Source organism: Leptodactylus fuscus, chromosome 6, assembly GCF_031893055.1.
Source record: "Leptodactylus fuscus isolate aLepFus1 chromosome 6, aLepFus1.hap2, whole genome shotgun sequence".
NCBI classification, from domain to species: Eukaryota; Metazoa; Chordata; class Amphibia; order Anura; family Leptodactylidae; genus Leptodactylus; species Leptodactylus fuscus.
The window spans coordinates 112,636,375-112,708,463 of NC_134270.1; the positions used below are offsets into that span (position 1 = coordinate 112,636,375).

Here is a 72,089-nt window from a genome sequence, read left to right on the forward strand (position 1 = left end):
TATTGTGGTCATGTACAATGGTCAGGTAAAGTTAGGAGATGCATTATTCTATCCATAGAGTACTGTATACGAAAATTGTTCAATCATCAGGTCATGTTGGGGGTGTGGTGTTCCTTGTTCAGGTCATGTTAGGAGGTGCAGTATTCTATCTATAGAGTACTGTATACTAGGATTGTATTATGGTCATGTCAAGTGATCGGGTATTGTTGGTAAGTGTTGGGATTTATGCATTTTAAGCAGATAATAGGATTGTTTTACAATCATAATCTGCGGTTGGCTCATATTGTAAGTTGTAGTGTTCTATGTATATGGTATAATATAATTGTATATGGTTGTGTGAACTGGTAAGGTTATGTTGCAAGATAAAGTGTTCTATGTATAGATTATATAAAGTATAACAGAATTTAAAGAGGTTTTCCCATGAAATACATCCACAAGTTATGCCAGGAATGATAGATACAAGGCCCCAGCTCTATGATTTGCACCTATCTCTAAAATGAACTTCCCCCAGGTTCTGTCGCTCGACCCTACCTCACCACAACCTCACTGTCAAACTTACAATGGTTGATCTTTGAATAAATAATGGGAGTTATGGAACATGGCTCACTATTCTACACTGTTTCCACAAGGCTTCACAATCGAGTTCAGTCTGTCCACAAGGTCGCAGCCAGGTAGAGCTCGATAGAATCTGGGGAGTTCACATTAGAGATAGGCGTGGGTCCCAGAAGTGGAACCCATATCTTTTCGACATGTATGACATTATGCGAACGTGCCATAAATGTATTTTCTGGAAATAATTTAAGCTATGCAAATTTCATTTTCTGATTTCCATGCACATAAAACTATAGCATTTGTTTCCAAAAAGAGAAATCTTACTGATGATAATGGTTTGGGTATAAGGTGTCAGACTCACACATCTTGTGTTGTACGCCATTGCATGTCTGTTTCTTTGCTTATTAATGGCCAACATTAGAAACATCTGTACATCTGAAACATATGAGGTACGTGTCGGAGTCTGGGTCAGTATTGACAGTGATTGTAAAGTGTAAGATCCGAGTCCCTCTAACTGACCCCACTCCTTCCCGTCTGCTGCAGAAACAAAACACATGCCCAATCTGCTTTTTATCCATCCAGGACAAGGAAACTGCATATGTGGATTATCAGCAAAACCATGAATTGACTCAGATGATAAGTACAGAAATAAAGTGATAGCAAACATGTGAAGGGCAACTCCAGATAAAGCTGTAACTCCAAACCCTTATCTGTAACCTGGCTCCATGTGATTCCTTTATTAAAGAGACAATGCCCCCTATTTTTAACTAACATGTATTTCCCATTGACTTTGAGTGTTGCTGAATAGATTTCTTACTCCCTCATAAAAAATACATGCAAAACTCAGCCAGGTATGCATGTATTTCCATGGGTGATAAAGGATAGGCAACTGAAAAACCCTTCTGGCAGTAACTTATATAATGTGGGACAAAGGATGTGCATCTTGAAATCCAACATGCCTGCTCTTTCTGTGCACTGAAATATAAATTAGATATTCAGCCAACTCCACTGAAATTGTTGGGTATAACCAACTTACGTCTAATGTGTTTCAGTACCTTACATATGTGCAGACACCTGATGCCATTCCCCAGTCAGATACAACGTTCCTGGACCATATGCACACACAGCTATTTTGCTACAAATGTACCTAATAAAAACGCTCAACTGTGAAGACAATGATGGGTTATGTAGATAACCTGTTTTCCCTAAGTCCCAACAGCGGCACAATATGGGGTATTTTCTGCCCCTGTGTGCTGGTAGGACAGGCGGAATTTTTAATTAGCCAGACTTAACACCTGGCTGGACCCTATAAGAGGGCACCACACCCCTCCCCCTGCGTGTTAATATTAAGTAACCTATAACAGGCTCTATACAATATAATATGTTTACAGTAAAGATATTGGTATTTCCACATACATACAATCTTTACAAGTGCATGCAAGCAACTTATATACATTTAGTCTGTTTTCCTCTACCAAATTATAGGGAGGGAGACTTGTGCCGCTGTTGGGACTTAGGGAAAACAGGTTATCTACATAACCCATCATTCCCCTGCGTCCCACCAGCGGCACAATATGGGGAGATAGCAAGCATAGTCCCCTTATTAGGGTGGGCGCTCTACAGAACTCAACACTGTACGGCCGAAAGCCGCAGCTTCCGCAGACTGGCTAGCCAGTCTATAATGTTTTACAAATGTAGAGTCTGAGCTCCACGACGGCGCCGCACAGATCTGGTCAAGCGGCAATGCGCACCTTTCTGCCCACGAGGTAGAGACTGCCCTCGTGGAGTGCGCTGTCAGGAAGGCCGGAGGAGATAAGTCCTGTATCTCAAAAGAAATTTTAATGGCCTCCTTCACCCACCTAGAGATGGTGGGTTTCGAGGCCGCCAGGCCTTTTAACTTCCCGAAAAAGTTTACAAAAAGGTTTTCCGATCTTCTAAAAGAGCGCGTGCGCTCTAGATAAATTCTTAAACACCTTGATAAATCAAGTGAATAAAGTTTTACCTCCTCCGGAGTGGAGGGTGATGGATAGAATACTGGAAGTGTGACCAGCTGGCACCTGTTGGTCACAGAAGGAACCTTGGGGGTGAATCCCGGTAGATATCTTAACTGGACTCTGTCCTCGTAGAAGCTGATATACGGTTCTTCACAGGAGAACGCCTGTAATTCTCCTACCCTCTTGGCTGATGTTATTGCCAAGAGGAATGCTACCTTGTAGGAGAGGAACTTCAGCTCTGCAGACTCCAGAGGTTCAAAGGGCTTACCACATAGCGCCGATAGGACCGTGCTGAGATCCCACTTGTGGACGGGAGCAGATACTGCTGGTCTCAACCTCCCCGCCCCTTTAAGGAAGGAACTTACTAGGGGGTCTTAAGATAACCGCCTCCCCAGACAGGCGGACAGGGCGGCCATATGCACCTTCAAGGTGGCAACCGAGAGGCCCCTGTCAAGGCTGTCCTGAAGAAAGTCCAGGATCACACCTACTGGAGGATCCACGGAGTCCACTTCGTGCTCCTGGCACCAAGTTTTAAAGATGTTACCAATCCTTTGGTAACTTCTATTTGTAGCTTCTGAGCGGGCACAGGAAATCGTCTTTAGGACGGCCTTTGAAAGTCCTCTATTCCTTAATAGGGACTGGTTAACTTCCAGGCTGTCAAGTTGAACCTCCTCAGATCCTGGCAGAGCAGCTCTTCTTGAGTTACCAGGTCTGGGAGGGGGGGAAGCCTCCAATAGATGCTTTGACTCATCCTCATGAGCTTGGCAAACCAAGTCCTTTTTGGCCAGAACGGGATTATGGCGATGCCCGAGACTTGGTCCTGTCTTATCTTCATCAATACCCTGGGTATGATGGGAACCGGAGGGAAGATGTAAAACAGCCTGAACCTCCATGGGATGGACAGGGCATCCACTGCCAAGGGGTTGTCCTCCTGATACAGGGAACAGAAGGTCTGCACCTTGGCGTTGAGTCGGGTTGCCATAAGATCGACCTCTGGGAGACCCCATCTTTGGACGATCTGCTGGAATATTCCTGGATGAAGCGACCATTCTCCGGATACGGAAATACCCCGACTCAACTGATCCGCTACTATGTTCAGGGAGCCTCTGATGTGAACAGCGGATAGATGGGACAGGTTCTTTTCTGCCCATGAGAAGATTAGGTTCGTGGTTCTTTGAAGGGCCCGGGATCTGGTACCGCCTTGTTTGTTTATATAGATGACCGTTGTCATATTGTCCGACCGGACTTTGACCGCCTTCCCTTTGAGGAGGGGGGCGAAGTGACACAAGGCAAGGTACACTGCCTGAAGTTCCTTCAGGTTGGATGACCCCTGTTCCGGATGTGCCCAAACGCCGTGTATAGTTTTGTCGTCCAAGTGGGCTCCCCATCCCTGATGGGATGCATCCATTGTCAGCAGGACCCACTCTGGAGGGACCGTAGACCTTCCGTCTTTCAGGTGTATCCACCATCTGAGGGAAAGACGGGTAGTGGGAGAAAGGCAGATCTTCTTTTGCAGTCCCCGCGGCGACCTGTTCCAGGCGCTCAGCACTTCCCTCTGAAGGGGACGTAAATGCCATAAGGCCCAAGGAACCGCCCTGGCTGAAGAAGACATCAAGCCTAGAACTCTCATGGCGGTCCGGATGGTTATTCGCCGAGTTCTGAACAGAAAGCGGGCAGCTGCCTCTATCTTGAGTTTCCTTGGGCCGGAAAGGTAGATCTGCATCTTCTGGGAATCCAGAATAAATCCGAGAAACTTCCTCCGGGTGGACGGCGCTGTCTCGGATTTCTCCCAGTTGATCACCCACCCTAGTTTCTGGAGGAGGGATACAGCGATCTGAAGATGTTGGCGGAGTAGAGAAGTAGACTGAGCTTTTATGAGCCAGTCGTCTAAATACGGAACCACGAAGAGCCCTTCTAATCTTAGAGCGGCGGCGATGCGGGCGACCGTCTTGGTAAAGACGTACGGGGTTGACGATATGCCAAAGGGGAGGGCGGTAAACTGAAAATGCTCTCTGCGGCCGGCTATTTGAACAGCTATTCTTAGATATTTCCTGTGTGGGCAAAAAATAGGGACATGCAGGTAGGCGTCCCTGAGATCTAGGGTCACCATTACTTCGTCCTACTGGAGGAAGGATGTTACAGACTCTACTGTTTCCATACGGAATGGTTTTTCCTTTAGAAACCGATTGAGATATCTTAAATCTACTATCATCCTCCAGTCCCCAGATGGTTTGGGGACGAGGAACACTGGAGAGTAGATACCGAGCCCTTCCTCCAGAGGGGGGACCCTCTCCAGGGCCCCCTTTGTCCTGTATTCCAAGACGGCTGCCTCTAGGATGGACTGCTGGGCAGCAGGCAGGATACGAGTGCTGGTGAAATGATCGCGGGGAGGCTGCTTGAATTCCAAGGCGTAGCCCTGGGCCACCACCCGCAAAACCCAAGGATCTTTGATGATCTGATCCCACACACAGGCAAAGTGGGCCAGACGCCCACCTACCGCAAGATTGGCCGCAGAGAGCTGCGCACCCTCAAAAGGTAGGTTTACCTTTTGAATCATCCCTGGCGCGCCCCCTGCCCATACCTCTAGGTCGTATTCTGGACCTCCTTTGAGGTTGTGCCCTAGATTGATCTCCACGCCCCCTACCTGGGGGAGGCCTTCTGCTTCTGGAGGCCTGCGGCAAGGTTCTGCCTTTGTCTTCGGCCAGACCCTCCATTAGGTCATCGAGGCTGCGCCCGAACACCTTACCCGGCTGGAAGGGTAGACCGCACAGGGCGTATTTGGATGGTAAGTCTGCCCTCCAGGGACGGAGCCACAGTGGCCTTCTCGCGGCTGTGGTCTGAGCCATGGTCTTTGCTGACAGACGTAACTGTTGTCCGGATGACTCTCCCAGGTAATCTGCTGCTAGCTGAATAGAGGACATAGACGATAAGATCTCGTCTCTATCGACGCCGGTATCTATGTCCCGCTCCAGTTGCGTCAGCCGGGCACGTAGGAAGTCCGCCACTTCGGTGGAGGCAATGGCTACAGAGGTCTGAGCTGAAGCAGATGAATATGCTTTTTTAAGTGTGGAGTCTATTCTCCTATCCAAGAGGTCCTGTAAGTTAGAGCCGTCTTCAAGAGGCACAATGGTACGCTTGGACATCCTGGCTACCGCCAGGTCTACTTTTGGGGGTGGCCCCCAGCAAGCCAGCTGGACAGGATCCACCAGATACAAATTCTTAAATACCCTGGAGGCCACATGAGTCTTCTCAGGAAATTTCCACTCCTGCTCCATAATGGCCATTAATGCCGCATCTACCTGAAAGGCCCTCTGCCCTTCAGCGGTAGAAGCGGAGGCTTCCCCCATGTCATCCAGGCCCCTTGACCGGATGACCTTCAGCAAACTGGTTGTTTTGTCCCATGGGAATATGGGTTTGCTGGCCACGCTCGACTGCACCATGGATGGGCAGGAGTCATCCTCCATCTGCAGTCTTTCCAGGGAGGGGGGAGAAGCAGAGCGCCCTTCTGTCCGTTGCTTCTTGGAGAGCTGGGTGATGGACACGCGGATGTCCTTTACTGACCCATCCTACAAAAAAGGAGGAGGAGCTTACCAGAAGTGGGGAAACCATCTTTCCTCTTGTTCTCTGCACCGTACTCACCATATACTCCTTCATCCATATTACCATGTCCCTGGGGGAGGGCTCATCAGCAGGAGGCCCTCTGCAGGACCGACAATGTGACCAATCGTATCCTGGAACATAGAGGTTAATTAGCAACCTCCTACTGCAGAGAGCCCCTACCCCAGACTACACTTACCATCAGGTAAGGGAATATCGCAATCCCGGCAGGAAAAATGCTTTCTCTTAGCCGAGGATTTCCTCCTCTCCTGGTCCCCAGGAGGAGTGGTGGAAGAGGACATGGTAGCGGAAAATAGCGACCGCTATGTTCACCTAAATAGATTTACTGTATGAGAGGAGTAACACACATGAAACACGATAATGGTTTCTTACCGGGCGTTGGAGGAACAGCTTAGACAAGATGTCCAAATACAAAGCTCAGCTGCAAACTGCAAACTGCACAAGCCCCACTAGTGGGAAACTAGGAAGGCAAGGACTGAGTGTCCTGCCCTCCTTTTTAAGCTGGCCGCCGAAAAAAAGGGGGCGGGTCTGCCCAAAACCCCGCCCCCTTCCCGCTTCCCACCCCCCTAAGACCTCCAAACAAAGAATTGTTTACCTAGAGGGGGGGGGAATGGGGCCAGGGGACTGCCTTACCCTGCCCCTAAACCTAGCTCCTTCTCCGGAGCTACCGGAAGTGCGGCGCCAGAAGTGCGCCGCAAGCTTTCCTCCCCGTCCAGGAACGAGGGAGCCGGCCGAAGGTTCCGGCCCCTACTCGCTCGCAGAGCCAACGGCAGAAGCCGAAGCTTCCGCATGAAGCGCCGACTCTGCAGGTAAGTGTCAGCGGACGGGGAGAAGGGGAAGAAGGGAAAGACCCTGCTGACACCCCTGCCTTCTCTTTCCAGGTCAGGAGCCCCAGCGAGGGACAGGACTCAGGATCAGGTAAGTGACCCAAGGAGCCCTATAGGAGGACACCAAGTCCTCCCCACCTGTCCACACACAGGACAGAAAAAACACGCAGGGGGAGGGGTGTGGTGCCCTCTTATAGGGTCCAGCCAGGTGTTAAGTCTGGCTAATTAAAAATTCCGCCTGTCCTACCAGCACACAGGGGCAGAAAATACCCCATATTGTGCCGCTGGTGGGATGCAGGGGAATAATAAAATAAGAAGTTTAACCTCATGATGGTCTGAGATTAGAAAACATGGAAAAAAAAACTCCTCTGTTTCTATCAGGTAAAAAAGTAGACCCTTAAATCCTTACAGTCTATCACCAACACCAATATCAACCCAGCTCTGCAGAGAACAAAATTAGGGTCACCTCAAATTGTGAATCTGAATCGGTGCCTCTGTTGCCAAGTTATTGCCTTTTTTGTCAATATGCATATCAGTTCTTTAGTGCAATGTGGGTGTTACTATTTACCCTTTTGGTGCAATGACAATACCCTTATTGCTACAATGTGCTCATTTGCACTTTGACAAAACCAGAAATATGTTAGCAACAGAGACCCAGATTTATGAGGGGAAAATTGATTCAGGTGACCATAACCTATCTATCTGTGGTTCTGGGATAAAATAATGGAATGGTAACACTCCCTTTAAGAGGGAATTGCCGATCACAGAAAGTGATGGCATATGGCAAAGATACGGCATTACTTTCTGATCACTGCTGGTCCAAACTTCAGTGTTGTCCAATTCTCTGTCATTATGTGTCATAAGGGACAGCGATAAGAACCACATTTACTCCAACCTACCACTGAAAGATAAAACTGCCTGATGAAACTAAACCAAAACCTGGTAGAGCTTCAAAGGGCATCTTTATGCTCAGAGAACAAAGTCCAACTCCAGGAGACATAGCTAAGTCATAAAAAACTAAACTCCATTTGATATCTTTGGACAGCTATTAAAAAATAGTAATATCCCGTTAATACATAACACAGCACAAACACCGCCAAATAGTTGTCTCCTACATGAAGATCTCTATCGTCTTAAACACCAGAGAACATTAGCAGCCAAGTTATAAGCTAAAGAAATAATAATGTAGAAAAGAACAGATTATAGAACATGGAAGAGAGATTTATTCTTGTATTTCTTTAACTCAATAGGGAGTTGTTTGAGTCTGTAAAACTTTTGGTCCAGTAATACATTTACATATTGTTACACAAAAGTTGTTGCAGCAATCTGATATCGAGGAGGGAATTCTAGGTAAGATCTCCGCTGTCAGTGAATGGAATCAATATTTTTGATATATTAAAGGAATCATCACAAAAAGACTTTCATAGGGTACTAATATTCTGTGCATGAGTTATCCATTCATTAAAACAGCCATTATGTGGTACTACGTCCTCCAACATTATCAGGCTAGGTTCACATCTGTACCTGGATTCCATTTGGGCATTCTATTCCCAAATCTGCTTGAAAAACGCAGAATTAAATGTCAGTCTTGGTCGTATCAAGTCTCACCCTCTGAAGCGGGCCAAACACATTACATTAATATCAGCTGAACCTCACCAATTTTCATGTTTGATCCTTTTGTACCCGGGGAAAAATAAGCAGCCATCAGAGGAGTCTCAGATTGGCCAAACTCAACAATTACAATGTTTTGGAATGTCAGGAGAGATATTTGCTGCTGTTTTACTCCCATGGTCCAGTTCAGAAAACATACAAGTGTATGAGGGGGGGAGGGGGGGTGTCAAACAGGCATAAAAAGTAACTGGTACCCCAATTCACAATGACATTTCTAGCAGCAGGTTTGGAACAGGAAAGCCTTTGATAATATATTCTTCCTAATGCAAAGAGTGATATCACAGTCCAGATGTAATACACAAAGTGATGTCAAAGAACATGGATAGTGCACCCAGTGATATCACTAAACACAGTAACATCATTGCACAGAGATAATACATACAGTGATGAAGATTTACCAATGATCAGGGGCATATTCTGATGGGTGCGACTGGGCCCGGAAGGGTACAAGATCTGCGACCAACTGGAGATGGCCATGGCCCCACAGCACTATGACAGCGGTTGGGGAAAGCCTGGTTTCATGACCGCTATACATCTCCTTAATGGAAAGGGGCCCAGTTCCAATAGTAACCTGCCAAGGGGGTGATTTAAAAAATAAATATATAAATAAATAAATAAATAAATAAAATGCACTTATATAATAGTTACCAGCATCCACTTTGTGACTGTTCCAGTTTGTGACCAAAGTCACATTCCCTCGGGGTTAACACTGTGCCTAAGCAGTCGGGTGAGCTGATGTCATTGTGTGGGTGCCATTGTGGAGCATATTATACTGTGTGAGGCTCCTTCACTATTTACATTGCACGGAATCTGTTTTTATAGCAGACATGAGATATTATTACAGGCTGTAATAAAATTGTATGGTCCTTTATGATGTAAATAGTGAAGGGGTCACAGCACTCACAAAAGCACCATGGTCCAAGGGGCCACACAGTGGCTCAGTGGTTAGCCTTGCAGCACTGGAGTCCTGGGTTCGAATACCGACAGGAACAACATCTGCAAGGAGTTTGTATGTTCTCCCCGTGTTCGCGTGGATTTCCTCCCATTCTACAAAAAGACATACTGATAGGAAAAAGAAACGTACATTGTGATCCCTATATGGGGCTCATAATCTACATTTAAAAACAAAAGCACCATGGTCCCTTCAAACAGTTGATCAGCATGGTCCCTGGGTGTTGGGCCTCCACTAATCTCTTGTTAGGACCCCATAGATCAGCTGTTTCTCAGAACATGCAGCTCCCAGTATTGTTTACATGCCAGGTGATAAATCTCCCCAATGATTTCAGTTATATACGTATATACGACAACTCTAGATGACTTCACCTCTGTGTCAGTGATGGATCAGCGAGAGTCTGCAGGGCTGATTTACAGACAAATACAGTCTGGGGGATGTCCAGATAAAAGAGTTTTTTTCAGACTTGAAATGTGTAGGATGACTGGCTCTTAATCTAGATTGTATGTGTCCTTAAATAAAGTTTTAGACTTTACCCTTGTGTGCTGAACATTCCCTACTTTACAGTCTTGTCTTAGTATATTGTTATCGGTGGAAGCACAGTACAAAAGTAATAAAGACAGTATAGACCATAAGGTTACATTATTAAGATCATAAAGACAGTGATATCACAGTACTGGAATAATAAAGATCGTAAGGTTACAGTACAAAGTGATGTCACTGTACTGGAATAATGCACATGATATCATAGCACATATGGTAATTTATACAGACAGTCAGTATGTAGTCTCTGACATAGCATAGCATAGCATAGCATAGTACAGTATAGTATAGTATAATATAGTATAGTATAGTACAGTTTAATATAAAAACAGACAGTGGTCACAGACCAGGAATAATACATAAAGAAATGCTGCAGAGAGGAGATAATGCTCATACATGGGGTGATAGTGGAACGCTATAGTACAACAGGTATACACTAGTTGTCACTATCTGAACCTTATGCCTCAGTGGGATGGGCGGGCCCCCTGTTTTTTGAGCCCTACAGCAGCTGCAATGCCTACTAGCCTGGTAGTTACACCCAGAGGGTCCTGAGGGATAACTGTCCACCGAATGTTTATTGGCCAGCTCTCACTTACAAAACAATCTGTGAATGGAGTAGGAAGTCGGGCCTATTATGTTGTGTAATGTTCCTGTTGCTGTATGATAAGGCAATACTGAACTCCTGGAGATTCAGTGAGGATTAGGGTGTCTCCATGTGGTTTAACAGGGTGCCATCCTGTCTCAGAGCCTGCAGACAACTGTAGCTGCCATATGCTAGACACAATACAAAGCAGAGAGACTGTCAGAGAGAACTTCATGATTCACTGTATCTGAGCAGGAGTATGAGTAACGGATGGTTTTAGATACTGTTGTACAAACATAGATCCTATTACAGATGACTTTTGACATTGAATTATTGCATGCACTTTATTCTCCCTCTTCATGCATATATCGGCACATTAAAGAGTATGGAACATGGTACGAGAATGCATAACTAGCAGTTACCTAATATTATAGTAATCACGAGGCCAAAGCCATAAAAGCAGCAGGTATGGCCCTATTGGGTCTGTAGGACAAAGCCCTGCAAGGTTAATACCAAAAGGGTCCTGTTTGTACAAGAAATAATTTCTATTATAATACTGTTTTTTTGGAATTGACAACTAAGCAATTCTCTTCACCAAACCAGACCTTTAGTTTTAATAAATATTATTAATATTTAAAACTCTGCATTGTGCCGTCCTTCTGTACTTCATCCTGGAAATATTAAAGGGGTTATCCAGCTTTTCTAAAAAAAAGAAAAAAAAAAAAAAGATAAATTTAGATCAGAGGAAATGTAGCTATCACTACCCCCGTAGATGAGCTGCATCCATGGGGGTCCAACTATACCATATGGTTTACAAGCTGGGCACTGCGCTTCTCACCTGCAGTATTATTGATAACAGCAGTTGTGACTACTTTAGCAGTTGCCCCATAAACCTGAATGTGTAATACTGATCTCCTATTTTAGAGACAGGCCATCAATTTTGAAAAAGTGGATAACCCCTTTAATAAGGTATGTCTCTACACAGTCTCAGTACTGATAAAGCAGTTGTCAGTGTTCATGAGCACACCCTGTGGTCAAGGGATGTTATAACACCCAATTGTCAATTTATACATGTGTTAGAAGGATGGCACAAAGCATTAACGAATTCAAGAATTGTTAGTTTATGGGATACTAGCTTGTACCCGCGACTTCGTCTGCGGTCATGTAACAATTGGGCCCGACACCGATGTGTGAAACTGTGAGAGTACTTTAAAAATGTGGATGTGATAGAACATGTGATATTTTGTATTGTGTATGTAGTAAGGCTGCTGGGGTTTATTAGTGTAAAGTGACTGTGGGGTGAGGGTTAAACCTGAGGCGGCCAGCTAGTTGGTGGCTGGCAATGTGAGGACGTGTGTGTGAGTGTAAGTGTGTGTAATTCTCCACCTGGGGTTCGGACTCTTGGGTTTGTGAGTGTCCTGGCAAGAAGCCATGTATGTTAGCCACAGCAAAAGTAGCCTATGTTTCAATCCCAAGTGATAACTAAGTTTGTGGAAAATTTGAGGCAAACCCGTGGAGGCGTTTTAGCGTGATTAAGGAACAAACATCCAAACATCCAAAGGCTTCTCCAAGCAGAATTATACTGATGACCAATGCTTTGAATAGGTCATCAATATTAGACTGGTGGGCAGAGGCATAACTTGAAGATCCTGGGCACCAATGCAAACTCTGTTACAATCTGTGAAAATTTTATGTGGCAGAGGGACCTTTGCCCCCCCCCATCCCCCAGCACATTAGGGTCCAGAGCCTGGTAGTGATTGCTACCTCTGAACCCCCTATAACTACATCCCTGCTGGTGGAGGTCCAAAATCCAAGACAACCTCTGAACAGCTGTTCTCAGCAGCTACTATATGGAGAAGAGAGCTTGAAGCAGATAGCTCCTATACAACTGCTACACAGAAAACAGAGCTAAGTAGCCCAACTACTACCTAGAATAGAGCAGTCTGCTTCTGGCTCTTTTTCCTATGTAGAGACCCCATCCAATCTGATAGTGAGGACTTAACCTAAGGATAGGTCATTAATAGTATTGGCCCAGAGGGTTGCAAAGTTCTCTTAGGGCTAGTTCACACGTGGGCAAAGGGGCGGATTTTGACAGCGGAATTCGCTTCAAAAACCGCCCCTTTAACATGGTGGTCTATGTAGACCGCTAGCTTTTTTTTTCTCCTAGCGGTTTATCACCGCTAGTGGAAAAAAGAAGCGACATGACCTTTCTTCAGGCGGAAAACGCCTGAAGAAATGAATAGAAGTGAATGGGAGGCGAAAACCGCACGGTAAAAAACCGCGCGGTTTTTTGCACACAATACCGCGCGGTTTTCGCCCGCGGTTTCTATAGCACATATAGGAAAAAAAAAAACTAGCGAAAACCGCGTCAAAAACCGCGCGGAATGCAAAAAACCGCGTCGAAAAAACTCCCAGCGGTTTTTAACCTTGCACAAATAAGCTAGGCGGTTTTCACGTGTGAACTAGCCCTTAAGGCTTAGACCCTACATAGCGGGCTGCTGTGAAAAAGTGCTGCAGGGAAAACCACGGGGGAAACATATCAGTTTTTCCAGCAGCATTTTTCAGAGAAAATCCCTCTGCGGACTTTTTGCTTCTGTTATACCAAAACGGAAACCGCTGACGTTTCCATAGGTATAATTCCAAAAAACGCAACGGTTTTGTAAATGGCAGCATTTCCCCTGCATGTATTTTTGTGCAATATGTGGATGGTATTCACTAGATACTCATCTACTTTGCAGGGACTGTAAAATTCTGCATTTTTTGCCACAGCGTTTACACCACTTGGGGCTCTGGCCTAAAGGAGTTTTTCAAGCCTGGATTTTAATGATCTAATGGTTTAATGGCCTATCCATTCGGTGGTAGTCAGACAGCCGGCACCGCACCTATCTCTGCTATGCATCTGTTTATGAAGCAGCCATGTGATTTATAACATGTTAATGTACACATTTTAATGCACCGTATATAACATGTAACATGTAATGTTAATGTACCGTATGTAACATGTACCATATATACTCGAGTATAAGCCGAATTTTTAAGCACAGTTTTTGTACTGAAAAAGCCCCCCTCGGCTTATACTCGAGTCAGCAAAAAAAAGGATTTTTTTTTTTTAGGAGGGGGGGGGGTCTATGACCAGCTGCAATATCAATGTATAGAATCTCCCATAAAATAGTGGGGGGGGGAAATGGAGCTTATAAAAAATAGAATAAAAGTTGTAAATCACTCCTTTCCCTAGAATACATACAAAAGTAGAAAATGACTGTGAGACACATACACATTATGTATCCCTGTGTCTGAAAGTGCCCGGTCTACTGAATATTGGGTATCTGCAGTGCTCCTGTTCCGTCGGGAAGGGGTTACTAGGAGCAGATACCCTATATACAGCCAGGCTAAATTCCAAGTGGGGAAAAAAACAGCAGTCCTCAAGCTCAGGGAAGGGGCAGACAGACAACCAAAACACCCCCTCCCCTTTCCCAGCACCCAACTACTGCACCCAAAAACTCTGACCATTTTAATTTTTGAAATTTTCCAGTAGCTACTGCATTTCCCCCCCTTAGGCTTATACTCGAGTCAATAAGTTTTCCCAGTTTTTTGTGGTAAAATTAGGGGCCTCGGCTTATATTCGGGTCGCCTTATACTAGAGTATATAGGGTTCCTCTTAAATACCACACATTATATTTACCTCCTTTGCAATTATTTGATACAAAATATTTGATCACTATTATTCTTTGTGTAATTTTTTAGCCCTGGTTTATGGGGATAAGCTGTGGGATGTACCAATCCCTTCTGATCGGTTCCCTGGCCATGGAAAGCTAACCTGGGAGCCAGAATGTCAGTACCAACTTCGCCACCTACAGGACGGAGCCCGTATTTCTTCTGTTTTACCACCTAACATAGAAGGTCATTGGATTTCCACAGGGTAAGAGACTATTATGATACTAGATTGTTCTTTTCACATACCATCATCCTTCAGGCATTTCTTTACAGAGGTATTCGGGAAAGCTTTTTTTATCTTGTTTCTGTTAAGGTACATCTGGTAAAAGGTAAAACAGTCTTAGGCTATGTTCACACCTGCATTGGCTGTAGTACCAGTTTTTGATAGATCCATCAAAACAAATGGAAAATTTAGAAAAATGGATGGACAAATGGATAGAAACATATTACTTTCTGTTTGTATCATCTCTCATTGATTTTAATAGAAAAAAAATACATCCAGCACGGTTCAGTTTATTTGAATGGAGAGAAAATTCCTGTAGGTGTTTTTTTTTCTCCATGAAACACTTCCAGGTCACACAGAATACTTTGATTGAAATAAAGCTTTACAAACAGAAGATGAAAGAAATCCCACATTGCTTCTTTAAGATGCTGGCTGGTTAAAAACCATTTTCTATTTGGGTATTGATAGAAGAGGGTTACTCTACTTAGGACCCTCATCTATTAGTGAAGAATGGATACAAAGATTGCCTCTCTGCCTCTATAGGGCCCATCTTGTATGTGCATTAAACAGACATTGAGTTCATTAATGGTAACTGTACGATATAGTTCATTTCCTGTATGGTTGATACTGCAGAATTGTGAATGCTGCTCTGGAGTATAATACTGGCTGTAAACGCAGGATAAATGGCAAACTGCAACTGTTGCTTAGGCATAAAATTAATGATTTCACTTTTTTCCCCTCTAGATGTGAAGTTCGGCCAGGACCAGAATTCCTTACAAGATCCTATACGTTCTACCCCAGTCGTCTGTTCAAGGCCCTCCAGTTCTATTACTCAGACCCTAAATGCCAGTGGCCCTTGTATTCTCTTGTGATCAAAGGAAAAGTGCGCCTTCGCCAGGCCTCATGGATAACAAGGGGAGCTACAGAGGCAGATTACAGTTTGCACAAAGTTGGGATTGTATTTTACAACCAGGAGGCCATGAGTAATATCAGAGCCCAGATGAACAGGACTTGTGTGGGTTTTGTATCTACTGGCAGAACCTGGGCTCCAGGAAGACTATATGAGCTCCTCAGTGCCAAGGCTGACAGAGACTGCACAGCGGCACTAAACTTTACCATGCATGAGCTTAGCCTTGTGAGACTGGAGAAACAATACATATCCCAGGAGAAGGGAGGGCTGGTAGAGAAACTCTTTCTGGGAGACATCCATACAGAAATGTCAGAGAGGCTCCATTACCGACCTAATGGATACCAGCAGCCCTTGCAGAGCGCTTTGGTAGGTATCAGTAATCCAACATTACAATATGCTTCACACACATATATCTACAGGTTGTATGTACACTGAGTGGCCAAAAGTCATGGGCAGGTACCAGATGCGCCGTTAATAGCGGGTCGCCCCTCCATGAGCCCTGATAACTACAGCAAAACAACGAGGCATGGACTCAACAAGGTGTTGGAAGAGATCTGGAGGGATATTATCCCCAAAGTCTGCACTACAGCCCACAACTGGTCCTGTTTAGTTGGCACTGGGTCCATGGAGTGGACACTGGTATCCACAGCATCCCATGAATGCTCTATGGGGTTGAGGTCGGTCGGGCGAGCGGGCAGGCCAATCGAGGGTCATGAGGTCACTGGTGTGTTCATTAAGCCAGTCCCGTGGCACCAACGAGCAATCACATGTTGCATTGTCCTGTTGGTACACAGCATCCCCATCAGAGAACTCCAACACCAGAAAGGGGTGCAGATGGTCTGCCATAAGTTGCATGTATCGAGCGCTGGTCATTGATCCCTGCACCCAGACAACGGGGCCCAATTGCGATAATGTGAACACGGCCCAGACCATGATGAAGTCACCTCCCGCCTGGACACGTCCCTGTTGGCATGCAGGATCCATGGCTTCATGGGTCATACACCACACCCTCACATGCCCATCGGCTCTGTACAACTGGAACCATGATTCATCAGACCATGTCACATACCGCCACTGTTCCATGGTCCAATGACGATGGTGGCGGGCCCATGCCGGTCTTCGAGCTCTGCGTTGCGGCATCAGCAAAGGGACACGGGTCAGGCGTCAACTGTTGAAGCATATGCGGTGCAGTTCTCGGCGTACAGTCCTGGTGGAAATGGGGTTCTGGCACCCCACATTCAAATCGGCGGCAATTTGGCTCACGGTTGACACTCGTGGTTGACCGTTGTGCCAGTCCATGCGGCTTCCAACGTTGTCTCTGCGATATTGCAGGTCCACCTAAGACACTGTTGACCTCAGAAACCCAAATTCCCGGGTAATCTCCAAAATGCTATGCCCCATGCGTCTTGTACCGAATATCATCTCACGTTCAGAGTCACTTAACTTGCGTCGTGCGGCCATGTTCACGAGACACCTGTCTGCATCAGACTGCTCAGATATCCTGGTGATACTAGCGCCATAGGCTGCATCATGTCACACTGTTTCAGTGTCATATCTGACACAGCCAGCACTGGGACATGCCTTCTGGTGACTTTTGGCCACTGAGTGTATTTAAGCTTGTTATAGGTATTGTCCTACCTACCTACAAGTGTCTCCCAATAGTGCTTATGTCGTACTGTCTGACTTCCCTTCATTTATCTAATAGTATATCTACTTAAACACCTGTATAATACTCCAGAGCTGCACTCGTAGTTCTGCTGGTAGTATCTCACAACAGTTGTAACACCTGTAATAGTTGAACTGAGTGCATAAAATGCAGTAGAAAACACAGCAATGAATACTGGGATATGCAAAACTGTGGATAAAGCTCTCCAATATAATACAGGATTAATCTCAGCATCTATGCTTACCACACTACGCCAAATTAAAAAAAAAAATCTGTCAAGGGGTCCCTAATAGTGGAAGAGGTTTATGGAGTAGGGGGTGTTGTCTAGACATGACATGCATGCAGAGAACACTATAGTGTATACACTATAGTGTATAGAATTGTTGAAGTGGCACCCTAACTCCTTAAAGAGCACAAATACCCCCAGTACTCAGTGTATGGGTCCCGATAAAGAGTCTCTGTATTAGGTCTTCACAATATTACTGCAAGGTCAGGCAGGTCGTGTTTAGCAAGAGTAACAGAAGCTCAGCTATAGATGCTAAAAGCATGTATGTCAACCCTGGCCGACCTAGAACTCATCTGCCAGTGCAGGTAAAAATGACCCTCACCATGATCAGTGCCCTCTGCATCATGCATCAATGTAGAATGAGACCCCTACATCCCACTAAATATTTGTCATTGTCACAATAACTGTCCTAAAGAAAACTTTCACCTTTATTTATCTTCTGACATGCCTTAAAGTCCCAGAAATGAAGAGCCGCAATTTCTCTTCAGTAGTGATATCTCCATTCAATTATGCCCCCTGTGAATCTACAGACCTCATAATGGCATCTCCTCTACATCTAAACAGTACATAAGATAAGATAATCCTTTAATAATCCTTTAATAGTTAATATATATATATATATATATATATATATATATATATATATAATTATTTCTGTTTAAGAAATGTTTAAATGGCCGTTTACTCATTCTTCCAATGTATGCTTTCCTTTGCAGCATCACGTCCATCCATGTCACATCTGCAGCTTGATATACAACTCTGATGAACACCATCCACCGATACTGCCCAATACTACAGAACCTCCAGCCCTTCTTGGTGGGAAATGGGTGAGCAGCCAATGTGAGGTTCGCCCAGCTGTGCTGTTTCTCACCCGCTACCTGACATTTCATGAAGATAACCGAACCTGGGAAGGATTTTACTACCATTATGCTGACCCACTCTGCAAACAGCACACCTTTACACTCCGAGCTACAGGTCATTATACCAAAGGAGTGCCCTCTAAGCAAGTGAAAGGTGGCACAGAGTTGGTGTTTACTGTAAGCCAAGTATGGGTGACGCCTCTGAACCAGGCCTTCTTATGGATGTTGAATGCCTCTAGGATTGGGAGCTGTGGCACATTAGGATCATGGGCTATAGGGCAGGAACAAGATATTACAATGACAGGGGGCTGCGACGTGTTGGGTATCAGGCTTCCTCACACAGAATATGAGTTGTTTAAGATTGCACAGGACAACCATAAGAGATATCTCTTGTATATGGGAGAAAGGCCAACAGATGGCTCCAGCCCATCAACACCCAACAAGCGGCCAACTTCCTACCAGCCCCCGCTGATCCAGTGCTCTTCTGAGCCAACACTGCCTTCTAAGCAACATCAGTCTACAGATTTTGCCCTGAACATTGCACCCTTACCCCAACCACCGTTTTGGGCTCTGCTGATGTTAATGTTTATTATATTACATATTTTAAGACCAAACTGAACCATACCGGCTGTTTTCTCAGGTGCAGTTCTCAGAGCTGGGACAATCTTGTACTCGACTTAAAAGATAACAAAAAATATGTCTTGAGGTTCTGCTTTGTTTGTTATGTTAAAAGATATTGTACATAGTATTCTATCTAGCTAATGCACTTGCTGAAAAGATGATGTACATCTCTTTCTTCAAAACCCTTGGTGCTGGAGGAGGTTACTCTGCAAATGTCTGCATAATGGGCTGCATTGAGCCAAATGAGTGGACAGACTGTGTAGTGTGGGGAAGGGGCAGACATCTGCAATTCTTTTATGTATTTAACCCTTAAAGACAGTACACTTCCAGGGAAGGAACCTATAGAGCAGAGTATTTTGAAGGTGTCATATATTGAGCAAATGAGGTTTATCATGTCCTGTCAAGGGATACACCACTCGTATTAAAAAATGTCTGGACACATGATACACGTGTACATGGGCACATGATACAGACACGTCTGGTGGAAATGGCTGCCTCATCTGAAATCAATTCTCAACACTTAGTGGTGTAATGACTTGTGCACCCTATTGTACTATAGATCCTTACAGTGCCTAGTACTTCTCCCAAAAACTTCTATGGAGACATTCTGTACCTTCAATGTTACGTGAATAAATCCATCAATAACTAAATCTGAAGCATACCCTATTGGACAATGTATTGAAGAAATTGTACAGAAATGCCTCCATTAAAGAGGACCTTTCACCATATCTGGGCACAGGCAGTGTTATATACTGCCAGAAAGCTGACAGTGCGCTGAATTCAGCGCACTGTCGGCTTTCCCGATCCGTGCCCGGTGTAAAGCGCTATCGGTCCCGGTACCGTAGCGCTTTACAGTCAGAAGGGCGTTTCTGACCATTAGCCAGAGACGTTCTTCTGCCTCGCGGCGCCAATCACGCTGTGCTGTGGAGCCGGGAGGAACGCCCCCTCCCGCTCCTGATAATGCTGGTCTATGGACAAGCTGTGTGAGCAGAGGGAGGGGGGCGTTCTTCCCGGCTCCACAGCACAGCGCGATTGGCGCCGCGAGGCAGAAGGACGTCTCTGGCTAATGGTCAGAAACGCCCTTCTGTCCATAGAAGAGCTACAGTACCGGGCCGTAAGCTCTTCACACCGGGCACAGATCGGGAAAGCCGACAGTGCGCTGAATTCAGCGCACTGTCAGCTTTCTGGCAGTATATAGAACTGCCTGTGCCCGGATATGGTGAAAGGTCCTCTTTAACAGCAATGATGCTGAGCTGCCCTCCCAGACATGGACCAGTATTGTGTCTGCTAGAAAATAGACATGTTTCTCCAGTCCAGGAGGAGTCATTTAGGCTAGAACCATAAATTGGTGAAATGGAGGTTTTTTGTTTGCAGTGTAAATGCAAGTGTCACAAACCCTATATGTTATTGGGTTGAATTAAATTTTATTTGACCTTATCCAAATATCACAGATATAAAATGCTGCAGAAAACCCACTGGCATGTGTATTTGAAGAACGCAGAATGTTGAAAGTGGACATCTACTTTCTAGAATTGATGGCCTATTCTATTGATGGTGAGGGTAGATTCTGCAGTGCGGTCCCATAGACTTCAAGCAGGAGAGTGCTGCGATAACTATACTGACAGCTACAGTTTGTGCAGATCTGATACTGATGGCCTATCAGAAGTGTCCGCCTTCCCCCTTAGAAGTCTATAGGCATAAAATACTAGTTTTTTTGCAGCCGAAAATGGTAAAGGCAATGTAAAAGCGGGTGTGCTTTTTTTGTCTGCTGGACTTCTGCAATATGTGGCCTTAGCCTGAATAAGACACTGTACAGCACTACTCAGGCTGCATGAGGCGGGGATTTTTACCAGGATTTAGATATTAATGACCTTATTGGATCAGCGCCAGATATTAGACCCTCTGCTGATCTGATATTGATGACATATATTGGTCAGAACTAGAACAATGTATGGAGTGAGACGCACACAACTTTGTACACCATGTAGTGACCATGCTGGTAACTGCAGCTCACATTCTATTCACTAAAATCTGAGAAAACCCCTTTAATTTATATCACAGGATGACTTTGGCTGATAGGGGGCGTTCACACTTGCGCCCATATCTGCTCGCTTGGACATGCAGGACTTTGCTTTTAAAATCCATTCAAATGAATGGGTTATAAAACTGACCGCCGGGAAGCTGTCCCCTGTGCAGTTTCTCTGGCGATTTAGGATGGAGACCTGGCAGGCGGACTCGGGCACAAGTGTGAACGGCACCTTAACGGATGTAATAAAAAAAATAATAACATAGAAATATATATGAGTATACAAATAACAATAGAAACCAAGTGTGCACACTATATGTGTATATATGTATTCCCTGGAAAATTCCATCAATCCCATAATTTAGTAATATATAATAAATCTTGAAATATAGATTAAGAAAGAATTATGGGACTCTTCAAAGCTAATTTTTTTTGTATTGGCATTTTACTGTGGGCTATCTTCAAGGCTAAAATAAATTGTATATACTTTTCTATGGCTGTCTAATAATTGACGTTTCATGATTCGGCACACATCAGACACCGGTAATAACAGAATAAAGGGATATGATCATGTTTCTCTACATCCAATGTGATCTTCAAAAGGCCCACCTACCATTGTCTCATGTCACACCATCAAATCCCCATATCTCAATTTTACAGGAAACTTTCTAGATGAGTTTTCCCAAAACAATAGTGCCACCTTCAGGCCATAAGGAGGTACTGTGCCCCAGTCTCGACTAAAAAAAAAAATGTGCATATACTGTATATTGTATATAAGGGGTCTGAAGTAGCCCTGCTTAGTGGGAGGGTGGTAAGAGATACTGCTGATTGTAGAGCGGACCTGCCGGCGGGCAAATCACATCACCGTTCTGCATTTGTAAAAAGCAGTTTTTACTGCTATTGACTTCATTAGACCCTTGATGAATCGCATAATAAGCAGATGAAACGCATAGGACTATGATATAGTAGTTAATATATTTTGTGTGACACTGCCAATTGGTTAAGTTTGCTCTTCGGACCAAATAGGCAGATAGTTCATCTCTGACACCTCTGTTGGTGTTGGCGCTAGGCCAGTAACATCAGAGCTAGGAGGTTGGACATCTGCCCTTTCCATTTGATTTACCGTATATACTCGAGTATAAGCCGACCCCCCTAATTTGACCACAAAAAACAGGGAAAACTTATTGACTCGAGTATAAGCCTAGGGGGGAAATGCAGCAGCTACTGGAAAATTTCAAAAATTAAAATGGTCGTAGTTTTTGGGTGCAGTAGATGCTGGGGAAGGGGAGGGGGTGTTTTGGTTGTCTGTCTGACCCTTCCCTGAGCCTGAGGACTGTTTTTTTTTCCCCCACTTGGAATTCAGCCTGGCTGAATATAGGGTATCTGCAGTGCTCCTATTAACCCTTTCCTGATGGAACAGGAGCACTTCAGATAACCTATATTCAGTAGACCGGGCACTGTCAGACACAGGGATACCTAATGTGTTTGTGTTTCACAGTCATTTTCTACTTTTGTATGTATTCTAGGGAAAGGAGGGATTAAGAACTTTTATTTATTTATTTATTTAAATTTTTTGCACTATTTTATGGGAGATTCTATACATTGACATTGTGGCTGGTCATAGACCCCCCTCACCCTCCTTAAAAATTTTTTTTTTTTTTTTTGCTGACTCGAGTATAAGGGGGGCTTTTTTTAAGGGGGGCTTTTTCAGCACAAAAACTGGGCTGAAAAATTTGGCTTATACTCGAGTATATACGGTAGGTCCTGCAAACTAAGTCTGTATTGGTGGCAGAAGCTCACGAATTCTGGACATTATAGGGAGTAAGGGACTTTGGATAGATTGAGATCACAAATGGAAAAAGCAGTCCATTCATTTCTATGGGGAGCGCTCGCATGCCGGCTCCCATAGAAATGAATGGGAAGTGTCCGACAGCCCTGCTGTAACTCCGGCGTGTACGGCTCTGATACACACCGGCGTTACGTAGTGTGCATGCACCCTTAGGGGCACTAGTGTTGTTCCTGTCTGTGAAACAGCGGTAGCAGATGCCCCTCACTTAACCCAGTGTTTTTGTAGAATTAACCAATACAAATCTGTCCAGCCTTGTATAACGCGGCAGGTAACATGTTGTTGTTCATTCATTACAACTTTTCCACTTGCTTCAAGGTAAAAAAAAAAAAAAAAATAGTTCCACAAGCAATTGCTGTCCTCGGAGTGCACTAGATCATGGCCCAGTAGTAGGACATCAAGCTTCTTGCCTCCTGCCCATCTGTGTTTCTATGGTCCTTCAGAGAGACATTGTCACTTGGAGCAGCACTCCTGTGTGTTTTAAAACAGCAGCGGGTCCCGGTAGATATGCCTAAAATGCCAACCGTTGCAAAAGTCAAAAGATGAGATACTTGGAGTGCCGTGAGACCCCTATGCTAAAGTCATATACCACGAACTGTAACACAGAAGTACTGCCACAAGATACTTCTGGACACACGCATTTCTTAGGATACACCTGTAGGTTTCCATTAGAAATAATAAAAGTACATGCGCAACTCTCAATCAGTGGTAAATGGATGGCCACACTCTTCAGGTAGCCACACACTATGTATCTGGATGCAGTCCTAGGCCACTGGAACTTTCACTTCAATGTAAAGCTGCATTCACATGGTGCTTTTTTTTTTTTTAAATGCATGTATTTTTATTGGAAAACTGCCTGCGGTTTTTGTGCAAAACACAGTCATACAGGATAATGTCTCATAGTCTACACATTAAAGGATTCCAAAGTGGCCCCAATGAATTAAATGTTCAGCCGAAGCCAACATTTGGGGGGTTATCTAGTAACACGAGCTATGACACAGACAGTGCTGAAGAGAACAGGGAGCTGTGATGGAGACCATAGAAGGAGAGTAACTTTTTTTTTTTTTTTTTTTTTTTATGTTTAATCACCTCTCCTGGGCCTCCGCTTAGTATACTCTGGGGTCTGAATAGACTACACAGTATAATAGCAGTTTCATCTTGGACATGTTTGGTCTGGATGAAACCACTGGGCTTCCATGCCAGAAGTTACCTTTCCTTGACCTAGAGTCTATAGCTATAGAGAAAACTATAGGCCACCGAGATGCAAGATCCAGCTTACAACTGCGACCTCTGCCGCCCTTATAGCTACAACAGGACTACGATGATAGAGGAACACTAAATTTATAAAAATAAAACAACTCTAGATTTAGGGTTAAAGTCATAGCATGAGTAACCTCTCAAATGAGTGGGCCAGAAAAACCGGCTATTACCCAAACCTTATACTCCTACTCCATGATATTTGTTCTAAACGGAATAAAGAATGCAGTTTAAAGGGCTGGTGAGTTGCTGCTACTTATTTCTCTCTCAAAGTATTAAAGGGGTTGTCCACTCAAAAATAAAAAAATAAAAAAAAATAAAAAAAATATATATATATATATATATATATATATATATATATATATACACACACACACACACACACAATTTGCCAATATCCTTTTCTCGCTTTTTTTTTTTCTTTTTTTTAGGTCTGGTTAAAAACGTCCATGGTCATGTGATATAGCCTATGGCCATGTGATGGTCACTCAGGTGCATGGCTTGTTACTGAGCTGTGACTGTAACAAGCTGTCCACCTGTGTCTTCAGCACTTGATCATGGTCTGAATTTTATTCACTGAAAGTGAACAAAAGAACGACCACAAGATGATCTTGAACCATATGAGAGATTCACACAATGTATACTGGAAACTTGCTGAACTTTTAATTAAACAATAACATTTATTTGCTTAAAGAGGACCTTTCACCATATCCGGGCACAGGCAGTGTTATATACTGCCGGAAAGCTGACAGTGCGCTGAGTTCAGCGCACTGTCGGCTTTTCCGATCTGTGCCCGGTGTGAAGAGCTTACGGTCCGGTACCATAGCTCTTCTATGGTCAGAAGGGCGTTTCTGACCATTAGCCAGGGACGCCCTTCTGCCTCGCGGCGCCAATCGCGCTGTGCTGTGAGAGCCGGGAGGAACGCCCCCTCCCCCTCCTGATAATGCTCGTCTATGGACGAGCGCTGTGAGCAGATGGAGGGGGCGTTCCTTCCGGCTCTCACAGCACAGCGCGATTGGCGCCGCGAGGCAGAAGGACGTCTCTGGCTAATGGTCAGAAACGCCCTTCTGACCATAGAAGAGCTACGGTACCGGACCGTAAGCTCTTCACACCGGGCACAGATCGGGAAAGCCGACAGTGCGCTGAACTCAGCGCACGGTCAGCTTTCCGGTAGTATATAACACTGCCTGTGCCCGGATATGGTGAAAGGTCCTCTTTAAACTGGAATACCCCTTTAACTTTTAACCTAGCCAGAGGAGCAATACAAGAAATCTTCTTGGACCAGTGTGCGCCATCTTCCTTTACTTTTTCCTTTGATTAACACCATCGACAATACCAATTAGTTGTCACAAGGACAGTGGGGGCTCATCCAACCAGTCTCCAGCTTTCATTTTTTTCTAAAATGTGTGAGATAATTGAAGATAACTGAGGGATTGCTAGAAGGCAGAGTATTCTATAGGACAACACAATTTTCAGGGCAGTAGGACAGGAGACGTTCCTATGAAGAATAATGGAGAAAATGGAGGAGGGGGGGGGGGGAGCTCTTTTTGCTTCGTTTTAAAGGGAGTCTATCATTGGCTATATCGATTTTAAAATAAGCATATCTTTGCATAGCCTTTAGAAAGGCTATTCCAGGCATACCTTTCATTCAATGATCGGCACCGCCGTTTTTGAATTAGCCTGGTGTTCTTGATATGCTAATTATTCTGTACAGAACATCAAAAGCCTTGTCGATGTTCCCTGAGCACTGCTTGCATCATCAGCCGTCCCTGGTTCTCACAGCCCCCTTTGTAACAGATGTTCCCTCCTCTTACAGTTCTTCAGTGCATCCAGATCAAATAATCACATACAGCACGTGTGAGATTTTAATCGCAGTGTACAAGACTAGCTGCTCTGAAGGAAGCAGTGAAGAACTGTAGAAGGGGGGGAAATCATCTGTAAAGAAGGGGGCAGTGAGAATCGGGGAAGGCTGATGACGCAAGCGGTGCTCAGGGAACATTGAGAAGGCTTTCAGTGCTCTGTGCAGGGTCATCCCTTGGCATTTCAGACTTGGCCCTTTCCTGGATCTCCTCATACTTCACCAACCGCATATTCAGAGTCTCCCATTCGCACACCACCTCCTCGCCACGCTCTCTGTAGGTGTCCCTCAAGGGGAGCCCTCCTGTTCTCCATCTACATTCTCAGCCTGGGCCAACTCAGAATTTCATGGTTTTCAATACCACTGCTATGTTGACAACATTCAAATACACACGTGGACAAACTTGTTGGTAGCCCTCATTTAATGAAAGAAAAAGCCATAATGGTCACAGAAATAAGTTGAATATGACAAAAGTAATAAATAAAAATTCTATGAAAATTAACAAATGAAAAAGTCAGACAATGCTTTTCAACCAGGCTTCAACAGAATAAAAAAAAATAAAAAATAAAACTCATGAAACAGGCCTGGACAGAAATGATGGTTCACTTAATTTACTATTTTGTTGCCCAACCTTTTGATAGCGTGTCTCAGCTCCTCCAAAGATGCTCAAAAGGATTTAGATCAGGGCTCATAGAAGGCCACCACAGAATAGTCCAATGTTTTCCTTTGCCATTCTTGGGTGTTTTTAGCTGCGTGTTTTGGGTCATTATTAGAGATGAGCGAGTACTGTTCGGATTAGCCGATCCGAACAGCATGCTCCATAGAAATGAATGGACGCACCTGGTACTTCCGCTTTGACGGCGGCCGGCCGCTTAACCCCCCGCGTGCCGGCTACGTCCATTCATTTCTATGCGAGCGTGCTGTTCGGATCGGCTGAACCGAACAGTACTCGCTCATCTCTAGTCATTATCCTGCAAGACCCATGACCTGCAACTGAGAAAATTTTCTGACACTGGGCAGCACATTTTTCTCTAGAATCCCTTGATAGTCTTGAGATTTCATTGTACCCTGCACAGATTCAAGACACCCTGTGCCAAATGCAGCCCCGGAACATAAAATGACATGCTTCACAGTAGGGACAGTGTTCTTTTTAAGATGTGCTTCATTTTTCCGTCTGTGAACATAGAGCTGATGTGCCTTGCCAAAAAGTTCGATTTTTGTCTCATCTGTCCATAGGACATTCTCCCAGAAGCTTTGTGGCTTGCCAACAAGTAGTTTGGTTATTATTACTTTTGTCATATTCAAGTTATTTCTGTGACCGTTGTGGGTTTTTCTTTCATTAAACGAGGGGTAGCAACAACTTTGTCCACGTGTGTATATCTCTCTGGACCAGACGTTACTTGTTTGTCCAGGCTTTCAAAGTATCTAGTAACCGTAACCACTTCCTTCTCCTGTTGCTTTCTCAAACTCAACATGGAGAAAATAGAGTTCATCATCTTCGCACCACCTCATACAGCCCCTCTACCTGACTCATCTATGATAGTTAATGGAACCACGCTTACACCTGTTCTCATGAATCTGTTGCCTTGGGATAACCCTGGACTCTGATCTATCCTTCAAGTCGCACGGCCAAACCTTCAACACCTCGTCACCTCCTTCCTCACCCCTGAAATCACATAGGCGCTAGTTCACGCCCTCATTATCTCCCACTTAGATTACTGTAAAACTCTTTTCCATGGCCTTCCTGCAAATGCTTCCCCCCCAGTCCACCTTAAACTGTACTGCTCGCTTAATACACCTTTCCGCCCATTCGTCATTGGCCATTCCCTTCGCCCAAACCCTTCATTGGCTACCCGTTGCCCAGTGAATAGAGATCAAAATAATAACACTGACATACAAAGCCATCCACAACCTTTCCCTACATATATCTCTGACCTAATCTCCGGCTATATGCCAACATGCAACCTGATCCTCCAAAGACCTCCTACTCTGTTCTTATCCACTCTTCACACAACTGTCTCTAAGATTTCTCTCAAGCATCCCCCCTAGTCTGGAACTCCATAAAACTGTCCCCCACAATCTCAAACTTCAAGAAGGCCTGAAGACTCACCTATTCAGGAAGGCCTACAACCGCCAATAACACTGCTGTCACCACATCACTATCTGTACAGTCTCCCCCCTCTCACCTCATCGATCGTAAGCCCTTGCGGGCAGGGCCCTCTACCCCACTGGGCTAGTTGGTCACTGTTACTATTATATTTGCTGTGTATATTTTGTGTACCGTAAGTAAACCCTCAACTATAAAGCACCATGGAATTAATGGAGCTATATAAACAAATAATAAGCATGTCAAGAAAACCGGGCTAACTCAAAAACGGCTGCGCCAATCAAAGCATAAAAGGTAGGCCTGGAATATGGCTATGCAAAGATATACTTATTTAAAAATCGATATACCCAATGATAGACTCCCTTTAAACAGTAAATCACATAAGATCCTGTAATTTGAGTTGACTTTTATTGTAAGATGTCAGCTAACCAACCACGCCATATTTGCTGGGGATTGGAAGAATGTAAGTATATAAATGGCCATTCGGCCAAGACAAAGGTACATGTTGATGAGAGAGTTGGGACGGGTATCATACGTCTAGAACTGGTTTTAGCCTGCAATCCACAGACCTTTTGGGCAGGGGCACCCACTTGTTTAATATTGTCCTACAATATGATCTATTGACATATGTATGGTATAAACACAATTCTTCTCCATGAGCAGAACAGCAGATAACGGTTCAGAACATTAACTTTATTCATAAAGACAACGCAGCAAATCTTCAAGTCTGGGTCATAAAAGCAACCAGAATACTTTAAGACTAATTTTAGGCCCTAAGTATTATAATCTAGAAACCAAGAAAAGGGCCTCACCATGACATAAAGAATATAAATCTATTATAATCTCAGAGGTGCAGTATGGGGTCGAGGAGAAACTCAGGGGTTAGTAGTGGTGGCTTGCAGATTCAGGATTACTGGCCCCACAATATGGATGTGTAGAGATAAGGAGATTAGACTGTGAACCCCAACCCCCCCGACACAGAAGACATATGGCATATATTACTACAGAATATACTGTCACCATATAAGCAACAAGAAATAAACAAACAGTCTCATGTCCTGGAGATGTCACTACTATGGAATTTCCTTTAAACTAGCATACAATAATCCAGTAAATCTAATTCAGAATATATAAAATAGAGATTAAAATATTTGTTTCCAGACATCTGATAATTTGGCACGTATACGGTCACTTTGATAATGGATTAAAGGAATTTTAAACACATTAGCGACAACAAACAGTTTAATATCTTAATTTTTAATATTTCAACTCAGAACATGGACAATTCTAACTGGCTTGTGATAAAAGTGTAGAAACACGCAGACCACTTGTAGCGGAAACTACAAACAAGGATCATTGTTTCCTATGGAGGAACTACACAAGAGTTGTAACTTCATCAGCCTAAGTGGAAATGTGCTTTACACAGATGGAAAGAGGTGGCAGATTTACTGGTAATGAATAACATAAGACTCCGAAGGCGTAGAAAGTAAAAGGGGCAGACCAAGATTAGAAGAAAGACTGCTATCCCACCAACAGCGGAACGGCTGCCCATAAATTGTGTTTGGTATACACCCCAATCCCATTGAGCTAGCAGTACCAGATATGGTATAAGGACAGGAATGTCACTGTTCTGAGAAAATTAGAAGTTGACTCTGTCCCGAGTCTCTTACCAACATTTAATGCAATCTGCGGTCACGGTCCAAATGTAATACAAAGATTATGGAATACTGGGCACTTAAGAGGACCACATTCTAAGCTTGTAATAGCAACATGTATAAATGTAAACTTTTCCACATTAACATAACTTACTGAAATTCAACAAGCCGCTCTTGCCTATAAACGTGCTCTTTCCAGGTGGAGTGCTCCTTTAATAGTGCAATAAACAAAAAAAATCCCAATTTGACTGGATATGAAAGACTCTTGTTGTTCCATTCACACACATGTAATAGTACAGCTTTGCAGCAGTGCGGTTAGGCAGATATTAGAACTAATGTTTAAAAGTTTCTTAAAAGAAAACTCCATTGTTCACAACATATTCCATAGAATGTTACATTTCTTTGTATTTGCTTTACTTATTTTGTTTCACGTCACGTGTTATTCACTGATCAGACAGAAAACCAAACTCTACATTCTACTGGAGTCCTGGGATTGAGAGTTCAGAAAACATTTACATAGGGCTTCTAGGTCACATGACCATTAGAAGCAAGAACCTGCAACATTTTTACCTTCCCTTTGGCTGTAAATGGACAAGAAACTACTTCTACAAGCTAAGGAATATTATAAATACTTGCCTTTTCTTTACTAAAAGTAAATCTTGACCGTGAAATATTGTTCTAGAATGGGGTTTACTTCGAAGTTGCATTTAGTAGTTTGCTTTTTTCTATACAAGCTTTACAAAAAAAAAAAAAAGAATATATACAATACTGGCCCTTCAAGACAGGATTGCTAATGTCATTTTGTATACTTCTGCATGTGACAGCTGCCTCTATCAAGCTGAATGCCCAAGGAAATTAGCTGTTCCTTGTAATACAGGGGAGCAACAGTCAAACCTTTAAAGGTGCTCTTCATATCTACGACCAGTTATTAGAAAAAATCTCATTCATAACGCAATCTAGAATGGGAAATGGCATGACCAATGCCAGCCATTTCCTCCTGTGCCAATCCAGCTCCATGGTGAAGAAAAAAATGGTGCTGATCAGACTAGTTATGAAGGAAGCAGGTCCATAATAACCAAATGACTCATATCTTCATGACTCGAGGAAGACCTGGCACTGAGTAGGATTGAAAGTACTCCACTAATACTTTCTTTTTCCCTATTACAGTGGTATGTGGTTAGTGTCTGATCAGTGGATGACTACTGGATACCCCCCACGGATCACAAAAACGGGTCTCGAGTATCTTGTGTGAATAAAGCAAATTCATGCACGATCACCTCTCCTCCATGCAACTCTATGGGACTGACCAAGAGGAATCGAGAATCTCCAGCGGCTGGCGATCTCACAGGATGCATACATGGTTGATGCTTTACTCACACAAGGAAGTTGGGACCCCATTCTTGTGATTGTTGTAAGCTCCAGTGGTCAGACACTGTGGATAGGTGATAGGTTGTATGGTCGTACACTCCTTTAACCATTTTAATATGGCTGGTACTACTTTTATCTTTAGTCATCTGGATGTTATGACAATGTTTTACCTTACTGTAAGGCCTGTATTACATATGGGGATGAAGATACCGTAGTGGGTTGAAACCCCTCATTAGATGGAGGACTAATGTGGAGACGTATAATTGGAATAATACTGGTTAGAGAAACAATGCTGCTGTAAAATCATAGTAACACAAGATGAAATGGGAACCATCTGAATGTAAATCTCATTAATATTTCCCTAAGTGATACAATTCAGTAGACCCCTGTCAAACACATACTAAAAGTCACGCTGGTTTAAGATAAACCTAATACTGGAAATTCTACTAAACCAAATTTAGATCATCATAGGGCTCTATAATGAATGACAGCAAGCCTAGATCTTGTAAATGTCCAAAACTGGCCTCAGTATTTCCTTAGCAATCAGTTGATCTCAAACCTGGGGTGTTTAAGGGGAGAGAGAAAAACCTTAAAAGGAAATGTGTCGCCAGAATATGACCTCATTTTATTTTTTTTTTTAAATCAAGTTTTATATTAAAGATATTGATATCTTTAAAGAATATATATATATATATATATATATATATATATATATATATATATATATATTAGTAATGCTGATACTTCCTGGTTTGTGCAGATTTCTTTGCAGCAGTTCCTCACTTGCCAGCACACTGACGATCTCTTCTAGGATGTATATGTAGCTGACACACAATCCACCAGTCGCAGAGGATTTTACAGCTTATCTACTCAACACAATGACCTCTGCTCAGGTCGCACAGCATACCTAGAAAACTGGTCCAATACAAATTAATAGTGCCATGTCCTGGTGACACATTCCCTTTAAAGGTGTTGAATCAGATTAAAAAATGAAATAAGTCTTCCTTTCTCCAGAAACAGCTACCATCGTTGCGCATGAGCTGTCTATGTAAGCATCATAGAAAAGCTGAACAGGGACAGATTGCAAAACCAAACACAACCCATGAACTAGAACTCAATTTTCCATCTCCAAATAAATGTGGATGAAAATTTGTAAAATAAAAACACAAGCAGATATTTTTGAAAGTTTTAATTTACAGCAGGGACACCTAAAGGGGTAAAATTTCAATTTTTTTTCCCAGATTTTATACCTAAATTGGAAAGGGGGGGAGGGGGACGCTAAAATCTTTAACAAGACCCAATGTATTAAGTTGTTTATAGGAAACATTTTTTTTCTTAACCACACAGAAGTAACACACAAAAGACCCCCATAGATAGACAATGAACGCCAAACTATATACTGAAACGTGTGCAGGTTTTATGTATGCACAACATAACATGTCTGTATCCGCATTGACAGATCACCTGAACAATGGGTAGAAGTAATAGATAGTGATGTGACGTAAACACTGTAAAATGGCTTATTATGGGGCAGGGCAAAGCTGACTCTTCACCCTGTATAAAATACTATATGATGGTCTCCTGTTTGGTCCCTACTCCAAAATAACTATTCCCAAGCACCTGAATATTCACTGCTAGCCAGACCTCCCCCATCCCTATTATTATGAGCCAATACCTCATACAATAAGCAACTTCTGTACATATAGGTCTGTGTCCCGTAACCATTACCGGAAAAAAAAAAAATCTCTGCAATGTACAGCCTTGCCAAGCAGGTTAACCAACCCCCCGCCGCCCCCCCTTCATTTGGCTGGCTCATCCAAAACCTCGAACTGGCAACTAACTTTGTGCAAATCCAAAGACTGCAACCGTAGGATACAGCACATGAAATTGGGAAGGTTTATACAATTAAAATGGACGTAATCCTTCATGAGCAGCAAGTATGACTATTATATTTATATATATTTATATATATGTATACATAGACTGGAGGGCAAAAAAAAAAAAAAATACCATTTCCCCCTACCCTCCCTTGGAACCTACTTGACAACAGGGTGTAAGACGGCGCCACTGGACATAAAGTGATGACATTTCTTTGACTTTTTTTTTTTTTCTTAAAAGAGGTAAACCAGAAACACTTATCCAGAGGTTTAAAAATGTGTTTTGTTTTTCTTTTTTTTTGTCTTTAAAATGACATTTTACAGTACGATGTTAAAGAATTAGGTGACTGTTATTTAATCAATAATGATCTTTGCTAATGAATCATTCTGTACAATTGATCTGATCCTAGAAGCAAAAATGTTAGAGTTGAGCGGGGAGGGGGAGGGAGGAACTTAAAGGTAGGACCTGTGAAATGTACTTTTTTTTTTTTTCTCGCTCTCGTTATGAATAAATTTAAATTTCTTTGATATGGCTAAACCATCGACAGTATGATTTGTGTAAATTTTGTTTCTCGTTTCCTTTAAAGCATGCGACGTCTACAAGGCCACTTTCCCTATGATTACACCGATAATGAAAACCAAGACTGCCAGGGCGAGTATCCGGGGGTTTAAGCCTTCATCTTTTACAAGGCTAGAGGATGAAGAGACGGGGTTACTGGAGGCTTGGAGTTTTCGCATCCTCAACCCATCTTCCTCCTGTTAAAAATAAAAAAAGAATTGTGTCAGTGCACAGCCTAGTGGCCAATGATGGAATTACAGCACAATAAATTGTTACAAAGATATCAACTTGCAGTTTTGGACGAAATATGGGAAAAGCATATTTTACACAAATAATAAAATGAACCAATAGTAAGCCTTTTTTTTTTTTTTTTTAACAGGACTATGAAAAGAACAAAGGATTACACATTAATAAGTCATAAATAAGTCATAAATGTGTGAATGGTTACAGTCCGACCGCCAGCCCCTACAGAGATCAATTGGTCCGGGGTGCGCCTGGACTATATACAATGCATAGAGCTTGAAGCAGATGGCTTTACTGCATCTCTATTCCCATTGATATCACTGACCAGATATTCCCATTTAAAAAAATTAATTGACCAAAACCTGACAACCCTCATGTATAAATTAGATATAGACAAAAAGTAATGCCAGATGAAAGTGAAAAGTTATAGGCATTATAACTGCCTGTAACAGAGATATCTGAGGTCAAAGGGCCTAAACCCCTTTGCTCTAGTAATGTGTTAATACTTCTGTTCTGTGCTCTGTCCAATTAGCCTGAAAATTCCACAGGACACGCCATAAAAGTGAACAGGGGTCTGGAAGAGGTCTTGAAGGCTCAATGTGAACAGAGCAGTGTGGCCAATGTTCTATTCACCTGTATGGGACATTTGCACTCAAGAGTCTCTCACAAAGAGCACTCAATGGAAGTTGTGGTCCATCCCAGTGGTCAGACTTCCAGCAAGAGAACATGAAGAAAATGCCTTTAAGGGTCTTTTTCTGCCAATTCTGAAAAATTACAGAGGCTAAGCCATACGCCACCAAAGTATTTGATAAGACAACCAAGTTAAACTTCTGCATCTGGTGGTTCCATCATTGAAATCAGAATAAATAATTCTAGACTAAGTGTAGATAATGATTTAGATCCACAGATGTCCCCAAGGCAAAACTGAATATCTAAAAACAGGAAGTTTTCCTACTGAAACATTGTAACAAAAAGAGCTGTATACTTCAGGCTGCAACTTCAAGGAATATGGAAGTGAAAATATTTTGGTTTTACATCTTTACCTTGAGCTGTTTGTAGTCCTCCCGTAGTCTCTGGAGTTCCAATTGCAGCCGCTTGTTATCTTCTAACACCTTCTTATGCTCGGAGTCGTCCAGACTGGAACTTATGGATTTGAACATAGAGGTGGATTCTGTCTTTGTTACGCTGCTAGAGAGGACCTTGTTTGCTTCACCTTCATGCTGAAATGCAACAGAAAAAGAAATTAATCAACAATCAGCCTCTCATGGGCACTGCAGGAACACTGCGTAGTCAGATACCGCTAAAATAAAATGCAGTGGTTGTGCAATGACTTTTTGGAAAAGCCAAGGCAAAAATCAGGACATGTCCAAAGCTGTAAATGTTCAGGCTGGAAACACAAGTTATAAGTGTCTAAAATGTACTTAAACGTAGCATCTTGAAGAAGCCAATAAAATGGTTTCTCTCATATTCTAGGAAAGTATGGACAACCAGCACCCCAAAATATGGTCTAATTTTTGGCCCAGTGAACCAAACAGTTGCCTCTATATGTGAAAAGTAATGCGAGGTGTTTTTTTTTTCTGCAACACTAAGTGAAATGACTTCCAAGATCTTTAAGAAAATACTTACGGGTTTGTCATTCTCAGAAGGTAGCTCAAACAGGCACCGCAGTTTTGAGTCCATCAATTCCTCCGGCTTAGCTTCTTTCCACTGGGAAAAAAAATATATATATATATAAAAAAATTTTTTTCAAAAAGATGCATTTCTATATATAAACATATATACATTCATTAAAACTGATATAAACATAACCACACCAAATGACCCATAACGGGACACAGGGGATCTGTTACAATAACACTAGATTGCCTGCATACAATGAGATTTATCAAAGTTGGTTCTGATGCCATAGTAGAAGCATTATGTACTTACAACAGCTTCCATGTCAGAGGTGTCAGGCGGTGCATAAATGGACTGGACCATGAACTTATGTTTGCTTTTCTCATTAGGATCATAGTCAAACGGTTGAAGCATAACTGAAAATAAATTGAGTGAAAAAAGTTAACATGTATACATTAAAAGGGGACCTTTCCCACCTCCCCAAACTCCAGCTCTTCACATAATTTATAAAGCATTGTTCCACTTCCTCTGGCACCCATGATATTTTAATTTTTCCATTACCAAAGTTGCATGAGGACTTGTTTGTTTCTGCCAAGTATGTCAAGGGCAAGTAGGATTTTAAATACCCTTTTAGTGCATTTATTTTTAAGACAGATGAACAAAGTAAATTTAGACTTTTTTTTTTTTTTCTTTTACAAGGTGCACCAGTTGTTGTGATGTACCAGGTTTTTTTTCCTTGACATTAATAAAAGGTTTTTGTATGTGATGTACATTTTGTTGGAAACTGCTACTTGTTAGATAGCACTGTAGCCTTGCAGCGCTGGAGTCCTGGGCTCAAATCCAGCCAATAACAACATCTGCATGAAGTTTGTATGTTCCCCTCTTGTTTGTGGGGGTTTTTCTCCCACACGCCAAAGACATACTGATATCCTATACGGGACAGCATTGACAATATCAGTAAATATAATGCCGCCATACAAGCAAAATAAATTAATAAATACGTAAACACTCAGGTTTTGAGAAAATACAGCCTGCACCTTTAAAGAGGACCTTTCATCAGATCGGGCACATGCAGTTTTATATCGGCTTTCCCGATCTGTGCCCGGTGTAAAGCGCTATCGGTCCCAGTACCGTAGGGCTTTACAGTCAGAAGGGCGTTTTTGACACTTAGCCAGGGATGCCCTTCTGCCCAGCAGCGCCTATCGCGCTGTAGAGTGTGAGCGGGGAGGAACGCCCCCTCCCCTCCTGATAATACTCGTCTATGGACGAGCACTGTGAGCAGAGGGAGGGGGCGTTCCTCCCCGCTCACACAGTACAGCGCGATAGGCGCTGCTGGGCAGAAGGGCGTCCCTGGCTAACTGTCAGAAACACCCTTCTGACTGTAAAGCACTACGGTACCGGGACCGATAGCGCTTTACACCGGGCACAGATCGGGAAAGCCGATATAAAACTGCATGATCCCGATCTGATGAAAGGTCCTCTTTAAGAAATATTGCATACACATCCTCTGTGTCGGCGCCATCATTCCGCAACATACTATTACAGCACAGGGTTAGAAGGAGATAATACATACAATGTAAGGGTGCGTTCACACGGCGTAGCGCACCGCTCCTTTAGACATGTATACATGTGTCTGACTGCGGCGCTTCAAAACAGAGCCCATTGATTTCAACGGGTGCAGATATACGCGCGCTGCCAATTGAAATCAATCGGAGGCTTTTCTACCTACTGATTTCAATGGGCAGTGCGCAAATATCGGCACCCATTGAAATCAATGGGCTCTGTTTTGAAGTGCCGTGCTCGGACACGTGTATACGTGTCTAAAGGAGCGGCACGCTACGCCTTGTGAAGGCACCCTAATACTGATACACCACCAGAGTGCTGATCTGAGGGGGGTTTTTTGTAATCTTAATATAGAAATGAAGCAGGTCAGGAGGGGTACTAAGTCTCCTTATGGAAACAACACCAATACCAGTTAGGGCTGAGCAATAAACCAAATTCATTCAGTTTACAAATTTAAAGAAGAATGATATATTTCTTGCAGCTATGATCTTTAGTTTCTTCATTCTACCTGAGTGGTAGAACCAGGAAGCCTGTTCTGTTTAAAGAGGGCAAATCACATCCTCCTCAATGTGCAGTATTAAATACTGCTAGAAAGCAGACAGTGCACTGAATCATCGTCGGGCTGTGATTAACAGAAATTAATGGCACAGATATCTCCAGCACTGGGGCACATACCAAGAAAGTCTATAGTGCGCCAAATTCAGGGGTCAGTCAGAGACAGACCCAGATTGTCCAAATGCACGCGGGTGCTTGGGGTCCAGGCAGAAAAATGGTAAGACAATGGTCTCATTGATGTGGAAAGAAGAAACCACCATAAGAAGAGAAGACAGTGGCGGGTGAAGGACACCCTTGTCCTTGTGGAGAACAAGAAATGGAGGCTTCTGGTATAGGACAGACAGTATGGAAACCCTCTGAAAGGAAGTAATGACTACCAAGAAGCCAACCTTTCAAGACAGAAGATCTCAAGTAAAGATCTCTGGAGTGGATGAAACCGCGGACTGCAAGGACTCCATGCAGAACCTCCAGACTCAGACAACAAATCTGTTGAGCCCCTTCAGGTACAGGATGGGGCAAAGTGAGTTATCCCTCATTGGGGCAGTGAACAGGTTGGAGGAAAAGCCCTGGAAACGCTCCGACAGGGATAATGATACCAATCATGCTGAGTCCCCCAATGAAATAAGTGAGAAGTGCGCTTTTTTTTTTTTTTTTTTTTTTTTTTTTTTTTAAGGACTATGAAAATTGTAAGAAAACCTTTTCGACTTCTGGCCGCCATATGGATAGTGTGTGTTTCTTCAGAACATCCTGTCTTCTAGCTTTTCGTTGACGTGTTTATGATTTCCTTTGATATTTTCCATTCTTTTAATACACAGAGATATCTGGGTGGAGTATATTTAGGAGGGAGGACAGACTTGATGAACTGATACACATACGAATTAAAGGGGGCACACCCAACTATATAACTAGACAGGTACAGATGGGGAACCAGTCATCATACAGGAATGCTAGACGTTGGGCCCGTCCTTCAGGTGTTAGCTGAAATCCTATGAGGACATGACACTGCATAGTTACCATAGCAATTCTACCTCATTTACTCAAACAGTGTGAAGCTACCCCTGCAAAGGATGACATTAGCACCATGTAGCCATCATAAAACCAGCAGGGTACACCAAGTATATATAAACCTAGGAAACAACAACTATTCATTTAGATACATAAGCCACTTTTCCACTGTATGGTACCAGATCAACTTGCCTTTATTTTGGTACTGGGTGCTTTGCTTTCCACTACAGACTGTACCTCCTTTAATTTCATAGCTGTCAACTGCATGCTTTGAGATGTCCGAGCACCATAGGCGACACAATTTAGTGATAATTCTGCGATCGACCACTCTTCTGCTGTGTATGGACATGCCACGTTATAGTACACTGTCCACTAGGCCATATACCATGCAGAACCTTCCTGTTTTCAGTTGGGAGAATTCTTTGCAGCATTCACCTCACTTAGAACAAAGGCAGAGGACCTTTCACCACCTCTTTGCATTCTTCCATAGGTTCCCCTCTACCAATTCTAGTTCAGGTAGAATTTTGTCTCTATCCCTCATTGTTGAACGATAGCTTCAGCACCCAATATCCTAATTAGTCTCTCTAATGTCAGGTAGGTCCCAGACTATCTCCATCTTAGGACGGCCCACCTCACAGTTTCAGCACATACTATCATAATTACACTATCATCAGCACTAATTGGTCAGGAGTTAGTTGGAGGCGGTGAAAGGTCCTTTTTTTTTTTTTAAACTGTAATTTTTATTGAAAGGATTTTTGTAAAATACAATACAACACAAGAGTTGAAAACCTAAAAAACATGAACGTAAAGCAATGCATATAATGTCAAATAGACTGGAAATGTATACACATCACAAAAACCTGAGAGTAGAAATGAGGGGGTGGGGGAGGAAGGGAAGGGGAAGGAGTCAGAGACCATTCAAAATACAGTATGCGTCCCAAGATGACCATATAGCCTGGAACGCCTGAACAGTATGATTAAGTGTGGCTGTCAAGTTCTCCATACTACGGACATCCTTAAGTCGGACTACAAGATCAGAGCCAGTGGGAGGAGATGCACTCTTCCATCGGAGAGCGATGAGAGTTTTGGCTGCGGTACAGAGATAAAGGAACGATTTAGAGGTGTGCTTACCCAGATGAGCAGGGGTGAGATTGAGGAGATAGATGAGGGGGTCTAAAGGTACACCTTGGATAAATAGAGCGTCTGTAAGGGACTTGACCTCCAGCCTGAATGGACAGATCCCTGGACAGTCCCAAAAAATATGATACAGGGTACCCACTCCTGTCCGGCAACGCCAACACTGGGAAGAAATGTTAGGATTAAGGGAGTGGAGCAAGGCTGGGGTATGGTACCAGTGCATAAGTAGCTTGTACTGGGTCTCCTGGAACGTAACAGGTGGATGATTTAGCTGCACGGGACCAGATAATTTGCCATTGGTTCGGGGAGATCTGCCTGTTCAAGGCCCCAGACCACCTCTCCATATATTTATGCGATATGGGGCCCTGCCGTCCAGAGGAGGAGAGGATACCATAAATACCAGAGATTAGGCCTGCAGTACAGGTGCCCGCACGACACAGTTTTTCAAAGACAGTCAGTGGGGACACCTTCAGAGAGCCGTACTGGGTAAAAACAAAATGGACAATCTGCTGGTAATGCAACCATTCAGTGGCGGGTAGATGCAGTTCTGACACAAAATACTCAAAGGGCCTAAGCACCAACGTCAGCGGGTCTATTAAGTCAGCGACACGGAAAAGGCCAAGCCTACTCCATGGTCGCACCAAAGCTGACGTAAGTCCCTCCGGTAAGAGGGGGTTGTACAAAAAGGAAATCATGGACGAACACTGGGAGGCAAGGGGAAAGATTTTAGAGCAGGTAATCCAAATGGCCCTTGTGAAGCGTATAGGACCCAAAAGGGGAGTGGACGGAAGGGGAGAGGAACGGGACCACAGAAACGCATTGGGATGTATCGGAGCCATCCAGAGTTTCTCTATGAAAGGTCCTTTTTAATTGACTAGACAAAAAAACTGATTAAGGTTGAGTCCCAAGTTACAAAAAAGCTTTTTTTTTTTTTGTTTTTTGTTTTTTGTTTTGTTTTGACAATTTTTCTGCGGTTCTTTGATCCAAAGCCAAGAATGGCTACAAAAGGAAAAGGGGAATATATTAGAAAGCTCTTATATTCCTACCTTCTGCTCAGTCCACTCCTAGTCTTGGCTCAAAAACAGCAGCAAAAATAGCGCCAAAAAAACCACTGCTTTTCTGTAGCATGGGGCCTTAGCCTAAAGTGAATCTCAACTTTTGAGTTACACTTCCATGGACTTTATAATGGAGCGAATTGTGAAGAAACATGGCCATTTCTCCACGGACTACTATAAGGACCATTTCAAACTGGTGAACCAGTATAGAAGCCCAGTTCTCTCAATGTTGTTATAATCCATGTTATTTTATAATGTATTCTCTTGGAAGTATTTGTTATGTGGCATCTCAGTGTTCCCTTGCAAGAAGTGTGTGTATGAGTCTATAAGGTGAAGTTTGTTGGTCTACTCAAAGTGAAATTCGCCAGCGATGCTCACTGTTGCCTACCATCCATCTGATGGTCAAATAAGCTGCTAAACTAGGCATCTAAGGCGACATTACATTGTGCATCTGAGACTCCATTATGGTGGCTGCCTAAATTCAGCGGAATAAAACATCCTGCACAGCTTTTTCAGCCGCTACTTTCAGTTTAAAAACATATATAGTCAATAGGGCTGCGTATGTGACCACTATTTTAGTGGTCCGCTTGTCTGTTGCCCAGAACAGAGAGCCAGATGCTAGCGTGAACTGGGTGTAACAATTTTGCAGGGGAGAAACAACTAATGACTACTCACACCCACCAACAGAATGAGATCCTTTCCTAGGCCTTTTCTTTCATAGAATTTTTCAATACCAATGACTCACCAGATACATTAATGGAGGAACCAGCATCGATGACCCCGCTGTTAGGTCGCACACAGTACCGGCGAGGCGCCGTGGTCTTCACTTTGAAACAAACATTTTTCTCTGTGGGGTTCGAGAGTTTCAGGTTTGTTGTAACAACATCTGTGAAAGGACCTAAAATAAAAAGACATAAGACTTGTAAGAAGATTGGGCTTATTCACATGATAGTGACACAAATTAGCCATGACACTTGGATAAAATTATCTGCTTTTTAAAAACAATGTGGCAGTTTTCACAGACCCCTCAAAGTCTTTTAAAGATCCACAAAATAAAGGTCATAAGCAGAATGTGTCCTATTTTTTAATGTCTCATGTTCATAGTACATTTAAAAAACGCATGTGCCCTGATCGCTCTACAGGCCAACTTACCTCAACGGAATACTAGCCTATCATTATTGCTTCATAGGCTCCAGCTGTGGTCTGTTTGTGGTGTAAGGGGGGGGTTAGAATAGGGGATAGAAGATGGCCCTGACTCCCCTTCGCTCTTTTTTTACCTCTTTCTTTTCTTCTCCCTCTATTTTCTTGTTTTCCCATATCCCTCTATTTTCTTCCACTTAGTTCATTAGTTCCTCTGCCCTCTCCTTCCATTCCTGTCTTTTCTATGGCCCCTTTCTCCCCCATTGTCCTGCTTCCCGATATTTTGTTTTCTATTTTCTAACACTCATTGTTACTTTCCAACCTGTTAATTTTGATGGATGTTCCTCTGGTCTTTAACATCATCTTACATTGCAAATGAAAAAACAGTAAAGATTTAAAAATAAATAAAATTACAAAATAGAGAGACACACACATATATATATATATATATATATATATATATATATATATACACACCGTATATATTTTTATTTTATTTTTTAAACACACACACACACCCACCAGTATAGAGTACTCAATGGAGAAAGGCTCTGTCCTGTGCAGTACAATTTTTTTTTAAAAAAAAACAGGTGGCACACCAAGAATATGTCGTAACAAAGTGTAGGTTTATTGCCTACGCTGCGAAGTTTAAGCTCGAGGTATGAAACGGGCTCTCACTAGAGCTGAAACGTCACACCATGAGGCAATAAGCCTCCGAAACTTTTTTACCACATATTCTTGGTGTGCCGCCTTTTTCTTTTTATAAACTGACACCTTCAGAGCGGACACCAAGGTAGTGTGAACCCTACCTAAGTCCTAAGACAACATTTAACCTTCTTATCAGGGAACGAGTCATAAACGGTCCCTACAAAATCCCGCTTTGTGAGTGAATACACTAAGGGGTGATTCTGGCTCATCCTCTGCACTACCCATACACTATAAGCTCTTGAAATGATCAGAATTAAGATTTATGTATCTTCTGCTGATGTTTGTATGTTCTTATGAAAAAGAAAAATCAATAAAAATTTGAATAAAAAAAAATAAATAAAAGAATTATGTAAACGTCATAACTGTATAAAGACTTGCAATGCTCCGTGAGCAAAATAAACTTTGGTACTTTATTATAATGTCAGTCTGGACTAGAGAGCTGTGTTCTACAAAGTGCTGTCTGGACCGAATACTATGACATCCACCTCTCAGCTGAGTGCAGGACTAGCTATGTAAAAGGGTTTGCTACCTCATTGTAAGATTCTCATTCACGGACACGCTAGATTCACATCTGCACCTGAGTCTTGAAACTCCAGACACCTGATGGACCCCATTATAGTCAATGGGGTCTCCCAGTGTCCGTGTCTACCTGCTAAAACAGCAGTCTAGCACAGTGCTAGTGTGCCAGTACTAGTGGAAAGAAAATATAGGAGAGTATGCTATAAAGGGATATTTAAAATATTACTTTTTAGAAAATTGTTAAAAGACATTAACAGGAACAAGTGTCAGTACTAGTAGTCAATGTTAATGTGAATAAAGCAGAATTATATAAAGAAAGTACAGTATATCACAACGTTGTAGAACTTCGCACTCCTACAGAGATTAAGCTTTATGGACATTTTGTAACCTTTGGGGCCACATAACTAATGGTCGTGGCTTGGGCTGTGCACCAACGGGCCAACTATAAAGTTCACACAGGCTAATGGAGTGGTCTGACAGACTTCTAGCGCTTACAATAATATGTTCATTATTGTCGAACTAATGCAATGATATAACAGGGATAAGCAGTGACAGATGCCCTTTAATTTAGTAGATTTTCAAGTTTGCTTAAGGAAAGAAAAACTCCACTTTAGTCTATATTTATCAGCTGATCATCTTGTGACACTCATGTGACAAGTTTCTGACGTGTCCTTATGTTTGCCAATGTAACTACACACTACATCCAAGGCTGGTCATCTGCTGGACTGCATGCTGTGTGGTACCTTCAGGACTTATATCCTACATCATGTAGTGGAGTCAAATACAAACCATGTAGAATCTAAATGGTGCCAGCATAGTGCCATGCATTGCACAAATGCAGTTGCCTTAGGGCCTTATAAACATGACTGTATTCCACCTGACAAACATGTGCTGTATGTGGCCTGTATTTCCCAGGGCATAGCAGTTTGCATAAAATCAAGGCAACATAATCTGCTATGGTGCAGCGGCTCCTGAACGGCCTCATAACTACAGTACTAAACTGACATAAAGCTGCCACACAGATTGAGTTTCCTAGACAGAATTCGGCTGTGTCCACGAAGTAATATGTTTTTCAACTAATATACATAAAAAATTTAAAAAAAGCCATGTTATGAAAAGATCAAGACAGACAATGATGGCAGAAGAAATCAAGGAAAAAGAACGACGTAAAACCACCACTCATGGCCATGAACAAAAAGCCTGCATGGTTTTGGTAGAAGACTGATATGGAGAAAAGACAAGTGACGCTGGGGTCACACTAGCGCTTGCATTACATTCAGGATTTCGTTCCCCTCTGCATGAAAAATGCGGAAAGAAAAGCACTCCAAGCAGGACATTTCTGTCTGTATTTTTCATCCTTTTCAGCGAAAACAGGGGAAACCAGATGGACTCCATTACAGTCTATGGGGTTCGCAGTTTTCCTAAGGTTTTCCATTCATTTGAATGGGTTTTAAAAGCAAACTGCTTGTGTCCACTGGAGGTCTGAAATGAATGGGTTTTAAAACAGAGCGCCGAGTAGCTGTCCTGTCCGGTTTCAGCAGGGGGTGAGGACAGAAACCCGGAGGAATCACATAGGGCGGACACGGACACAAGTGTGAATGCCCCCTTACATGAAAACAAGTCTCCAAAGCTGAATAACAGGGGCTTATTTGGAAAATAAGCCCGTACCTACATTTTCTGAAAGTCATTTTATTGTTCTGTGCTTGTATTCAGAAGTTTAATAAAATCTTATTGCATCTAAAATCCATGTGTGTGCATGTAGTCCACAATTATCACATATCACAGAACCGCAAAAATTAAGTGTGTGAATAAGCCTTTAGACATTTGAAAGACTAGCAGCATTAGAAAAAAGGGAAGGTGTATATATTACCATGACAAAACTTCTGGGTCAGCGCATGGAATGCAGCAACTAAAACCTTAGACTGAAACCAGTCCGACTAGATTCTCACCCTTAAGCATGCGAATACCTCCAGAGCGCACCTTCCCAAGATCTCTCCCAGTCTACATTATCAAGTACAGGTAACCTGCGTGGCAGCCCAAAGATCCTGCGCAGCCATACCTCAAATATATTCCACCAAAACTGTTGTTAAGTAGGGTAACCCAATGGACCAATAGATGATCCAGTCCAACAGCAAAGCTAGAACCAAGCACTAGAGCTGGGAGGGTGATCTAACAAACAAACAAAAAAATTTGTGAATTTTGACAAAATTTTGGAAGAGTAACTTTATAATATTTAATGTGGTTGCACAACAAAAAAAACAAAACCGCACCACACCTATCCACAACCATCAGACAGGTGTGGCAGACATTTTTCTAATCCTGTACATCCACGTACAGGCTACATGAATTTTAATTCTTGACAAGTTTGGTTTGACCATGCCTTATGTTAACGCACTCAAAGTATATACCCATGAGAGTTTACAGAGGAACCTTGATCACTTCTCTGAGACAATTTTCTGCCCACCTCAGCAATGTAAGCCCTATTTATAAAGCTGGGAATGGTCTCCCACTGGATATAACACCTTCTAAATTAGCTGCAAGAAAAACAGGGAGTCTCAGAAGGTCAAAAGTAATCAATGCAAGTGGAGAATCCAGCATGAGGGGAGGGATGTGTATACAGGAGGGTTATGAACACCCCTCCCTGTTACAGCAGCCATCTTTAAGATGTTGTAATCAAGTAATTAGGATAATTACCCCATGTGTCACTGTACGGGTCATGAAGGCAATATATCATTTGATAGCAATTATGGCAATAAATACGGTCTGGGCTACTGATCAGTGAAAACAGGAATTGCATTAGAGGTGGGTGTTTGGTCTTTATCATAACATCTTGTTAATATGTTGTAGAGTGATCATTGCAGCAGAGGTGAATTTGTAGCAAGGAATTTCGATATGTTCCTCCTGATGGTATTTACTTTACACAGCTTAAAGAAAACCTGTCAGGTTGATTTGGGACACTAAACCATCCACAGGCACTTTTGGACCTGGGGTTTAGTGTCCCAAATCCATCCGTGCCCACAATAGTTATAAAAAAAAAAACACCTTTAGGCTTAGTTCACATGTGCGCGAAATAGCGTATTTTGGTCCTGATTTTGATGCGGGAAGCCACGTCAAAATTGGGACCAAAATACGCTTGCCGTGACTGTCGGCGCTTCCCGCTCTGGAGTAGGCCCAAAATGAACGGGCCTAGTCCGGAGGGTGCTGCTGCAAGGCGGACGCCACGGCTCAATGAGCAGTGGAATCTGCCTGAAGAAAAGGCAGCTCGCTTCTTTCTTCCGTGAGCGGCAAGTTGCCTCCCAGAGTCTGTGCAGTTCTTCAGTGAAGCCTCAGATATACACGCTAGCTTCACTGCGCAAGTGCTGGAGGCACTATGGCGGCTTTATTACAGGGTAATTTGGGACACTAAACTACCCACAGGCACTTATGGATCGGGGGTTTAGTGACCCAAATCGACTGGACAGGTTCATTTTAAATATGTTTTTATAACCCTCTGATAATCCAGCAATTACAGTATAATTACTGGAATTAACCGTACCAGGTGGGAGCCGGATTATCAAAAGGTCATAGAAAATATACCAAACTCAATTGTACGGATTGAGAAAAGACAGGTGCCGGATTGTCAGATGGAGGGTTAATGGGATTCCATGGTATATATTTCCTCTGTTATTAATACAGGAATAGACACACAATAAATGCCAGATACCAGAGCGGGGATGTGACTTGTGGCGGTTTTCACACTTCATAAATACCCACGGTCTGATCTCGCACATGCTGCAGTATGATAATAAAACACGCTAAGTAATGTAATTAGTATGGACAGCGCTTGGCTACAATTACGCAAGTTGGCAACCATCACAAGTTTATTTATAAGAAAGCTACTCTAGAACGGCTCATACAACACTCCCGCGGCTGCTCCTTTATCTGTCAGCTAGGCTCATCCAACCCTAGCAAGGTAGGACAGAGAAATGTGAGCCTTCGGCAGGAAACAAAACCCAGAAATATAATTTTACAAGATGCAGGTAATGAAAGGCTAGCAATGGCAAAAGACGCACCACTTCTCCGGCCTAGGTTTACTCTCTTCTTTCCCATTTGCAGCCACCTGTCCATGTAATGACAACAGGCACATACCTTTACATACACTGTAATCCAGGTCTGCATGTCAACAATGACCGAAAAAAGGCAAGGCCTTGTCACCCATAGCAGCCATTGTACGTTAGATTTTTACAGAGCAGTTTAGAAAATGAAAGCTGAAACTTTATTGGTTGGTGTGGGCAAGACAACATAATTTGGGGTGAATCCATATCCATTTATGTACATATACTACTGTATATTAAACTGCTCTTGCCAGCAGGACTATCAGCTAATTGGAGTTTGCTGATAAAGCCTGGTCTTTTCTCTATATGTAAAAACAAAGATAACACCGAGTCCTTTGTGAACAACTATTAAAATATTATCTGATCTGCTCCAGCGCTGACACACTGACACGGGAAAACCCCTTTAATCCAAATTGGCAGTTTGCCAATTTTAAACATGCTGGGAAAAAGAAAATCTAATTTGTTGCAAAATTCTAAAAAAAACCAACAGCTATGAAAGTAGCCAGGAGTCAACAGAGTTCTCCTCAAGCAGATTTGAGGAGAATTGAGCAAGCTAGGCATCACGCGGCTCTTAGAGAATCCATAACGCTGGAGCAGGTAGATCATCAATACCACCAATACACTCATTATATGGCATCCCAGCCAGCTGCTGAAATGCCAGAACAATCACAAGCACGACGCAAGGAACGAGTTCAGTGGCAGGACAGTTTGAAAGCAGTTGAAACGCCAGAGCTGGCGGATCATCGACAGCAGCAATTTGCTGACTATAGGTAGATTATCGACACCAACAACACGCAGACGAAGTCGCGGGCAGAGGCTAGAGTATTAATATAATAATTGGAGAAGATGTAAGGAATGTGTAGCACTCAGATTAGCATGCTTTTCATGTCACAAATGTGCACTTCATCTTAGCCCTATGGCAAGTTCTCACCTTTACTCTAACCAATTCAGATGCGGTCTATGCTAGGATTTGCATTTAATTCATAATATTTTATCAACTTCCACTCTAAGTATAAGAATAATGGAAGTACTACAAAAAGTGCCCATCAGAAAAAACTGGATGGGATTTTTTTTTTCCCACAGAGGAGGTCCAAAGTTACTACCGTTGGTGCTCTTCTTACAATTATCTTTATGGCGAGTGACAAGTGAATCTGAATCTGCAGCTGCTGTGGCCATGTGTACAGAAAGAGAAAATGCACCACATTCAATTGAACAGTGGCTGACAGAGATACTCCCCTTGAAGCATAGCACCATACCAATGAGCATGCAGTATCTGGCTTTCAGTACTATGGAGATACCCGTGCATGAGGTCTACAACCTGTCTACCGCTCCAATAATAACCAGTAATCTCACCACTACATGGCAAAATATCAGATTGACTTGGTAATAATATACAACATCGAAGAAATGTAGGTGCCATATTGAAGGGGTCCTGTGGGTGTACAAAAATCTTTGCAGTGCATTCACTGCCCTGTATAAACATCCTTTCTGTATAGATGATGGTCCAATTCCATACCATTTATTAGCTTTGCAGAAAGCCCAGGGGGGAAGGGGAACTAGAAGTCTCAGTGTGCAACCCCTCCTGCTCCAGCTATCACCTCACCGTTACATACAGCAAAGAAGTCATGACCAAGAGTTAAAGGGAGAGGAATGGGATTTTTTTTTTTTGGTTTTTGTGACGGGAGGATTTAAAAAAAAAAAAAAAAAAAAAAAAAAGGAGAGAAACGGGACAGAAAGGGAATAGGATGTAGGGAAAGAAACGAGAAACCAAAACACACAAATAACATAAGTAAACCAGTGACTCTATATATATGTAAGGTACCGCGTACTCAGGACAAGGTGATACCATTCTAAATTTGGCATGACAAGCAACGCACAGAGGAATAAGCAAACACTTGCAACTATTAGGATAATAATGAACCAGCATGCGAAGCACTTCAGGGAGTTGAGTCAGGGGGAGGGACGTGGGGCCAGGGCTAGGGCACCCTTCCTGTTCTCCATAAAAGAGGACCAAAGAGCCCATCTGGAGTGAAAGCTAAAGAAGGTAAGATTTTTGGAGGCCAGCATCCGCTCCAGGGTAAAGGCCAAGTCTAGCATGGTGATTATTTAAAGGGGTTCCCCAGTTTGTTTGTTGTTTTTTTTTACTGATAACTAGAGATGTGCGAATATGCTCGATCAAATACCTCGGCCGCATAGCTCCTGGTGCAAAAACACTTCTGGAGCTTTGAATTTTTACTGCCCCTCCCACCTTCCCTGTCACCGGGAGCTATGTGGCCGAGGTATTCGATTGAGCATATTCACTCATCTCTATTGATAACCTATGTGTGTCACTAATGCATTTCACCGATTAACTGTAACTTGTGCAGTCTGGAGTCACAGTAGTATAGCGATCTACAATGCAGCAACCTCCATGATGAATGTGACTCTACTGTCCAGCATATGCGTACAGGACAGCCTGTCCGTGACTTTACTAAGTCACCACCTCATAAATCACTATGATGCTGCGAGTTTAGTTCATGCTGCGGTTGGACAGCAAATGTCGCCATCACATGGACTGTGTTGCCTGAACACAGCCTGACGAAGTGACCCTAAGTATAGGACTGCGCAAAACATTGGACTTACACAATGTCATTGGGGCAGGTTCTGATCTAGATTTAGAAGCCAGAGTAAGGAGTGGACATAGAAATATGGAAAAGTGTATATATCCTAGATTCACACGATCGTTGGTGAAAACAGCTATGAAAGATGTCCATTTTCCACAGTAGTTTACACCAGAGGGGCAACCATTTTAACCAATCCCTCATACATTGCAGTGTATGGAGGGATCCATGAAAGTGGACAAAAATTAAATCGGTCAGGAGCAACATGGTGGCTCAGTGATTAGCACTGTAGCCTTGCAGTGCTGGTGCCCTGGGTTCAAATCCTACCAAGAACAACATCTGCAAAGAGTTTGTATATTCTCCCCGTGTTTGCGTGGATTTCCTCCCATATTCCAAAGACGTACCGATAGGGAAAATGTAGATTGTCAGCTCTATATGAGACTCACAATCTACATTAGAAAAAAATTAAAAAATTAATTGGTCATATGAATAATTGACATTCACAGTCAGTGAAATGAATGTGGCCGTGTGATGGTGAGGTTTTAATATATTGTTAGGGTCTTTTTTCACAGTTTTTACATCTGTTTAGTAGATTTGTAAAAAAAACAAAAACAATGTAGGTGAATGTAAACCGATGACTATTTACCTAGAGATCAATGTAAAAAGGGAAAGAAGTTGTTGAACATGGAAGTATGGTAGGCTAAATTTTTCTCCTTCTTAAATAAAATCAAAAAAATCCATGCCAGATCTATTTTGTTTTAGGCCCTATTCACACGGGGAGCGGAAGGGCGGATTTTGGCACAGAGAGTGACACGGGGAGCCGCGTCACTCTCGAGCCAAAATACGCCTGCCACGACTGTCGCGGCTTCCACCACCGAAGTAGGCTCAAATGAATATGTAGAGTCCGGAGGTTGCTGCCGCGAGGCAGACGCCGCGGCTCAAAGAGCCGCGGAATCCGCCTGAAGAAAGGGCAGCTTGCTTCTTTCATGCCGCTAGCGGAAAAAAGAATGCTAGCAGTCTCCATAGACCACCATTATGAGGGGGCGGATTAGGACGTGGATTCCGTGTCATAATGTGCCCCCTCTGTGCCCGTGTGAACTAGCCATTACTTTTTTTTTTTGTTCTCTATGTAAACGGATGTCCATCCATTTCTGTCTTTTGCTCCTGTTAAACGGAAGAAAAAAATATGATGTGGATGGAGCCTTACACTTTAATATCCATTCCTGGCTTTCAATCTAAAACGGCACCAACAAAAAGACTGAATGCGATTCCTTAGGCTAAGAACTAAATGTCTTCTATATTGCACCTAACACCCATTTAGTTAAATAGAGGTGTGATATGCAATATCACACAACCTCTAGACATGTGCAGCGCAGCTTTAAGCAATGTTTTTGGGGTTCTTTTGGGTTTGTTTTTTTTTATTTTGTACGACTCAAACGCTGGTCATAATAGAAATGCCTCTTGGCAAGATCTGCTTTAGTAGGAGAGACGGCTTGTCTAAATTTCCCAGAAAGCATGGGAAAGACTGTAAACCTAGCACTTTGCACAGGAGATAAATCGCACTGCTTGCAATAAAGACCTCTTGTTACCGTTACTTGTTTCCAAGGGGATTGCCTAACAAATCATGTCAAATGCTCAAAAGCCATCTCAAGTTTGTTCAGTTTGTTAAAATGCAAAGAATCCTAAGAAAGCGACAAATTTGGTGAATGAAGCCAAAATCTTTGCACTTAAATACAGCTTCATCAACAAAAATGGCTACCCTGACAGTATCCATTCATGTAGACTCTGCGCTACTGATATAGTCTAAAAGGTCTCAAAGATGGCGCAGGATAATGTACATATACACACAGATGTGCTAGCTTACACTAGGTTCGCACTAGCGCTCGGTTCTCCATCATTCAGGTCCACATGGAGACCTTATCCCCTTAAAAAGCAGTTATCCACGGACCCCGTAAACTCTAATGGGATTCGCCGGTTTCATACTCCTTGCAGAACTTTATTCTCCTACGGAGACTCCAACTCAGATAAGAACCTAGCCTTAGCATACCCAGCAAACATAGCGTAAGCTGGCACGTTACCGCCAAAGATACTAAGCAAGTTGTACACGTTGGAAAGGTCTAAGTTCTACATCCAGACTTGATAACACGGCTACATGAAGCTAAATGTTTAACTACTAGTAGACTTCTCTGCCAGTAGTAAAAGTTCACATTACTATGACTATTTCTTTAGTAACTATGGGAAGAATATGCAAATCCGCCTTCCATGATGTAATTAGGAAGACAGTTGCTGCCTCATTGTTGCAAACCAATAGAGGGCGCTCACTGGAATGTGCAAGCCTGTCTTAAGACAGGATTCCAGTGAAATAACCCAATAATGGCTGCTCCCTTTAGCCTCATGCCCGACCTTCCAAGAGGCCTTTGTTTAGCAATGACGCTGGGATTATTACCAGGTTATAGTCTCTCAATCGAGGACAGCTGTTTCGATCTGGTTGGATCTCATCAGCCCGATGTAGAGAGGACTATAACCTGGTAGAGGTGAGAGGCTTAGACAGGGTTCGGGGGATATTGTCACTCCTTAGGGAGAGACCACCATATAGGTGTGTGGAGACTTGTTAAGCCTTTAGCACTCCACTTTGCAAGGAACTATGGGAAGAATATGCAAATCCGCCTTCCATATTTCTTTAGTATTCACTATACATTAGGCAAATGGCTAGGCGATTAATTGCAAGATAACAGACACTGAACATCATCCAGGATAACCAATGCGATTTCATTCATGTCTTATTTTGGTTCGATTATTACAATATTTGTCAGATTCTACCTGCAGTTTTGTTTAGACCAGACACATCCATTTTGGAACTATTAGACTGGATTCACACAGGGATTTTTGGACCGGATTCTGCCTCAGAATCTGCCTCAGAATCCGGTCCGAAAAAATGCCTCTCACTGACTTCAATGGGAGCCACTTCTTTTTTCCACCAGTGGTTTTATGCTGCTCAGAGGAAAAAAGAAGCGACCTGCCCTTTCTTGCCGCGGATACCGTCACTACGTCTACGGCGCGACACCTCCCTCCTGACTAGGCCCATTCATTTAGGCCTAATCCAGAGTGGAATGCCGCAACTGGATGCAGTGCACCAGCATCCAGTGGCGGCTAGCCATTTTTTGGACCAGATTCTGAGACAGCCTCCGCGTCAAAACCCGGTCCAAAAACCGTGGGGGAACCCAGCCTTATTATGCTGTGGGGCCTCTACTAACCCCAGCATATAATGATCATAGACCCAAGGGTGGCGATCAAAAAAAGTGTTACACACCTCTCCTGGCTCTGGTGCAAGTCTCTGTTGTCTTCGGTGCTTCTGAAGAAATCAGGGATTGAGCCCCAGTGGTACATGATGTCAGTCAGAAACACCAAAGATAGTACGGAGCTGCATCAGAGCCCAGGAGAGGTAACATATACTGTAAAGGCACAAGACCTAAGTAATTGCTGTTAATCGAGGTAAAATTGTTGAATAAGTCGGGATTTTGATTTAGGTCATATAACCAAAAATTCTGCCCTTGGCAAATTGGCATTTATTTATAGACAGGTGTGACCACAATCCTTGACTCATGACAAATGGGCTTATCACAAGTGCATCTGGGGTACATCACAACTGTACACACTTGATATGTTAGTACATAATAAAAGGTTCCCAGCAGAAAACATAACCTATGCAACAGGAATCCAAGAAAAAGAAAATTCTCACTGCAGCAATAGTCCACTATATTATATTTAAATAACTAAGGCCCAGTTCACATCTGTGCTTGGGTTTCCATTTGGGGATTCCGCTTGGGGGATCCCCTGAACGGAAACCTATACGCAAAAATAAGTGGTTACATTAGGAAACTGGCAGACCCCATAGATTATAACGGGGTCTGTGTAGTTTCCGCACAAAAAATATGCAGAGAAAAGTGCTGCTTGCAGCTGTCTCTCGCGATTACCATAGAAATGAATGGGTCAACGGTCTACATTTCCGATCTGCCACTCTAATCAAACTGGGGTGCAAAACACTCCACCTCTCATGATTGATGGGGGTCTCAAAGGATGGAACCCCAGAGATCAGCAAGTTATAACCTATCCTATAGATAGGGGTAGCTTCCCGTTATAGGAAAAACCTGTATAATAATTTCACCCACTTTGTAGAACGAGTTTTTGCACTAGGGATCTTGTACCCACTTAGGCTAGTTAAATATCCCTTCAGCCAGTCCATTCACAAGTAAACCACAAGTCCACATTCTAGATAACAGCTGTGTAAATGACAGGTGTACATGAAGTGTGGATATTCCAGTGAAGTGCACCGAAGATGCCTCCGTGCCTATAATAGTCCCATACTCCAGCTGTATTATCTATTTATTATGGGCCATATTCCAAACTCATATCACCAACTCCATGAGCTACAAATAAAATAATATTAATCCATGGTATCCTAGATAAGGATCTCTCCATGCATAACTTACGGATATGCATTCTTTTATAGTAAGAGCCTTTTTGCTGTGTATCTCTGTACAGAATAATACAGCCTACAAAAACTATTCCACAAAGGAATAAGAGGAAAAAACAAAAAACATCGTCCAATCCTTTGTTCTCTCAACGAGTGTTGGTAACACTTAGCCCTCTCTCCAGAGTATGCATGCCCATGTTTATGAAGAATTCCTGGGAGGTAGCCACCACTTATCGCCTGAAGGAATATAATAATGGGTCATTCTAAAATTGGCAAAACAATCTAATGTATATGGGGAAGGGGGGGAGGGGGCTCCCAATTGCTCCATCTTCCACAATATACATGCCCAGCTTTGCCAAGCCAAGTGTGAATGTGTGTGGAGGAGTCTAGAGACATCTATACAAAGGGTATGCCTGGTTTAACACAAGATTGGACAGAACTAAACAAGGGAACCACTGTACGTCAGTCACAATGTAGTTACAAAACCGCATGCACAAAAATTAGATATAAAACACCGTATTCTATATTGTTTAGACAGAACAATAAAACTTCTGTGTATCTACAGCCAAGGATGGAGGAAAGACTATGGCACAAATGCATGTGAACTTTACCTCCCCTTACAACTTTAGGTGTTTTTTTGACCGCACCCTCGTGCAACCTTAACATCATTTATTTGAAATAAATTGGCTATAATTTTAGGTGGGGGGGGGGTTCAAAGAGAAACTAGAGATATCTGACTAATGAGTACAAAGTGGAAGCCATTGAGGAATAGTAATAATATACAGCATGGCTACAACCAGTCCCAGAGGAGGCTGATCATAATGCACTGTACAATCTGGGACAGAAGGAGTGCACTCTGTGTTATCCATGTTCATGAGGTAACATCGGGGCATATTCAGTTTTAAGCCATACAGCCATGATATTGATTTTCCTTCACTTCTCCAGAATGTAACAGAAAAAAAAAAAAAAAAAAGGCTGTTTGAAGACATGGAGCATATAGACTGGTAGGGACTCCGTGCTCAGGCTCTGTACACACATAGCTCTGCCATATACATGTAGGCTCATATATATCATGATTCTGAGGGCTTGAGCAAATAAATGCATTAGGGCCAACATACAACTACCATAATAAAGCACCCATAGATTTCTATAAGCCACTCAAGAATTGCCCCATTGAATGCTACATTTTTTAGGTATTCTTTTCTAGAAACTTTTCAAGTGAATACTTCTGTACTATAGCGCTGTATAGGAGCACTACATGGCGCATACCAAGTGCCCATATCTTTACAGCACAAATTGGCAGAGACTTTACTGCTTCTTGCACAACTGAGGCCAAAATTATTGAAACTAGTGAAAAAGAAAAAAAGTCACCCTTAGCAACTGTTCAAATTTCCTATTTTGTGCAAGATATATTGTGTATATTGATTGATGCTATGGTGTGTATACTGTATACACAGTAGTTGCGTGCATTACCGTACTCCATATCTTCCTGAACAGCAGAAAGCACTGCCCCCAAGAGACGGCCGCTCAATCTGTGCAGCACTTTGACTCAAAACTCAGTAATGGAATCTGATGTAACATCAGGGGCATAGGACACTTTACTGATAAAAGCAAGGAAAAAAAAGGACTGACTGAGCAGGACAGTACAAAGGCATAAGTTATAGCACAGTCTGAATCAAATTTTTATTTTTCTTATGACCACAGTATGGCAATGACAAAAAGCGACCTGGACATGACTAGGGGAACATTAGTGGAACAAAAACAATAGGGAAAAATATACAGAAGAAAAATAACCAGTTAGTACAAGACCTTGAGATGTCTTCTTCTATTATGTCATTACAGGGACACACCAGGCAAAAGATATTACGTGTAATGACCCAAGGGGGTAAAGAATGACGCAGAGAACACCGAACATAGCGCCAGTTTCAGTTGGCCAAATTTCTGCTGCCACATTATGAATACAACGCCTGAACCCCCACAGATATACGGACCATAAAAAGAGTCTGTCAGGATGAGATTCCCCACAAACTTCTGACTATCATGGTAGTCTATAAGCAAATCTGGTCCTCCCCGCATACGCTGATCTGCAATCTAGGGGATGTCCCTGCGCCATTCTCTAACATCTCAGTCCCTGAGGGCAAGTTTTCCTCAAACCCACCGTAATGAATGAGGTCATTCATTCACAAGTCCACTGCGGCATGTACTATTCTGGTTTGTTTGCACACAATAGCCCAAAAATGTATAGCCCAAGATTTCCTCAGGCTAAACACTAAAAATACACGGAGGGAAGGTGGAAGTATTTACTAACCCAGCTACACCAGATTTCTGTAGTAGATGTGACACATTTTTGGTTATAGAGCCTTTTTTTTCCCCAAAAGGGACACCACATTGTTGGTTCCATGCCCCACTCGCCACTTCATAAGAAAGTGGATGAAAAGGTGTAAAGACCAAGGCGGGGCAGGGAAACCTTGGCAAAGCAAAATTACTGTAACTCACACTAGAGTACTAGGAGAAGGCCTCATTCACATCTGTGTCAGTCTCCGGAAGAGAAAATCGGCAGAGAAATAAGTCCTGCACGGACATTATGGTCTATTTGGTCCGCGGGAGACTGCTGGCTTAGTGGGCATGCTCTCCGTCGTTTGGTCCCACGGCAGATACAAACCACAGAGCACAGCAAAGGTGGGACCCTAACCTTAGTATGATCAGAAATCTAACCAGTCCCTCACTGATGTAGATCTTAATGGATAATGCATACTGATGACCTATGCACAGGATAGGTCATGAATATCAAACTGGTTGGGGTTCAACACCAAGACCTCATCAATAGTTTCTTCTGTGGGAAGCTGTATACAAGGTATATGGTTGGAAGCAGATCTACTACTATTGACTGTGAATAGGAACGAAGCAGCAGTTTTCCGAAGCCACCGCTAGAGTGTACACCTCCATACACTGTATACAGCTTCTGGCTCTATACACTGTATCGGTGGTGCCAAAAAATGGCATCTCCGCTCCTATTCATATTAACTGCAGCAGGGCTGCTTCTGGCCATATACCTTGTACATTACTTCCGGCTGCCGATTCAGTGGACCTGTGAATAGGTCATCAGTATCCATTTCCCGTGGATCTCAGACAACCCCTTTAAGAGGCAGGGGCTTCATTATTCATGCACATTTTACACAGGCCAAGGAACTGTTTAAGACTAAAAGAACCTATGTAGCGAAAGATTTTAGTTTTTTTAAACTACAGAAAAATCACATTGCTTTTAGTTTTTTCTGCGCTTCTCTCGGCTTTTTTCTTTCCCTCCGAGGTCTTACCCCAAAGCGATTTTTCTGCTACAAGTTGGTTTTTATATTGATAACCCGCAGGATAAGCTATTGGTATCTTCACTGTACAGGTCTGACATCTAGACCCTGCATGATCGACTGATGTGACCACCAAAGATTAATGCACAGGACAGGGCAGGAAGCAGCTCTGCACCTAGTCAAATATTAGGCACAGAGCTATTTCCAGCTCAGGGATATGGCTAAATCAGCTGATCTGTGACTACCGATCAAATACTGATGGCCTATCCAGTATAGGTTATTAATTAATATATTTATTTATATTAAAATGCCCTGGAAAATTCCTTTAAGGCTGAGGCCCCACGCTGCAGAAACAACTTTTTTCTTGCAGTTTTTCCTGCGGTTTTGTTTTTTTTTTTAGCCAAAGCAAAGAATGGCTTCAAAAGGAATGGGAAATATTTAGTAAGCTCTTATACTTTTCCCTCCTGCTCAATCCACTCCTGACTTTGGCTCAAAAAATAAATAAATGAAGTTAAAAAAAATATATATATTGCAAAAAAATCTGCAACAAAAGAAGCTGCATTTCCGCAATGTGGGGTCTTAGCCTAAAATTAGAATACAAAATGCCAGTCCTAATAAACCCACCTCTCCATGGGTATGCACACAATTTGCGAACACAGTATGGTCCATTAAAAAAAAAAAAATCTAAATAAACCCTTAGTTATATCAGTTTGTAGCTGGCAACCAGTATGGTCACCATTATAGTTTCCACAATTGTTGTCATCCTACTTTCCAAGACTGAAAAATAGTAAAGAAGCTAGATTATGCCTCACATCATACTTGGCATCCCGTATTCCAAAGCTCATTTTGTTGCAGTAAGGGCAGCCATATTGGTTGCCACCCAGACACAACAGCAAACATTTGTATTGTGCTCAAAGTAGATATACATATACTTATTTGCCTGAATTTGAAAGAAAAATACAGCGCAATAAATTTGGGTCCTCTAAAATAATTTTCTACCCTTAATACCAAGGGCAACATGTCCTATTAAGATATTGATAGCTTCCCAGTTGTGGAGGTACTACAAGTCGCAGCATACACCGTCACAACAGCAGGAGCCAGTCAGCCTATCCCTGGATGCAAGGAACAAGCGTGGGATCTAATATGATCTAATCCCTCTAGCATTCCTATACACGAGGATACTCCGGGGCTCCCCACACATGCTATAGACTGCAGCAACATGCAGGATCACATCTAATCCACAGAACAGGGGACAGCAAATAATTGGACTATATATAGTACAGCGGATCCTCTGATATGAGACGCATGAATCATTGCTTTTCTTAGCTGTATCAAAGCCTGTGGGTTTATTTTCTGCTCTTGCTGTAGTAAGGACTGGGAATAAACCCAATAGTATGCTAATGGCAGAAGGCAAGCAGGCCAAGGAGCCGTGTGTCACAATGCAACGTATAGAGGCCGGATCGGTGGAGCTTCAGCCTCATCTACTATCAGGTTTCTCTTCTGATCTAGCACTTTCCCAGCAGCAGCTGTAATGTGAGTGTAGCCATGATAAATACAGTATATAATCTATAAAGACAGATAATATCACGTTACACGTCAGGTGTAGATTTTCATATAGTAGCACAGTGCAGGTCTGCCTTCAATGGCAGATTATGTAATCCGTCCATAGGACTCACACGAGGATACAATGTAGGTTACAGGGTGCTATGGATGGAATGGAAGCAATGAGGCCTTACAGCAGGGCCAACACCTGGACCTCCGTGTGTACTACAATGCAATGTTATAAGGGCTGGGGATGAGATCCCACTGTGATCCGGCATTTTCTGGAGATACAGGCATATAAACATACATATTATATATACTGTGTACTATATATATATATGTGTATGTGTGTGTGTATACACATATGATGATCAGGTCACATTTCATATGAAGAATAATCCCAAGGTGAATCACATGCATACTTTATATGTATGTACCATATATAATCCATACATATAATAGGGGGTAACATTAAATACATGAAAGCATAAACCATGACACTATCCTCATTGTAAGACACATATGTTCCCTAATATTGTGCAATCCCCCATGGGCGGGGAAGCCACATGTCGCCCGTCCTTCTCCCAGCCCCTGCACCCCAGGGGTACCCCCACCCCCCTCAGTGCCCGAGCGGACACCGCCCAAGGGCTCCTCACCTTTGAATTTGAGCTCATGCTGAGGCTCCAGGACAAGGACCTGCTCGGATTTGGCCATGTCTCCTCCTGGGTGCTCTCCGGGAAGGGGCAGTGCATGCAGCGGTCAGGGGGTGCTCGGGGCCTGTGCAGTGAGCAGTGCAGGAGCTGGTGATGCAGCAAAGCGGCGGAGGGCGGAGGCTGCTGACGTCACGCACTGCAAGGCCCGGAGCAACGGTCCATCCGGCACGCATGCGCAAGAGACGGGGCGGGGATGGTAGGAGGTAGGAAGGGGGAGGGCTGGCTGCAGGGGACACGCAGGGCAAAAGCCGTGTGACTCACATAATACACGGTGATAGTAGCTAGCCTTCCCTGCTCTGGAATACTATATACGTATCACGCATGCCAGGCCTAAATGTATTAAAAAATGTATACGAAGTCGTACTAGTAGTTGCTAACAAAGAGTTGTTTTCAGGAAAATTTGAAGGTGGCCGTTTACCTCAGTAAAATGTCACCCACCACGGAATAAGGCCTCGTGTTACCCAGAACACCTCTTTATAGATAGGGTGTTTTTGCTTGAGAGGTTTTTAACTTCCCTGTCAAAAACTGCACAGATATTGTTTTCATGGTGGCATATGCTACGATTTTATTCCCAACAAGAGAAATTGTGGTAAAATACCACTTAATATGCGGTCAGGATACTGCCATAATCATGGCGCTCGCTGGGTTGTGTCATGGCTGGCTGTGAAGTCATGTCACGACACGCGTTTTACACAGAGACCTGTAGTGGGTGAATCCGGGTCACAGCAATGAGAGAGTGTCACCTGCCGGCCATTCATGGGGTCCGGGAGAGCTTTTCTGGGGAGAGTCTCATGCTAGGTTCACATCTGCATTTTGGGGGGTCAGCTTGCGAGCCTCCAAACAGAAACCTAATCCACATAAAAAAAACGGCTACCTTAAGAAACCTGTCGACCCTATAGACTATAATGGGGTCCACGTGGTTTCCGCTTGCAGACCTTTTCTCTCTGCATTTTTCATGTAGAGAGGAGAATGGAGTCCCCAAACGTAATACAAGCGCTGGTGTGAACCTAGCGTAAGACAGGCGAGAAGAGCTTAGCAAGTATGATAGTACTTTACCGTTTGTGGTAAGCAAAGCTCTTTCCATATGCTGTTACCCGAGATTCACATGAACGTTCTAAAAAGCTATGTGACAGCCTTTTTTAAATGTCCGCCTCGCGGCCGCTTTAAAGGGCCTCTATCAGCAAAATCATGCTGATAGAGCCCCACATATGCGTGAATAGCCTTTAAAAGGCTATTCAGGCACCGCTAAAGTTATATTATACTACCCCCCAGTTTTAAAATAATACCCTAAAAAAGAATGTGATCAACTTATCCATCGTGCATGGTGGGCGGGCATTCAGGGTCCGCCGTCTTCTTCATCCACGCCTCCTCTTCCTGCGATGTCCTCGGGACCCGTCTTCCTCCAGCGCTCGCGAACTGACATTGCTAAAAAAAAATGGGCACATGCGCAGTAGCCGCAGTAGAAGCATTCATTACAACTTTTATATGTATTCTAGGGAAAGGAGGTGATTTAGAACTTTTTTTTTAATATATTTTTTTAAACTTTTTTTTTAATTTTTTTTAACTAATTTATTAGCCCCCACCTAGTGGGCTTGAACCTGCAATCATTTGATTGCAAGTCCCCATAGACGGCAATACAAGTGTATTGCCGTCTATGGGAGATTCTGTACATCACTATTGCAGCTGGTCGTAATAGGCTAGCTGCGATATTAATATTGCTATGACAGGGCTGGGAGCCTTCAGTAGGCTCCCGGCTGTCACCGGAACAGGTCGGCTCCTGCGGCCTTGCCACACAGGAGCCGGTCTGCAACTTTAAAGGTATGGGGCCGGGGGTGACCGGCCCCAGGGAGTGTTTTTACACTTTGTGGACGGGAGGGAGGGGGGGGTTTAAGTTTTAATGCCTGGATTCAGAGTGCGGGCATTAACATCGGAGGTTCCGTGTATAGTGGAGATCTTTGCAGCAGAGCGGTCGCCATTAGCTTTACATACCCCGAAGAGACTGGGGCCACAGCATCGCTCCACTGCTGCAGGAAGCCAGCAGCGGCAGGTAGGTTGCGATCCCGCTCCTCCACCGCCTGCCCCACCGTATACTTGGCGTATAAGACGACCCCCAACTTTTCAGAAAAGTTTTGGGGGTTAAAAAGTCGTCTTATATGCCGAAAAATACTGTATGTTTAGGTAATATGGACATCATAGATGGGTCCTCAGTGTGGAAACTCTTTTAAAAGCCAGAGGAAAGACAGATATGGAGTTTGATAGTTATGACATCCAATACCGGGTCTGAATTAGAGTTTATGAAAGTATACTCATTGACAAAAAATAATAATACATCAAGGAGTTGTTGGAATATGAAATTTTATAAATGTGAATTGTAATGATAACATACGTAAGTGATTACAGTATAAGATAAGGATCCGTTTATTGGGGAAAAATGTACAACTGAAAGGAAGCACTAGTGCCGTGGTAGGCTACTTCTGCCCTGCAGGGTCGGACTGGGGTGTCTAGGGCCCACCAGTGGAATTGTTTTTAGGGGCCCACCGCCAGGACTCCTGTAGATGAGTTGTACAGAGACAGGATGGCTAAAGGTAATATCAGGAGCCGGCTGCTCGCCTGCCATACGATGTACACCACTGCACTGCATCTAAACCCACTGCTACATCCTGTATGGCAAGAGAGCAGTGTGGCTCCTAGAATTGTCACCATTACCTGTAGCCGCACTGTAATGAAAAAACTCATCTGCAGAGGTCCAGAGAGCAAATCATGTGCCGGGCTGGAGGTTTAAAATAAAAAAAGCATATTCACCTGTCCTCAGCAACCCGTTGTCCTCCACCAGTGTCCATTCAGTCTCGTGCTGGCACCTTCTTGCTGGGAGTCCTGCAACTCATGTGACCGCTAAGACGAATTGGGTACAGAATTTCCAGAAATGAGGTGTTGCCATGAGACTGAACAGAGAGAGGCGGAGGACAACAGGGTGCTGGGGACAGGTGAGTGTGGGGTTTTTTTTGTTTTGTTTTTTTAAACCTCTGTGGCTGAGGTGTAAAAATGAGGGATGAATCAGCTGTTTGAGTGAATCGTGGCATCTGTGCAAGCGCCGTGACCCCTTCTCTGTTTACACAGTGTCGTACATCTCATAGTGGACATGTCATGTAACCACAGCCTCGTCCTATAAGCGTCTATGTGACAAGGCTGTAATTACACCACACGGTCACTATAAACAGACAGCGTGTGATATAAACAGGCACCATGGCCCCTTCATACAGCTGATCAGGGGGTCACTTATCTCTTATTGATGATTTATTCTGAGGATAGATCATCAATATAAATGAACTGGAAAACTCCTTAAGCCTAAGGCCCCACGTGGTGTCCTGCAGCAAAAAAGCGCTGCGGGAAAAACCGCGGCCATGACGCATCACGTTTCTTCCTGCAGCTCTTTGCACAGAAAGTTTGCAGAGCTTTCCTCTGTATTTTCTGCTTCAATTATATTGAAACCGCCAGAATTTCCGTAGGTATGCTGCAATTTCTAACTCTAAAACCAAGACTGCTTTGGAAAATAAAGCAAGTATCTTATTTTACCGCAAAGTGTGAATGGGGCCTCATGTGGCGAAAACACCACAGGTAAAGCCGACAGTTCCTGCAATGTGAATGGGATTCTAGCAAATCCCATCCACACATTGTGGAAAATTATGTGCAGTGAATATGCTGCGGTTTCCAAAACCGTTGGGGTTTTGGAAATCACTGGAATATCACTTATACCTACGAAAACACTGATGGTTTCCCTAGAGATGTAATGGAAGCAGAAAGTGAAAAGCGCTGCGGGGAAAAAACACAATGCGTTGCTGCTGCGGTGTTTCCTGCAGCGCTATTTTGTTGCAGTTTGCAACGTGAGGCCTTAGTCTTAATAAAGCCCAAGTGCCACTTTCATTAAATTAATTTCCCCCTCATAGTATGCCCCTAATTCCCCCTGACAAATACTGCACCCCTAATGACCCCTAATATCAATGACCACCCCCTTATGTTCATAATGCCTCCTAATATAACCTCCCCTTGTATTCCTAATGTCCCCTAATAACCCTTATACAAGTGACCCCCCCTTATGTCCATAATGCCCCCTCCTTATAATTATAATTTCCCCCTCCAAACAACCCCTTGTACTATTAAAATACTCAAAACTAAGCTAAAAAAAAGAGTTATACTCACCTACCTGCGATCCTGATGAACGGAGTCACCCACTTTACATCCAAGCGCAGGACGTCTGTGTATCAGCACAGTCCATCTAGTTAAAAATAAGGTATATTAATGGCAGTGCCTGGACCCAGAGCAGCCGCCATTGGTGTAACTAAAGTTTTGTGGGCCTGGATACAAACTTTTGTCCGGGGCCCCCTATCCCCTTACTAAAGCGAATTCTTGATAGTGGTGGTTATGGGCGCTAAAGCAATATCTCAGATACCTGAAAGAGATACAGCTTTAGTACCCACAACTGCAGCTATCAAGAATACGGTGAGAAAGCAGCGCAGCGCCCCACATGTAAGCAATACTGGGACAGTACAACGTGCTCCACAGGGGCCCCCAAAAAGTATTACGTGCTCCATAGTGACCCCCATACAGTATTATGCGCTCCATAGTGACCCCCAAACAGTATTACATGCTCCATAGTCACCCCCAAACAGTATTATGTGCACCACAGAGGCCCCCAAACAGTATTATGTGCACCACAGTGGCCCCCAAACAGTATTATGCGCTCCATAGTGGCCCCCAAACAGTATTATGTGCACCACAGAGGCCCCCAAACAGAATTAGGTACTCCATAGTGACCCCCAAACAGTATTATGTGCCCACCAGTGACAACCCACACAATATTATATGCTCACAGTGCCCATCCCCTTAGAGCCTGAACCCCCAATCCCCCCTTCTTGCTCACACAGCCTACACCTCCATGTCTCCCCTCTTGCTCACACAGCCTGCCCCCCATGTCTCCCTCTTAGGGCTAGTTCACACGTGAACTGCCCGCGCGGGTTTTGACAGAGAGAGAGACGCGGCGAGCCACGTCTCTCTCTTGTCAAAACCCGCCCGCCGCGACCATCGCTGTCGCGGCTTAACCCTCTGCTGTCGGCTCAAATGAATGAGCCGACATAGGAGGGAGCTGCCAGGGGCGGAAGCCGCGCGGCTGAGCCTGCGCGGCGTCCGCCTGAAGAAAGGACATGTCCTTTCTTTTCGCCGCTAGCAGCAGCTCGCCGCTAGCGGAGAACAGAAGCCCGGCGGTCTCCATAGACCACCATTATAAGGGGAGGTTTTGGACGCGAAATCCGCTGTCAAAAACCTCCCCTTATACTCACGTGTGAACTAGCCCTTACTCACCACACATGCTGTCTCTTCTCTCCTCCTTCCATCAGTCTGTTCCCGGCAGATTCATCTTCCTGTGTAAGGGAGCGTTCACACTACCATCGGTGTCCGACATGTAGTGTCCGCTCCTAGTGTCCACTCAAAATCTGTCACGAACATTAGGAGCGGACACTAGCTGTGTCCGTGACACTTGTCATTTATTTCAATGGGCATCGGGTGCGTTCTTTTGTGTCACGGACACAGCTAGTGTCCACTCCTAGTGTCCGTGACAGATTTTGAGCGGACACTACATGTCGGACACCGACGGTAGTGTGAACGCCCCCTAAGTTTACACTGTTCTGTACGATCCGTGTAGCTCCGCCCACATATGACATCATTTATGTTCCTCCATCTCTGTCCCCAGATTCATGTCCCCCATCTCTGCTCCCAGATTCATGTCCCCCATCTCTGCCCTCAGTTTCCTGTCCCCCCATCTCTTCCTCCAGTTTCTTGTCCCCCCCATCTCTGCCTCCAGATTCATGTCCCCTCCATCTCTGCCCCCAGATTCATGTCCCCCCATCTCTGCCCCCAGATTCATGTCCCCTCCATCTCTGCCCCCAGATTCATGTCCCCCCATCTCTGCCCCCAGATTCATGTCCCCTCCATCTCTGCCCCGTTTCATGTCCCTCCATCTCTGCCCCCAGATTCATGTCCCCACATCTCTTCCCCCAGATTCATGTCCCCTCCATCTCTGCCCCCAGATTCATGTCCCCTCCATCTCTTCCCCCAGATTCATGTCCCCTCCATCTCTGCCCCCAGATTCATGTCCCCTCCATCTCTGCCCCCAGATTCATGTCCCTCCATCTCTGCCCCCAGATTCATGTCCCCCTATCTCTGCCCCCAGATTCATGTCCCCTCCATCTCTGCCCCCAGATTCATGTCTCTACATCTCTGCCCCCAGATTCATGTCCCCACATCTCTGCCCCCAGTGTCATGCCATCCTCTCCTTCATCTGCCCCCAGTTTCACGTTCCACCTTAGTGTACACATTACACTTACCTTCTCCTTCGCTCCCTTGCCGCTCTCTGCGCGCCTCTCTCACTGACACAGTTCTAGACGCGATGTGACGTCATCACATCGCATCTACACAGCCAGTAGGCGGCGGCAGCGGCGAAGCAAGGAGCTGAACTGTGTCAGCTCCTTGCTTTAGCCGCGTATGTGTTCAACTCAGATCTGCGTCCTCTGGACGCAGATCTGAGTTGAAATCGGGACATACCTCCCTCCAACCAGGACCGCAGGACACGTCACCGAAATCGTCAATGTCCCGCGGAAATCGGGACGGTTGGGAGGTATGTAGACCATGGACTTAATCACGCCCACTTTGTGAGAGGCAGTGCCAGAGGTAGTTGTTATGGAGACCTCTGCAATAGGATACTGCCTAGTTTCACCATTTATGCACAAAACCCCAATAGTTTGTCCACTGTACAGTGCAGAGTCGACCAGATCATGGTGTACCAGGGTTACCAGGCTCTCAGAGTCCAGGAGAGCAAGTACCGCACACCCTGTTATAGTCACAGTACACATTTGTGGTTCAGATGCAGTTTCTGCTGAACAAGCAGGTTGAGCAATCAGAGATGCTGCAGTCCATGGGCTCAGTCGTAAGGGAACAGTATGCAGCAACGTAACCCAGTTCATGGCACTGCCAACATCTGAGACGGTATGGGTCTCCATTCTGAGACCTGGGTTTAAAGTTCACAGTCCCAGCTGCCTGTTTCCCCTCTGAGCGTTCTCCCACCACAACCTTCCTTACCCCTATAGTACAGTCTTGCCAGTTTTGGGAGTTGCAGGTCTGGGAGACATCTGTAGTAACTCTTTGGAGGCTCGGTACCGTTCCACTAAACCCACCAGCTGGTCAGCTGTTGTAGGTCTTGCTTGTCCAAACAAGAGCTGAATCTTAGGTGGAAGCAAACTGGTGTATTTGTCCAGTACCATTCTCTCTACTATCTGTGCTGGCATGTTCTCCTCAGGCTGGAGCCATTTCTTTACCAGATACACCAGATCATGCATCTGGGATCGGGGTAGGAGACTCTCAGAGAAAGTCCAGTGGCGTACTCTCCCAGCACGTACGTGCATGTTCACACCAAGACATGCCAGGATATCACCTCTCGGGTTGGAGTAGTTCTTAGCTTGCTGTTCTCACAGGTCATAGTAGGCCTTCTTAGGTTCCCCGGTGAAAAACGGTGCCACAACATCAGCCCACTGATCCCTTGGCAACTTCTCTCACTTCGCCACTCGCTCAAAAACCCGGTGATATGCCTCTACTTCGTCTGTGGACGTCATCTTTTGCAGGGAACTCTGCACGGCAGCTAGGGCAGTGGTCTGTTGCCTCTGGATCTACAATACTGTGCAAGCGGCCATTTTCTCGTGGCCTGTGGGCATGCGTAGTCTGCTCTGTCCAAGACCCGAGGCCTAGAAGTTACAAGCCACCACTGGAAAAAGAGACTGATGAGGACACTGCTGACAAAGATGGAGGCAGTGCTGGAGAGAGTTCTCTCGCAGCATTGGGGATGCCCCCAGTGCTGTCTGACCACTGAGGCCCGCCCCCAGTGCTGCGAGAGAGCTAATTTGCATACCGACAAGAACCAGAATTGTACGGCGGTGCGGAGAAGATGAAGAAAGGTAGGAGAAGAATAGTCTTTCTTAATGCTATTCCGACGTGGTATCTAGAAAAAAATATTTCCTTGAAAGAAGGCGTACGCAATTTTATGCAAGTTTCTCTTCCATGCTTTGTCTGCCTCTTGTTGTCAGTTGGCACTTTCACTTTTCATTTATTTTCAATTATTTGCATATTGTTATGATATTATGATGTATTTTATGTCGATCTTTATTTACACTTGCGTTTTTGTATGCGTTTTTATGTAGCCTTATTGTTGTTTTGTCTTTTGTTTCATTCTTTATTATATGAGTTGTGTGTTCTCTTATTATTGGCCTTATTATTGTTAGTCTCTTTTGATACGTAAGTATCAACTAATTCCCATCTAGTGTGTATCAGCATCTTCTTGTAAGCATCCGCAGCCCTCTCTTATACTTACTTTTCATATCGTAGACCTCCGTACTGTGTTTATGCCATCGCGCATGCGCGCTGGCATTGCAGTTATCTTTTATGTAGCGGAGCTTTCTTTATGAGTATGCGCAGTTCCTTATATATTCATTTCTTATGAATACGGGCACTTGTGCTCTTGCGGCGCTTTCATACTTACGCACATGCGCAGTTAGATCTCTTGGCAGCCACTGCCACCAATGATTAGACGTGATGTAATTATTTTTTGGCCAATCAGGAGTAGAACCATATACTATTTAAACTGAACAGTCGGGCTTCATATTCGTCCCCTGACGAAGCCAGTGTGTGGCAAAACGCGCGTCGGGCACACCAGTATTGTGGGTAGGCACATTGTTTATATTATTATTATATTTCAAAAATGTTGTGCTTATTTTCCTCTCTTCACGTTATGTGTTTTGTCTGTGCACATCTTGTTGGTTAACACGTTCTCATTACATTACTTAGCACTTGCTTGCTTTCTCACTATTGTTTGGAGAAGTGCCTCTCCTCCTGTTGCACTTTTTTACTAAAACTGAGCATATGATAATCACTAGTGAGTCTTATAAAACTTATAATTTGTGCCTCCCTCATTCTGGTCTATATTTGGTTTCATTGGTCCTCCTTTTGATATTTATTGTCACATATATATATATATATATATATATATATATATATATATATATATACACATATACAGTTAGGGCCAGAAATATTTGGACAGTGACACAAGTTTTGTTATTTTAGCTGTTTACTAAAACATGTTCAGAAATACAATTATATATATAATATGGGCTGAAAGTGCACACTCCCAGCTGCAATATGAGAGTTTCCACATCCAAATCGGAGAAAGGGTTTAGGAATCATAGCTCTGTAATGCATAGCCTCCTCTTTTTCAAGGGACCAAAAGTAATTGGACAATGGACTCTAAGGGCTGCAATAAACTCTGAAGGCGTCTCCCTCGTAAACCTGTAATCAATGAAGTAGTTAAAAGGTCTGGGGTTGATTCCAGGTGTGTGGTTTTGCATTTGGAAGCTGTTGCTGTGACCAGACAACATGCGCTCAAAGGAACTCTCAATTGAGGTGAAGCAGAACATCCTGAGGCTGAAAAAAAAGAAAAAATCCATCAGAGAGATAGCAGACATGCTTGGAGTAGCAAAATCAACAGTCGGGTACATTCTAAGAAAAAAGGAATTGACTGGTGAGCTTGGGAACTCAAAAAGGCCTGGGCGTCCACGGATGACAACAGTGGTGGATGATCGCCGCATACTTTCTTTGGTCAAGAAGAACCCGTTCACAACATCAACTGAAGTCCAGAACACTCTCAGTGAAGTAGGTGTATCTGTCTCTAAGTCAACAGTAAAGAGAAGACTCCATGAAAGTAAATACAAAGGGTTCACATCTAGGTGCAAACCATTCATCAATTCCAAAAATAGACAGGCCAGAGTTAAATTTGCTGAAAAACACCTCAAGAAGCCAGCTCAGTTCTGGAAAAGTATTCTATGGACAGATGAGACAAAGATCAACCTGTACCAGAATGATGGGAAGAAAAAAGTTTGGAGAAGAAAGGGAATGGCACATGATCCAAGGCACACCACATCCTCTGTAAAACATGGTGGAGGCAACGTGATGGCATGGGCATGCATGGCTTTCAATGGCACTGGGTCACTTGTGTTTATTGATGACATAACAGCAGACAAGAGTAGCCGGATGAATTCTGAAGTGTACCGGGATATACTTTCAGCCCAGATTCAGCCAAATGCTGCCAAGTTGATCGGACGGCGCTTCATAGTACAGATGGACAATGACCCCAAGCATACAGCCAAAGCTACCCAGGAGTTCATGAGTGCAAAAAAGTGGAACATTCTGCAATGGCCAAGTCAATCACCAGATCTTAACCCAATTGAGCATGCATTTCACTTGCTCAAATCCAGACTTAAGGCGGACAGACCCACAAACAAGCAAGACCTGAAGGCTGCGGCTGTAAAGGCCTGGCAAAGCATTAAGAAGGAGGAAACCCAGCGTTTGGTGATGTCCATGGGTTCCAGACTTAAGGCAGTGATTGCCTCCAAAGGATTTGCAACAAAATATTGAAAAAAAAATATTTTATTTGGGTTATGTTTATTTGTCCAATTACTTTTGATCTCCTAAAATGTGGAGTGTTTGTAAAGAAATGTGTACAATTCCTACATTTTCTATCAGATATTTTTGTTCAAACCTTCAAATTAAACGTTACAATCTGCACTTGAATTCTGTTGTAGAGGTTTCATTTCAAAACCAATGTGGTGGCATGCAGAGCCCAACTCGCGAAAATTGTGTCACTGTCCAAATATTTATGGCCCTAACTGTATATATATGTTTTTATCTACATCCTAATAAAATATTATATTTTATGGTGATCCTTGTCCTTGGACGATGTTTTCTCTTGTTGTCTATGCATCCCTTTGCTCGTGGGGGGTGGTAACAAGGCTATAACAAAGCCAGCACATGTACACACCATTCAGCCAACTGCAGGCATCTTCCAAGCATAAACAATAGACACAAAGAAAAACAGTCCGCAGGTTTCTCCATTCCAAATAGTTATCTATTCATAGTGCAAGGGTACTTGAGTGGAGGATTCTTGAAGATACAGACAAAAAGAGTGAAAGAGGAAAGATAAGTTGTCCCTCAGCTTGGAGTCTCTGTATCAAGCTGCCACTCATGCGGCACCATCTTGGAAAAAAAAACTACCCTACACTACTCTACAACCTAAACTACACTACCCACCAAAATGTGGCATACAGGGTGAATCAAAAGCATGGAAATCGTTCTTTACTCTGACAAAGAGATGAGGATCCTAAACAAAGATCTGTTGCAGGACTAGAAAGGGTCTGTCATAATGCCTTTAATGGGGTCTGTCGCAGTTGTATAAGTGCTGCCATAGCATCCGTACCGGTTGCCACAAGGCCTGTGACCTTGTGGGGCTAGGGGTGCCACTACTGCTTTCTTTTTTGTTAATAGGCCGTTACCTGTTGGAGTAATTCTAGCAAGTAATGGGCCATATTTACTTAACGATACCCATTCCTGTTCAAGGCCGCCTCCGCTTGCCCTTCTGCACTCCAGAGCGCTATTACTGCTATTATTATACTCGGGGGTCTCTTCAGACTCCCAAGTATAATGATCAGAGGCCCTGGGGAGGTTAGCAAACTTAAAAACAAGTGTTACCTCTCCGGCATGACTCCTTGCAGTCTTCGGGCCTAGTGATGTAACATGGGTCGGGCCAGCGCAAAATGATGTAGGTGTAATCCACATCTGTGACGCCATTGAAGATGACCAAAAACAGCAGGGAATCTCTCCGGAGTGGTGAGTAACATTGGTTTTTATGTTTGTCACTACCCCTGGGCCTTGGATCATTATACTTTGGGGTCCGAATAGACCAAAATATTTGCAAAAATGGACTGTTATGGGACATTATACTGGACATTATACTTTAGTACACTATAGTGTGTGTATATTGGTTGTTATATGGTGCAAGGAACAGAAAAGAGGTGCTGTGGGGGAGGGCAAGTCAAAAGTTTTCTATAGGGCCCCGTCTTTGCTAGTTACGTCCCTGGTCTGTGAGGTGTCTGTTATATTTGAAATGACCAAATCCAAAGGAGTAATCAATTAAAACATAACTTTTAATGCATGCTGGTAAAAACGTGATCCAATTAAAAATATAAAAAAATGTAATGGCTTCAACAGGTAACAAAACGTGATGAACCAGCAATGAGAGGCACGGCGGCTTCCAGGAAAATAAAATCATGTGACACACCAGTTTGTTGAAAACATGCGTCAGGTCCACCGTTGTCTGGT

The 72,089-nt window shown here is 43.5% G+C and overlaps 2 protein-coding genes across 2 annotated transcripts; one reads left to right on the forward strand and one right to left on the reverse strand.

Moving 5' to 3' along the window:
• Window positions 1-14,480: 14,480 nt before the first annotated feature.
• APCDD1L (APC down-regulated 1 like) lies at window positions 14,481-19,100 on the forward strand (the record flags this gene model as incomplete). The annotated part of the gene is made up of 3 exons (XM_075278071.1): window positions 14,481-14,659; window positions 15,422-15,953; window positions 18,256-19,100. Coding segments are annotated over 3 exons (1,473 nt in total), but the record flags the coding sequence as incomplete, so codon positions are not given.
• A 9,692-nt stretch (window positions 19,101-28,792) lies between these two features.
• Window positions 28,793-59,980, reverse strand: VAPB (VAMP associated protein B and C). The gene is made up of 6 exons (XM_075277061.1): window positions 59,784-59,980; window positions 41,494-41,646; window positions 35,746-35,849; window positions 35,443-35,523; window positions 34,860-35,036; window positions 28,793-33,770 (listed from the first exon to the last, which is right to left on the reverse strand). Exons 1-6 carry the CDS (start codon window positions 59,839-59,841, stop codon window positions 33,612-33,614), a joined length of 732 nt encoding a protein of 243 aa, XP_075133162.1. The 5' UTR covers window positions 59,842-59,980; the 3' UTR covers window positions 28,793-33,611.
• Between the last annotated feature and the right edge of the window lie 12,109 nt (window positions 59,981-72,089).

Bases quoted from the DNA above. Each gene is read 5' to 3' on its own strand.
- VAPB (XM_075277061.1), bottom strand. From the start codon at position 59,841: ATGGCCAAATCCGAGCAGGTCCTTGTCCTGGAGCCTCAGCATGAGCTC. The intron at 35,524-35,745 runs GTAAGTACATAA...TTTTTTTCCCAG, and splicing joins CCTCTGACATGGAAGCTGTT to TGGAAAGAAGCTAAGCCGGA. The intron at 35,037-35,442 runs GTAAGTATTTTC...GTTGCATTTCAG, and splicing joins CTTCTGAGAATGACAAACCC to CATGAAGGTGAAGCAAACAA.